This window comes from Palaemon carinicauda, unplaced genomic scaffold (genome assembly GCF_036898095.1).
Source record: "Palaemon carinicauda isolate YSFRI2023 unplaced genomic scaffold, ASM3689809v2 scaffold517, whole genome shotgun sequence".
Classification (NCBI taxonomy): domain Eukaryota; kingdom Metazoa; phylum Arthropoda; class Malacostraca; order Decapoda; family Palaemonidae; genus Palaemon; species Palaemon carinicauda.
Window position 1 is genome coordinate 50817 of NW_027171780.1, and position 64184 is coordinate 115000.

General features: G+C 35.9%; 1 long non-coding RNA gene across 3 annotated transcripts; it reads right to left on the bottom strand.

Moving 5' to 3' along the window:
- Positions 1-30909: 30909 nt before the first annotated feature.
- On the bottom strand, positions 30910-59778 carry LOC137637069 (uncharacterized). Of its 3 annotated transcripts, none has more exons than XR_011043368.1 (5): positions 59464-59778; positions 48153-48304; positions 40143-40254; positions 35830-36014; positions 30910-31151 (listed from the first exon to the last, which is right to left on the bottom strand). It is a non-coding gene; the product is annotated as an uncharacterized lncRNA (long non-coding RNA). The 3 variants fall into 3 exon arrangements; XR_011043370.1 differs by lacking the exon at positions 59464-59778 and adding an exon at positions 59319-59457 and having other exon boundaries at positions 30911-31151; XR_011043369.1 differs by having other exon boundaries at positions 30912-31151; positions 59601-59776.
- Positions 59779-64184: the final 4406 nt, after the last annotated feature.

Sequence of the window (64184 nt, forward strand, 5' to 3'; positions counted from 1 at the left end):
TAAGGGGCGTTGGTCCGTGACAATGGTTAAGTTCAGGCAGCCCAATAAGAATAACTTTGCGTTTTTTAAGCACCAAGCCACTGCAAGGGCTTCCCCCTCCACAGCTGCATACCCAGACTCGGCGGGCGTGAGGAACCGACTGCCACAAAGTGCTATTCTCCAACCATCTCTACAACAGAAGGGGGTTTTGACGGAGGTACAACTGCAATATTATTGGAGGATGACAAAGCCCACCCCCTCCTTACTCCAGTCAGTGACTGCGACAGTCGGCCGCAGCTTATCGTAGTAGGTGAGGCCGTCCTTGGCCAACTTGCAGACGATGTCTTGCACTTGACGAAACTTTTCCTGAAGGTACTCATCCCAATAAACCTGTTTGCCCGAGGGCTTCTTCAGCAGGTCTCTAAAGTGGGTCATGATGGGCGCCGTTGTCAGGAAGGGGGCCAGCTGATTGACAAAACCATACCATGACCTGATGTCAGATATTGTGGGCTTTTGGGGCATAGAAAAACTTTTTATGGCAGATAAATAATCTTCTGAAAGCTTGTAGGAGTCCCAACCGACGTCGAATCCGACAAATTCCTCTTCTTTCTTGCAAAACTTGAATTTTTCTGGTTTCAAAGTGATGCCCTTGTATGCACAGAGAGCGAGGAAGTCGTACACATGCCAAAAGGCGCTTTCTACGCTCGAATCGTACAGAAGTGTGTCGTCCACACACTTAAACTTCCTGGGTACTTCTTCAATGGCATCATCGAAACGGCGTGTTTATGCGTCGGAGGCAGAACAATGTCCCATCGGTGTCCTTCGGTATCGGTACCTACCCCAAGGTGTGATGAACGTGGTTAGGAGTATGCTCTCCTTGTCCAGTTCTACCCGGTGAAATCCCCAATAGGCGTCGGACACAGTCTTGTATGAGCAAAGGGTACCATATCGAAGGGCGTAGGAGTATGGTGCGTCTCCCTTCTACAACTTGCATTGGTAGTCGACCGTACGTCTGGGTTGCCCCGTTTTCTTGGCCACGACCACCATACGTGAACACCATTCAGTGGGCTCTCCAAGGGGAGCTCTTTGTAAGACCCCTCTCTTGACGTCGTCCTCCAACTGGGCTTTCACCTCCTTTTCCCAGTGCTTAGGTACCGACGCAGGTGTGTGGCAGGCGTAAGGAACTGCATCAGGTAATAAGTGAATACGGTGGGGTTCCCCATCCATTACCGGGAGGGGTTCTCTCTCGGTGTTGAAAGTCGTACTTGAAAAATGGGCTAATAACCAGTTTTCTGATCTGGCAATATTCTCCTCACTAGGGGGAAACGGAATGGCCGACGGTCTCACGGGTTGATCGGTTGTTTCCGCTAATGTAAGGGTTGTACTAGCTGCTGCAGGGGCAGAGTCCGTGAAGGGAGCGTGGTTAAGAAACGTTTCTGGCACAAGACCAAGTTTCTTGCAAGCATCCAGGGATAAATAAAAATCAATGGAGGACTTTACGAAGTATACTTCCTGAGTTGTATGCCTCCCCTTGTATTCTATGGTGCAAGAGGTTGAACCTAAACACTTCAGATGCAGGTTGGCGAAGTCTCGCAATCCTCCCTTTAACCTCAGCTTAGCTGGTTTTATGTTCAACGTCGCAAGAATAGCGGGTCCTGCAACACAAACCTGGGCACCAGTGTCCGGCACCGCTCAGACGCAGGACCACTCTCCCAAGTTGGCCAAGCATACATCAACACGAATAGTGGGTTGTGGGGACGGCCCATTCAGCAACCTTGCCTCTGCCGCCACGACTACTGCAATCACTGCACCCGCTATGTCCAACTCCGCGGCCTGACCACTAACGTTATTCCTGGCACTCCGCCCTCTGCAACACTTCTTCAGGTGACCGGTTTTACCACACCCGTAACATGTTGTTTTTCTTGCGGGACATGAAGAATACCCAGGGCTATGACGAGTACCACAATTACCACAAAGACGCGATTGTACTTTTACAGAGGTACTCCTGTCACACTTAGCAAGGGCGGCTGCCACCTCCACCTCGTGTTCCTCCTCGAACCCACCGAGAGCAGCTGCTCTAGGGGAGCTGCTAAGCCATGCCCTATTATGAAGGGCGTCGTCACGAGCGCCCTCGAATGCACTGCACATGACTCTGAGGGAATCGATATCACGGATATTATTGCATGATTGAAACACTTGCCTTTTGAGCACTTTATCACTTAGGCCTACCATGAGCTTGCGCAAAAGCATATATTCGGATAAATCATGATTGCAATTAGAGCATGTGAATGCACAATCAGTAGCCTTTTGCGTACACTTGATAAAATAATCGTTGAAGGACTCACTAGGCTCTTGGGCCAAATCAAAAAACTCGAGCCACTGCACCACTTGGTTACAAGCTTTCACTACCATTTGCTTAACCGCATTGAATGCCCCTTCAGTAGACAGGGCACTCCACTGGGCGTCAGTATACCTTGAATCGAGGGCACGTTGCAATATCGGAACACAATGCTGCCTTATATAGTGAACTGCCTCGATAGGCTTCAACTTACAAAGTTGCAACCAACACTCCATTGACCGTTTCCAAGACCTGAAGGCTGCAGGGGACACCTCAGCCTCGCACTTTTCCGGAGCTGCAGACGAAGGGCTCCTTGGTTGGGGGACATTGGTACCCCAGAGTGACAACGCTGTTATCTCGGCCTGAAGATTCTGGATGGCTTGTTGCTGGGTTTGCAACACTTGGTGAGCCTGCAGCACGGAAGCCGGCGACATCCTGACGCCGGTTCCAGAGGTTCTTGTCCTTGCAATCCTGCCCCTAGGGGATGCAAATGAGGGTCGTCTCGACGGTGGTGCCATGCTGTGTCACGGTTATTACTGTAGGTCCTCTTAATATCCTACTCACTGCGCCATGTTGGATCTTAAACTAGGCAGGATCAAGAAAATGACAGTCAGCGTTGTTTCGTCTCTTCATTGCAACTGATGCTGCTGCATCATGCACAGCGGAAGGAAATACAGATAGCCCGTGACGTGGACAATGATGTCACTTATGTGGGCGGAGCTTAGGCGCTGCAAGCAGCCTCATCTTACAGTTACATTTGTCAACTGTTTTTTTTAACTCGCTAAAACTATGAGAAGGGTAATTACATAACATATCCCTTCACTTACAATAAAAATAAATATGTGTAAACATAGTTAAACAAACATAATACTTCCAAGTCGATGTGATAGAAAGTATGATAGCAGAGTAGACCTATGAATAAATAATTATATTTTAGAGCCGGCTATAATTGCAAATACAAATAGCTATTATATACATATGGAGTCTATAGCCAAGCTATTAATTCTGGATTTTAAATACTATCTACTTTCAGAATATGATATTTTTTATTATTCTCAAGTAAATCTTGCTCATTTTATATCATATAATTATATAAATTATGGAAGATAATATTCCCAAAGGCATTAACTCATAAATTTTCCAAGATGACATTATAACGAGAAAAGAAAATAGTTTTTCGTGGTAGTTAAATAGACTTTAGTTACCCTTAAATAACGTTTTCTCTAAATAAAAAGCTGTACCGTTTTCTTTTTATTTAGCCCCACTGTTCTAGGGGTAACCTGTTTATACATTTCCCTCGTGTACAGTACATTAAATATTAGATTCTCTTCAATCGAATATCTTCCGAGCTCCTATTATAATTCAATTAATCTATCTTTTTTAATATATCCTAAGCAAAAGACTATAATCTTAGCTGAGGAAAAGGTTATAGAACGCAGACTATGGTGGAGGTCCCTGGTTGGTTGAAACAATTCTTTAAACAGAGGGACAACTTTTTGTGAATTTATCCCCAAATCTGGGAATTTCTAGAGGTGTTTGGGAACATGAGTGTGGGAATTCCCATACGTCTGGCAACAGAAAAACAGTACTGTAAATACTCATGAATAATTCTGTCTTCAATAATATTTATAATGACTTAATTACGTTTTATTGTTTTCCTGTGGTATGAAATTCATTACAATTATAATTAGATTATACCTTTCATAGCAAAAAATAAAAACATGAGATTGTCATTCAAAAGCTCAAGTTCACTGTTTGTGGTTCCACAAATACCATAACTAAAATAATTACAGAATATATTATAATCATAGACGATACAGGAGTACATAGTACAGTATTTAGTAGGCTACAGGCTTGTCTTTTTAACTTGTGATTCCTAAACAATGGAGGATTTAGTGGGTAAGGAAGGACACACTTTATAAGGTTTTATTATTTTTATTACGTTCCCGACGTGGATTTTGCATTGATCAAAATACTAGATTCGAATATATTATAGATGTAGGTTTCCATAATTTATAGTAAATCATGGAATTTCTTTAAGGGTCTTTTATTGGCGAAGTAATTTTTATAAGAGGAATTTCCCAAAAAATAGCATTTTTAGCGTGTGGTTTGAGTTCCAATTGGGGACACTGTAATCACTTATAATTGAATTTTATAGTCCGAATTAAATATCGAAATAATACCTCCTGTCTTTGGATTTTTTTCCCGTGTTTGAAATAAAATGTCGTATCATCGTGAAGTCTACTCAATGTTCTATTAAAAGATAGCAGAATTGTTTTAATCACATAGGCATACTTTGATTTAATCTGGTTAGAAATTTGTTTAGAGATTCCTTTGCACATTTTTAAAGTTGCAAATGTGGTGGTCTTTATTAAATGTTGCGGAAACTGTGTAATTTGGGCAAATTATTTATATTGAAAAAAAAGTATCATTGAGAACTGAGAGTTTCAGGCGATGTGTTAGAAAGTTATTGGTTAATTGACTAAAAATATATTTCAGTGGATAACTCGACATTCATTCTTAATTTTACTAATACAAAAAATAAATTCTTTGTTATAGCTCATTATACACATGCTGTTAAATACACATATTCATTCATTTGAATCCTAATACAATACATGGGACAAATATATACAATTATTTTGCTTTTGAGAAACTATCATTTTCTCGCTTTCCATTAGTTTGAAATTACTTTGCCAGCCACGCCCACCAATTAGTCTCTCTCTCTCTCTCTCTCTCTCTCTCTCTCTCTCTCTCTCTCTCTCTCTCTCTCTCTCTCTCTCTCTCTCTCTCTCTCTCTTTTCTGATGGATATACGAGGTGCCTCACACTGAGGAACCTGGGGGAACCCGAACATAGGATAAGGCAATAAGTCTCTCTCTCTCTCTCTCTCTCTCTCTCTCTCTCTCTCTCTCTCTCTCTCTCTCTCTCTCTCTCTCTCTCTCTCTCTCTCTGATGGATATACGAGGTGCCTCACACTGAGGAACCTGGGGGAACCCGAACATAGGATAAGGCAATAAGTCTCTCTCTCTCTCTCTCTCTCTCTCTCTCTCTCTCTCTCTCTCTCTCTCTCTCTCGTTGCACTTACACAGAAGCGTTTGATAGAATAAGAGGCTTAATGTTGATCTTTAAGGGACTCTATACCTTTTACTTGTTTACTTGTTTTGGGTTTAAATCCAACCCTCCACTGAAGTCGAGTGAACTACTACTCGGGCGGGTCCATATTAATCATCTAGCGAAACATTTTCATTATAACTTATACAATTCTTTGATTGTAGCATCTTCCAAATCATATGATCTTGTGAAAAGTAATGTCTTTAGTTTCTTCTTAAATTCAGTTGCTCCCTTTAGGTCCTTCATTTCAGTTGGCAGTTTATTATAATGTCTAGGCGCACAGTAGCTAAAAGCCCTTTCACCAATGCATTGAAATTCAGTTTAAATTAAAGTAGGAAATTACCGTGATAAAAGAGCAAGTAGAAACACGGCTTTTTGTTTAGATTTTTAGAAAAATATTTTTAGGAAAACCTTTACAAAAACGATTTATTTTGTATTCAACTCTCTTTTTGTCTCATATTCCATTAGCTTATGTATAATGACCTAATTATCTCATTAGTAATGGCTAAACTCTTAGCATAAGTGTGTGTGTGGTGGGGTGGGTTTGTCCTAGCCTGTTTTTTCGACCAACCAGACAGAACTGGTTTTCTGCATATTTGTTCTTCGTCTAAAAGGACGGGTCTACTCGTTGTCAGTAAAATTCCATTTGTAATCATATGATTTGGAAGATGCTACAATCAAAGAATTGTATAAGTTATAATGAAAATGTTTCGTTAGATGATTGATATGGACCCGCCCGAGAAGTAGTTCACTCGACTTCAGTGGAGGGTTAGTTTTAAACCCAAAACAAGTAAAATGGGAAGCCTTATTCAGTAATCACTGAGACCAGTTGTATTTATTTTGCATGAATTAATGTTGTTACTAAGCGATGATTCCCTTCGTGGAGAAATTACTGGCGATATTTTTATTAAAAAAAAACTTGTCATTAAGATTTTCTGATGCATTTGGTCCCATTAATGACTTTAAAGGGCTGTTTTTTTCTGTATTGTGTGCATTCTAAGAGAGAGAGAGAGAGAGAGGGAGGTGGGGTTGGATGATACGTGTCGAATTGATCACTGTTAATGTCCTTTGCATTAAAGTTTGGGAGCAACATTACCCAGGTATTTTTTAATGTTGACCTGAATTTTAAACCCGTGTATTTATTACCAATCCTCCTCCATATATTCAATATCAATAACAAATTCTCTCCCATGCTCGTTTAATATAGCTTTATTTACATTTTCGTTCGTATTCATCCACAAATCTATTCCCTAACACTTGAAATTTTGATGCTTCATTTACGTTTCCGTTCGTATTAATCCACAAATCTATTCCCTAACACTTACAATTTTGATGCTTCATTTACGTTTTCGTTCGTATTAATCCACAAATCTGTTCACTTACACTTTAAATTTCGATGCTTCATTTACGTTTCCGTTCGTATTAATCCACAAATCTATTCCCTAACACTTACAATTTTGATGCTTCATTTACGTTTTCGTTCGTATTAATCCACAAATCTGTTCACTTACACTTTAAATTTCGATGCTTCATTTACGTTTCCGTTCGTATTAATCCACAAATCTATTCCCTAACACTTACAATTTTGATGCTTCATTTACGTTTTCGTTCGTATTAATCCACAAATCTGTTCACTTACACTTTAAATTTCGATGCTTCATTTACGTTTCCGTTCGTATTAATCCACAAATCTATTCCCTAACACTTACAATTTTGATGCTTCATTTACGTTTTCGTTCGTATTAATCCACAAATCTATTCCCTAACACTTACAATTTTGATGCTTCATTTACGTTTTCGTTCGTATTAATCCACAAATCTATTCCCTAACACTTACAATTTTGATGCTTCATTTACGTTTTCGTTCGTATTAATCCACAAATCTGTTCACTTACACTTTAAATTTCGATGCTTCATTTACGTTTCCGTTCGTATTAATCCACAAATCTATTCCCTAACACTTACAATTTTGATGCTTCATTTACGTTTTCGTTCGTATTAATCCACAAATCTGTTCACTTACACTTTAAATTTCGATGCTTCATTTACGTTTCCGTTCGTATTAATCCACAAATCTATTCCCTAACACTTACAATTTTGATGCTTCATTTACGTTTTCGTTCGTATTAATCCACAAATCTATTCCCTAACACTTACAATTTTGATGCTTCATTTACGTTTTCGTTCGTATTAATCCACAAATCTGTTCACTTACACTTTAAATTTCGATGCTTCATTTACGTTTCCGTTCGTATTAATCCACAAATCTATTCCCTAACACTTACAATTTTGATGCTTCATTTACGTTTTCGTTCGTATTAATCCACAAATCTATTCCCTAACACTTAAAATTTCGATGTTTTATGTAGCTTATACTTCCATTTATCTCATTGGTAGTTTGTTGCATATAGCTTTTTAAACATTATTTTATTCCTGATACTTAGGATACAATTTGATACTTATCAAATTTTTATATACGAGGTAACTATTGACAATAAACTTTCTAGAAATTATACTGTAGTGTCTTGCACCTTTAAAGTTTGGTTTTGGGAAACGAGTTTCCTGATGTATTTGTTTCTCAATTTTTTATATTTCTAATAATCATTTAGTTACTAATGCTGTAACAAAGCTCTCGCGCTCTCTCTCTCTCTCTCTCTCTCTCTCTCTCTCTCTCTCTCTCTCTCTCTCTCTCTCTCTAAGTGTTGAATATGGGGAAGGGTTTGAAGACTGCGAACTGTTTTTGGATTTAATTCCAGTACAAAATCATGAAAATTTGAATTATTTAGGTTTCGAAGGACCACTCTCTCTCTCTCTCTCTCTCTCTCTCTCTCTCTCTCTCTCTCTCTCTCTCTCTCTCTCTCTCTCTCTCTCTCTCTCTCTCTCTCTCTCTCTCTCATATTGTATATGAAATGACTGATTATATTGATGAATAAAATTACCAGAATATTAATTAATTTTCTTTTTCAGAGGTTGGACACAGTCATGAAGATAAGAATCTTTCTGGGGGGTTCGATCTCAAATGGCCTTCTGAAGACCACAAGACTCTATAGGAAGATAATCATCATAATCATCATGCTGGTGGCGTACCCCAAGGAGGTTGGGCAATCATGGCTGGCCATTCCTCTCTCTTTCCAACTCTCAGCAGCAACCGAGCTACTGATATACACTGCATTAATTATAGGTAAGTGGTTAACTAAACAATATATTTTTTTGAGTGTGTGAGAACATTAAAAGTTGAACCTTCCTGCTTTTAAGGTTGTTGAAATATCATTCAATCTTTGAATGACTTATATTTTTTTGAGTGTGTGAGAACATTAAAAGTCGAACCTTCCTGCTTTTTAGGTTGTTGAAATATCATTCAATCTTTGAATGACTTATATTTTTTTGAGTGTGTGAGAACATTAAAAGTCGAACCTTCCTGCTTTTTAGGTTGTTGAAATATCATTCAATCTTTGAATGACTTATATTTTTTTGAGTGTGTGAGAACATTAAAAGTCGAACCTTCCTGCTTTTTAGGTTGTTGAAATATCATTCAATCTTTGAATAAACTTTTTTTACTCTAAACTTCATGTTTTGGTTAAATTCTTCCTGACAGTTCCAAATGTACATCCTGTGTCCAGTGTCTATAGACCAAATTGTTGTTGTTGTTGTTATTATCATTATTATTATTATTAGCAGCAGTAGTAGTAGTAGTAGTAGTAGTAGTAGTAGTAGTAGTAGTAGTAGTAGTACTCAGCTACAACAATAGTTGGAAAAGCTAGATGCTGCAATCACAAGGGCTCCAACAGGGAAAAATAGTCCAGCGAGGAAAGGAAATATGAAAATAAACGATATAAGAAGTAATGAACACTTGAAATAAAATATTTTAAAAATATTAACATCATTAAAGTAGGTTTAATTCCTGCATTCTGTTGGCTCTCTCTACTAATAAGATACATTCATTTGTTGGTAGTATGAACAATTCTATTCCAACTTCATCCTGGCTTTTGACTCTTCTCCTATTTTCACAGACATCTCAATAAGTACATACATACATACATATACCAAGGCACTTCCCCCAATTTTGGGGGGTAGCCGACATCAACAAATGAAACAAAAACAAAAAAGGGGACCTCTACTCTCTACGTTCCTCCCAGCTTAACAAGGGACTCAACTGAGTTCAGCTGGTAACTAATAAAACCTTTAACGTGAATGTAATTCCATACCATCGAACTATTTGTAATTTAGTAAATTTCCGTGATTTAGTCTTGAACTCCTATTGCCTTAAACACTGCTATTGGATGTAGAAGTTCTTGTTATTGTTTTTGGTAGAAACTTCTCCATGAACCAGTTGTATCACAGATAGGTTTCCAGTGTGAGATAGATATTTTACTACTGCTTAAAGGATATTTATGAAAATTGAGTAGTTGCAGGGTAATTAAGAATTTCAGTAATAGATTGGTAAGATACTAAACTCTATCACTGTGGGGGCCAGTCAGCCTTTCTCGTAGACTCAAGTTTATTCCCAAGTGGCAGTAATCTGTGTCATGTTTTTTCAAATTAATTCTCATTTTTGTTTTTGAGGACCGCAAAACATTACATTGAGTTTGGAACTAGAAACAAATGTTAACATAAGACACATGAGTGACAAACATAGGCTATCTGAACCAAGAACAAATAGTAAATTTGGTGAAAGGGCTTTTAGCTACTGTGCGCCTAGACATTATAATAAACTGCCAACTGAAATGAAGGACCTAAAGGGAGCAACTGAATTTAAGAAAAAACTAAAGACATTACTTTTCACAAGATCATATGATTTGGAAGATGCTACAATCAAAGAATTGTATAAGTTATAATGAAAATGTTTCGTTAGATGATTGATATGGACCCGCCCGAGAAGTAGTTCACTCGACTTCAGTGGAGGGTTGGATTTAAACCCAAAACAAGTAAACAAATAAGGAATGAAATTGAATAAGATACGTAAAATAGCAGCTTTTTTTTCCATCAAAGAAATGACAATTTATTTTTTTTTTTTTTTTCTTTTATGAAGGAGAGCCTCCGACTCTTTGATTTTCCGTAATATACTTGAGCAATTAGGTTATAGTTAGGCAATTCGTAAATTCCTTGGGAAGATTGTGGGAAGTCGTGTAGTGTAGGGATAACCTATCATAACAATAATGCTTTCTTTTGGGAGATATACTTTTACTTTAAGGAAAGGAAGGATTTCTTAAGGGTCAGAGTCGAGTTGGGGGTTCTAGGATTCGTTGGGGAGAAGGTAGTGGGAAGGCAGGGAGGAAGCAGGAGCTTGGGAAGAAGATGGTTCAGTTGGAATGAGGATAACTGGAGTCTATTGTCAATTCAGCAGTTTGCAAAAATCAATTCTTGCCTCTCCCTAATTTCAAATCGTGCAATCTTCCACGTCTTGCTCAGCTTGCAAACAAACTAGAAAAATATATGATAAAACTGAAAATGTAAGTCAGATAAAACAAAAACACCAACTGTAACCATTATTATAAAAATCAAAAAGATACATTTCTTCTGGAAAATCTTATCAATTGTAATTTGCAATGCTTTCAAAAGTAATGAAATCCTGTTAAGAGATTAACCACATCCATGGTCACATTCAACATTACTATGAAACTGCAGTACAATTTTTATTCCTTTTTTTTGTCATACATACATATACCAAGGCACTTCCCCCAATTTTTGGGGGTTAGCCGACATCAACAAATGAAACAAAAACAAAAAAGGGGACCTCTACTCTCTACGTTCCTCTCAGCCTAACAAGGGACTCAACCGAGTTCAGCTGGTTGAGTCCCTTGTTAGGCTGTGAAATGTGTGAAATTTTATTGAAATTTTAACTAGTTAAGTAAGGCAAAAACTCTTCAGTAGATATGTTCCTCAGTGTACTAGGTGTACCCCTCATTTTTGGCCAATAGTTTATTGAGGTGTGGTGTTTTTTGATAATTTGACCATTCAACCAATGAATTTTTATTTGGTTTAACAAATGAACATACGTATTTTAATAGTTTAGATATGATATATCTGTTTTAATGTTAATGCTTTTAAAATATTTCATTTAAATTGTTCATTATGTCCTATATCATTTATTTATTTCCATATTTCCTTTCCTCTCTAGGCTATTTTTCCCTGTTGGATTTGGGCTTATAGCATCTTTCTTTTCCAACTAGGGTTGTAGCTTAGCTAATAATAATAATAATAATAATAATAATTTGTTCGGGCTATCATGAATATCTTGTAACTAGTTTTTTGATGCCTGGCAGTAAACTCAGCTTTTGACATAAGATAGTCATCTAGGAATAAGGGGAAATTTAATCAAGAACCGAAGTAGGCAAAAGTGAAAATTTTGCTAAAATGTCCTTTTCAATTCTTTCCAGAACTGCGCTCCAGTTGACTCCGTATTCATATGGAAATGAGGACTGAAAGAGGACGCAAAGGCTGTCCTTAAGTTGAGAAATTACAAGAAGTGCTTGAATCCTCTGACTACATCTGTGTGAGCCAGCCAAGTTAAGTATGACACCATCAAGGGTGAACTGATGCTGTAAACTTAGCTTGAATAGTGAAATCTTCGTTTAAGGTTCCTTGCTTTATAGAGAACAGATTAGATTTCTGTCTTTTAACCCTTTTACCCCCAGGCTCTTTGGAAATTTCCAACCCTTAACCCCCAAGGGGTTATTTTTTCCCCAACACATTTTGCTGTATATCTTTTTCAAATGGCTCTAACAGCCTTAATTTTTGTCATAGAGAGGTCAGGTTGGTCTCATTCTCTTGGAAAATGCCTGATTTTTTTTTCAAAAAAATATTAAAAATATGAAAAAAAAAATTTATAGCATTTTTTTTGCAAGGATGTACCGGTACGTCCATGGGGGTAAAGGGATGAGTTTTGTGAAACGTACCAGTACGTCCTTTGGTGGTAAAAGGGTTAAGGTTCCTTGCTTTATAGAGAACAGATTAGATTTCTGTCTTTCAATTCTGATAGGATGTTCCTCAATCACGTACAGAACTAGATTAGATTATGCTTAGTATATAGCTGATATTTAAGATATTTGGGTTTCTAGAAATTGGTTTTCCATTCAGTGAGATTTTTGTCATTAATTCGAAACTAGAGTGATAGGCCTCATGGGATTTCACTTAAGCTGTGTTTGATCAAAAAATAAATATTTGGTTCATACTTTTTTTTCACTAATTCCAGATAGTTGGCAAGCTTTGATTAAATCTTATTGATGCCTTTTTTTTATTAATTCCTGACCGTTGGTATGTTTTGATTAAATCAATGCATTGTAAAAGAGAAAAATTTAAATACTAGTATAGTGTAATTCTAGATTTCCATGTAGACATTAAATTATAGTCACCTACTTTTTTTGGACAACAAAACTTAAATTTACTCTTTTGGTTAAATAATATTAGGGAAAAATTAGTTATTTAAAACGGACTTACACATTAAATAATAGTCACCCACTCTTTTTGGACGACAAAACTTCAATTTTACTTTTTTGTCAAAATTTTAGGAAGAATTAGTTAGGTACAATAGGCAAAAGTAAAAAATCTGTTGAAATGACCTTTTCAATTCTTTGCAGATTTGTGTTCCAGTTTGGTATGGCACTGAAGCCTGGAAGAGGCACAGACGTTGATGTCCAAGAATTTGAGAAACTGTCTGATAAGGTCTTTAGTCTATCTTCTATATGAGACGAGAAAAGTATGGTATCTTCAGTTATCTAATACTGCAAACTTCATTTGGATAGTAAAATTTATTTTAAATGTGGGATTTCTGGGTCGACCTGTGACGGCCGGTGCAAAAGTCCTTTTTTCCACTTTTTCTGATATAAATCTTCCAAATATACCAGAGAAAATTAAAAGCATGGAATGCAGAGGTTACTACACTCGCGCGAGCACCTCGTGAGTGTCGTGTATACATCAGGGGCGTGTGAAAACCACTATTCAAAATCCCTTTTTTAGAATCTAGAATAGATTTTGTGACATTTAAACTTAGTCACAAGTTTACAGACTAGGGATTTCAGACTGGGCTGAGTAGCCTAAATATTATTACTCTTGTTATTTTTATTACTAGTTAAGCTACAACCCTGGGAAAAGCAACATGCTATAAGCCCAAGAGCTCTAACAGGGAAAAATAGCCCAGTGAGGAAAGGAAATAAGGAAATAAACGATATTAGAAATTATGAACACTTAAAATATTTATTATTATTATTATTATTACTAGCTAAGCTACAACTCTAGTTAGAAAAGCAACATGCTATAAGCCCAAGGGCTCTAACAGGGAAAAATAGCTCAGTGAGGAAAGAAAATAATGATATATATAAATGATCTGAGAAATGAACACTTAGAATAAAGTAATTATTATTATTATTACAGTATTATTATTATTATTATTATTATTATTATTATTATTATTATTATTACTAGACAAGCTTCAACCCTAGTTGGAAAAGCAACATGCTATAGGCCCAAGGGCTCTAACATGGAAAAATAGCCCAGTGAGGAAAGGAAATAAGGGTATATATAAACGATCTGAGAAATGATGAACACTTAAAATAAAGTAATTATTATTATAATTATTAGATAAGCTACAACCCTAGTTGGAAAAGCAACATGCTATAGGCCCAAGGGCTCCAACAGGGAAAAATAGCCAAGTGAGGAAAGAAACCAAGGAAGAAAATAAATGAACGATCTGAGAAATGATGAGCAATTAAAATAAAATATTTCAAAAACAGTAACATCAAAGCAGATATTTCATAAACTATAAAAACTTACGTCAGCCTGATATTGAAGATTTGAATTTAGTATTTGTTGATAAGGGTTTTCCATTTTATGAGAATTTCAAGTAGGTGGAGTCTTTAGATTAAAATTCAAGTGATAGGACTTACTCAAACTATATTAGATTAAAGAATCATACATAATTCTTGTTGAATTATTTTTCTTTTCAGTAAATATCGTTATTTGGAAAACTCAGATTAAATTAATGTTTTTTTTTAATGTTTTAAACTCGTGTAAGTTTAGAGTTTAGTTCTGTATCTCCATTTAGTTTTAAAGGTTTAAAGGCCGCTCTTGAATGGCAGAGGCAAGGGACAGAGACATTCCACTATTGAGAAGTACAATGCCCTAAAGACTGACCATATATACATATGATCAGCGCCCAAATCCCCCTCTCCACCCAAGCTAGGACCAAGGAGGGCCAGGTAATGGCTGCTAATGACACAGCAATATACCTGTAGGCTCCTCCAAAGCCCCCATCCTTATCCTAAAAGGATGGTAAGGGTGCAGCAACGAAATGAGCTAACGAGTTTGAGTGGGACTCGAACCCCAGTCTGACGTTCACCAGTCTGGGACGTTACCACACCTATAAACCTTTAATATGACAAAACTTGAATCAACATATTTTTTGCAAAAGCTCACACGTTTGTGTGTGAGACTGTAAATCATTTAAGAAGTAAAACTATTATAGTAGGTGGTTAGTGACGTCAGTTCGCCACGTGTGGAGTACTGTAGGTGTTAATTCGACCTAGTTTAATTTTTTTACTTGTTTACTTGTTTTGGGTTTAAATCCAACCCTCCACTGAAGTCGAGTGAACTACTACTCGGGCGGGTCCATATTAATCATCTAACGAAACATTTTCATTATAACTTATACAATTCTTTGATTGTAGCATCCTCCAAATCATATGATCTTGTGAAAAGTAATGTCTTTAGTTTCTTCTTAAATTCAGTTGCTCCCTTTAGGTCCTTCATTTCAGTTGGCAGTTTATTATAATGTCTAGGCGCACAGTAGCTAAAAGCCCTTTCACCAAATTTACTATTTGTTCTTGGTTCAGATAGCCTATGTTTGTCACTCATGTGTCTTTCTACTTGTATCTGTATGGATTCAAAGTTGAAAACTTGATATAGGAACTCTAGCACGTCTTATTATTAGTACTTATGATATACTTTTTTTTTTTTTTTTCCTGAAATATTCTAATTTATTTTCTTGAAATATCACAAGTTTTGGGTCTTTGGAATATCATAATTGCTTGTGGCTTAAATTATCCTAATAGTTTCGGGGCTTAAAATAACTTGTTCTTGGTGGCTTAAAATATATTTTTTTGCGGCTTAAAATGTTTTATTTTGGGGGCTTACAATATCTTATTTTAGGGGGCTAAAATATCTTTTTTGAGGCTTAAAATTTCTTAGTTTTGGAGGCTTGAAGTATTTTACTTTGGGTCTTAAAATATATTGTTTTAGTGGTCTTAAAATATCCTACTTTTGGTGGCATGAAATATATTAATTTTGAGGGCTTAAAATATCTTAATTTTGGAGGGTTTAAATATTTCACTTTTGGGACTTGAAATATCCTAGTTTTGTAGCTTAAAATATCTTACCTTTGTCACTTGAAATATCCTACTTTTTGGGATTAAAATATCCTACTTTTGGGGGCTTAAGATATCCTAATTTGTTTTCGATTGAACTGATTTATTAGAAATGTATTATTTCTTAAAAATTACTTAAAACTGTACTAAATTTGTACTTCATAGATCTTGATTACCAATTTTCTGAGAGTTCTTATTAACTTTTTTTTTTACTTTCAGGTTAACGTGGCCTTCTCCTAGGATGCTTCAAACCCTTTAAACATTGTGAAAAAGTAAATGAAACAGGAGCTTCCACTGAAGGACTTTAATAGGAGTCCCGATCCCGCAGGACTAATCCAGGATAGTCCCTAATGTGCATCATCTTTTTAAGTCTTGGACGGTGTGCTAAGTCATATTGCTAGCTTGCTAATTTACCCAAATTCTTTCATTTATAGTTTCATGAAATTAGTTTTTACCTGTGTACATTAATTTCCCATTCGAAATTGCTTTAATGAATAGCTGAGGACTAAAATTTAGTTAAAAATCAATTTAGATCTATAAATCCATGTCAGTAACTAAGATTGCAATATTGGGTAAACTAACCAGAAGTCTTTTAGAGGTAAATTATATCTTATTCTCATCCACCTGGTTTCATCCGGGGAAGATCTTATTGTAGAAATCCTGGTTAGGGAATTTTTTATAGTCCTATAAAAGATATTTCAGGGAGGGGCTGGGCTGCTTCAAATATCGTTAATTCAGGAAGGAGTTATTTAGACGTTCTTTCAGGTAAGGGCTCTTTCAGATAGAAGGTGAGCTATTTCAAGTAAGAGTCATTTCAGGTAGGAGTTCTTTCATTAGAGGGCAGGCTATTTCAGATAGATGCTGGGTTCTTTGTGGTAGGAGTTATTTGTGGTAGGAGTTCTTTGTGGTAGGAGTTCTTTGTGGTAGGAGTTCTTTGAGGTAGGAGTTCTTTGTGGTAGGAGTTCTTTTTGGCAGGAGTTTTTTTCAGGTAGAGACTGGGATATGCCAAGTAGGAGTTATTTCAAGTGGGAGTTATTTCATGTAGAGGGTGAGCTATTTTAAGTAGAGGCTGGGCTTTTTCGAGTAGAGTCTTGGCTATTTCAGGTAGGAGTTATTTCGGGTAGAGGCTGGGCTCTTTCAAGGAGTAGTTATTTCAGATAGAGGGTGGACTATTTAAGGTAGAGGATGGGCAATTTAAGGTAGAGGGTGGGCTATTGCAGGTAGATGCCGGGCTATTTCAGGTAGGGACTGGGCGGTTTCATGTAGAGGCTGGGCCATTTCAGGTAGGAGTTATTTCATGTAGAGGCTGGGCTGTTTCAAGAAGCATATTTCAGGTAGAGGCTGGGCTATTTCAGGTAGGGGCTGGGCTATTTCATAAAAAAGGCTGGGCTATTTCAGGTAGGTGGTCTATTTCAGATAGAGGCTGGGCTATTTCAGGTAGGTGGTCTATTTCAGATAGAGGCTGGGCTATTTAATTTAGAGACTGGGCTATTTCAGTTAAATTTTAGTCTAGTGATATCTTCAGTATTTATTTATTTAATCCAGTGGCCATTCAAATCATGAGATCCTAGAAACCAGGTTTTCCTAAATTTATTTGTCAATTTTTACTTTCAAGAATTAAGTATCTATAGTAAGATTTGAAAAAAAACGTTATGGAAATCAAATTAGTTTTAGTTTGTAATCTATATTCTTTTTAAAGTTCGGGAAATAGGAACATATTCGTAAATTAGTTGGGAAAATTTCAAACTGTAGTGTTATTGTATTATGAATTAAGTTTATATAAGATTACTGAATTATCCGATGCCAAAACTTTCAGTTGAGGGAAATGAGGTTTAAGTTTAAGTATAGATAATTCCTTTATTTTTGGGGGCATTTAAATTGAGCTGCTTTAAATGCTTATTTCAAGGTGTGTTCTTGTTTAGCCTTTCAATGTTTCTTTCTGTCCTATAAGCTTGTTTCTTAACACAAAACCCCCACATTGCATTTTGAATTTCATAAAGGGTAATAGTTAACACATGAATTTGAAGTAATTTAAAGTTTAAATACGCTATTGGTCCTATTTTTAAATATCTAGAGTAAATATTTAAATATCTCTAATTCGTATAAAAACTTATCCACTTTTTATTCTTAATTTTGTAAGATTTAGTATGAAATGTCCATCGTTCACCCCCATGTTAAAAATCTTAAGTCTCTCTTTCTCTCTCTCTCTCTCTCTCTCTCTCTCTCTCTCTCTCTCTCTCTCTCTCTCTCTCTCTCTCTCTCTCTCTCTCTCTCTCTCTCTCTCTGTGACGAGAGTATTTTATAGAAGACAGGTAAAAGAAAAGGTTACTGTACATTTTTTTCAGATTGGAATTAGATATTGTTAGAGAAGCTTAAATTTAAGGCTAGGAAAGATGGTTCTAAAACTTTGGGCTTTTGGGAAGGTCGAAAGGCTGATTTGTTGATTGGTATAGATTTAAATACTAAGAATTAAATTAGGGCTTGAATATTGCTGGATGATACAGAATAGTGAATAGATTTAGGTGATCAGTGGCAGACGAGATGGTGTGAAATGGCTAGGAGGGCTTTGGTGTGAAATGGTTAGTTTGGGCTATGGTGTGAAATGGCTAGGAGGGCTTTGGTGTGAAATGGCTAGGAGGAATTTGGTGTGAAATAGCGAGAAGGGCTATGGTGTAAAATGGTTAGGAGGGCTATGGTGTGAAATGGTTAGGAAGGCTGTGGTGTGAAATGGTTAGGAAGACTATGGTGTGAAATGCCCAGGGGGCTTTGGTGTTAAATGGCTAGGAGGGCTATGGTTTGAAACGACAAGGAAGACTTTGGTGTGAAGTGGCTAGGAAGACTTTGGTGCGAAGTGGCTAGTAACACTGGTGTAAATTAGCTAGGAGAGCTTTGGTGTGAAATGGCTTGTAGGGCTAGTATCTGAGTGTATGAAATGGTAGGGCTTTAGCTAGTATTAGTGTTATTCCTCATCTTCTCTTAAGCTACATGAACATACCTTGAAATTAACTTTGAATTTCGAAAAATAGTATTTTGTAATATCATGCAAATGGGTTCGAATCGAATTGTTCACTAATACATAACTAAAGTTTCAGAACTCCCATTCCCACTCCTTGATCCTACCCCCTCCCAATTTCGAAAGATTTTAAAAATAAAGGGAACGTTCATATGACTGAGCCTCCCTCCCCATCTGTCCCCCTCCCTCTTCTGGTATCGGTATTTGCCATATTCCTCTCCACTGAAAGGCCAGAGGGCCCATGGAATATATATCTTGCTTTTGACTAGAACCACTGTTCATTTAGGCTGTTTATAAACTTCCCATGTACGGAACTCGTTCATTCTTTTGCTGGTTTAATGCGAGAAGGAGACTGTTAACTTGGTTATGTTGTATTGTCAAAATGCTAGACTGTGTGTTATGGTGAACATGTTTAGTCCAATTTGATTTCCCTGAAATCTTGTCAAGAGTAGATTCTGTCTTGTCAATTCTAGTCATGATTAATAATTCGGTCAAGTTAAAGGATCTTGAAAGCCTCAAAGGATTTTAAATTTTTTGAAATTGTTTAAAATTTGTTTTTAAAAATCTTTAATCTTGAATTGTAGGAGATTGTAATGTCAAATTGAACAGGTTTCTGTTATGTATACACTGTCAGTTAATTCAAACTATATCAAATTTGTCATGTATTGTGTAAATTGAGGTTTGAACAAATTTCTGTCAAGAGAGTGACTTAAAATGCCCAAGAATATTTGAGTTTTCAATGTTAATGTAAAATTAGTAACTGTATTACTAAATTTTTCAGTTTTATCTGTCAATGAAAATCATAAGGTTGTAGAGATATTTTGATTTAGTTTTAAACTTTTAGATAACTTTTCTTTAAAAGTCTTGACCTTATCAGTCTTGCATTCCAGTGCTTTCCATTACACTGAGATACCCGAGCTCTCTGAAAAGGGGTCCAGCTGGGACTATAAATGTCCAAAGATATCTGATTCCTACTGTTTCTGTTCACGACATAAAGAAGGGACAAAGAACTGCTGTAGTCATTTTAGAAGAAATGTGTAATACATTCTTGAATATATTGTTGTTCGTATAGTTTTAGTTGTTAGTGGGGAGTTACTGCCAATGTTGATTGTGGAAATTTAGGGATTATTAAAGTCCTTTTTTTGTGTAATTCAGGATTAAGTAACCTAGCTTAGGGAGTATTCATATAGGTCGTAATTAAGGGTTGAATTATATTAGTTCAATATAGTTTAGTTTAATCTGCTCTCAGTTTAGGTATTTCTAAAATTTCTCCATGATTTTGCAAAGGATCCAAACTAAAAGATTAACTTTTCGAGATTAGATTTTATGGACGTACTGTTGTACTGATGTACAGGAATGTATCTTGTGTAGTAATTTACTAAACTTAACCACTCTGAAGTTATATTCTTCTTTTTGTGCATGGAAACTTCGTCATTCAGAAAAATTTAGACATAACCTGATAAGCCTCTGAAGCTTGTACAAAACATCAAGTCAGAGCATTGGTGTTATATTGTAATAAACTATATAACTCGCCAATTTCTTTTGATTTTAATGACACTTGAGATTTGAATTTACAATTTAGGTTGTTCAGTATAAGATCATACTTTCTACACTATTCTTTCTAGACAACTAAAGCCAAAAACTGTTGAATTAACTGAAAGCTTTATAAACTCCAATCTGCTTATGCTAAAGTCCCTTACATTTAAATGCTAATATATTTAAGATTAACGTTATTAACTGTGATTAAACTGTTTAAAACTTTAATTACCTTATGTCCATGTTGAGTAAATGTCGCAACTTAATGTAATCTAAAACTAGAAGTTAGTGCATTGATCTTCAAAGCACTTAATCAGAATTTATGTAAGTACTATAACGAAAATCTTGAAAAATAAGTTTTTAGAGATAATGTCTTGAATATTTTATGTACCCAGCGTTTGAATTACTTACAAATTAGCCAATAATTCTTTCTTTGAAATTTGTAGCTTTTAGAGTTATGTTGAGCGTTTTAATATTTTCATATTGATGTGAAATACAAAAGACCTTTTCTGATCTTGTTGGAAAGTCTTGAATTTCAGTTGGTTAATTTAGATTTAATTAATAATCTGCGGAATTATCTTTTACAAAAAAGTTAGTAAAGATTATTCAAGTGGAATTATAGTTTTCTTATAATAGGGTACAGTACAGCTTTTCAAATGTGTGCGCTTACATTAATTTTAATGTAGATATTATCATAATCTTTAAGTAACTTGATGGGACAAGAAAAAGGTCAGTTGGTCACTATGTAACTACGCAAATCTTTTTAAATCTAATTTTTATGAAGTTTCACGACCGTAAGCTCTGAGAGGCCACTTAATGTTGCTACTCTACACACTTATGTTGGTGCTCTACACACTTATGTTGGTGCTCTACACACTTATGTTGGTGCTCTACACACTTATGTTGGTGCTCTACACACTTATGTTGCTGCTCTACCACTTAAAATCAAACCTTGAGATTGAATTTAAGAATTAATTGATGCAGGACAATGCATTCCTTGTACATCAGTAAATTTGTATCAAGCGATGGATGTGTGGCTGGGTGATGTCTGGTATAAGTGCTAAAAGGAGGATCTAGTCTATAGAAAGGAGTTATAGTTTCTTACTAGTGTTGTCTTTAGTGAAAAATTAAGTTTTGGTGTTGATTTTAATAGATCTGTGTAAAGGTTATCTTACCGAGAGAGAAATTAGTTTTTCTCGGGTTAAATCAAGGTTAGCAAGTGTCTATACCCTAGGTTAACACCAAAAATTTTATCTAGGTTTATACTGAATCATAGGAGGTTGTGAGTTTAAATAATGAGATTGAGTTTGTCATGGGATTGAGTTTAAATAATGAGATTAAGTTTAGATAATGAGATTGAGTTTAGATAATGAGATGTAGTTTGTCATGAGATTGAGTTTAAATCATGAGATTGAGTTTAAATAATGAGATTGAGTTTAAATAATGAGATTGAGTTTAAATATTGAGATTGAGTTTAAATCATGAGATTAGGGTAAACTTTGTTCAGTAGGCAGCTCTAAAAATTCATATTTCATTACAGACATATTGGTTTCCTTACATAATTGGCCAAAGGGGAGTTTCAAATCAAAGAGTTTTGAGAATAATTTTAATAATTTGGGTGCTTAAATCTATTCCATACTTTAATTGTAAATTTTAGAGTTTTTCGTAATGAGTAATTGAAAGTATATTTGAAAAAGCAAATCCACAGGTTAATCAATTTAAAGTAATTTCACTTGTTTTTGCATTAATTCTTTTATGATTAAATCTAAAGATTTTTTTAAATAGCTTAATCAGTAACTCACTTTACCAGATTGGTATATCCAAATCGTTTTTATTTGTGGATTGTCAAAATTATATTACGTTATTTTATGAATCTTTTGTGTTAACTTCTTACGTGGCCACATTTAGGTAATGTATTAGGCAAGGTGTTGAGAGTTAAATATGTAGTTATAAAAATTTTCTTTTATAATATGGGCAAGTTTAAGGTTTTTCTCACATAATTCGTTTTTAATGGACAAGTTTCAGGCTTCTGCTTTTACCATAAGCGATGAAATGTACAAATTATACCTAATGTATAAGATACTTTATAAATACTAGTTTTTCAGAAGTTTCTTTTAATAAATGGAATTAATTCTTATGTAGGAATAAAGCCTTTAGTCATGCTATTGAAATAATAGACACTTTGCAAGTCTGAGATTAATTCTTTTCTAAACAAATTTGTTATCTTCAGTATTTATGATAGTCCCCTTGACATTACGAAGAATTTAACAGTTAAAGAGTATCATTATCATACCCATAGATGTTTTTAACATTGCTAATAACCGTTTCAAACCACATAATGGCCTAATATAATTTTCCTAAGTTTTAACTTTGATATTAATTTTATGATAAATTTCTGATAGACTCAAATTCAAAATTATTTATTTCACAAAATACGTTTTAATATAACTAATTTTTCACATTTATTAATAAATCTACTGACTGTTAAGATCATAAATGCGAAGTTTATTATGCCAAAGATATTCCGTTAAAGGTAAACTGACTTAAAAGTGTTTATATAAGAGAGAAGGATTCAGAATAATTCAAAATGTCCTTAAGCTTGTCCATAGTTCGGTTCAGTAGGAGGTCTTCAGGGCCAGGTAATATCAATAGAATTCATTCAGGGCTGGGCTACGGGTGGTGTGTGTGTGTTTTATACTTTAGAATAATTCTCAAACAGTAGGCCTACTGTTAGATTAGTTGGTGTGTGTGTATGATAGGAATAAGTACTAGACAATGTGACACTTATGTAAAATCTCTGTTTGGCAGGTAGCCTTACTATTAGTTTAAGGGTTGTTCAGCTTTTTAGGTAGCCCTACTGTTATTTTAAGGGTTTTTAGGCTTTAAAGGTAGGCCTACTGTTATTTTAAGGATTGTTCAGCTTTGTAGGTAGGCCTACTGTTAGTTTAAAGGTTGTTCAGGTTTGTAGATAAGCTTACTTTTAGTTTAAGGGGTTTTCAGCTTTGTAGGTAGGCCTACTGTTAATTTAAGGGTTGATCAGTTTTGTAGGTAGGCCTACTGTTAATTTAAGGGTTAATCAGCTTTGTAGGTAGGCCTACTGTTAGATTAAGGGTGGTTCAGCTTTGTAGGTAGGCCCACTGTTAGGTTAAGGGTAGTTTTAGCTTTTAAGAAAATCTTAAATTAGGTTCTCTCCACGTAGCTTCAAAAAGGGTCATATTTGAGAATGTATTACACATGGAACTGAATTGACTTTTGTGGTCCACGTGCAAGGTTAATGTGTACTTCGGTCCGATCTGTCTATCTGCTAGGAGGAGTAGTAAGGATAGTCAGGGCAGTGGTTTGCACGTGTCTTCTCCTTTACCCGACTCAATCATGCACATGAAATGGGACGGATGAGAGATGCCTTTGGGCAGTTGTGGTTCCTGTCTGCTTTTGAGAAAGCAAAAGGTTTCTGGAGTAATCGATCGTGGTGGAATTGTAATATAAGATTGATGAGGTCTCCACTCCCTCCTAAACGTTTTTATTTAATTATTGTTTCTAAAATAAAATTTAGATTTGAGAAAAAATCCCCTTGTTCTGTCACTGCTTAAAGGTTTATCATTTAAGATGTCAAAATTAGAATACTATAACATTATCTCGAAAACCTCATACTATTCTTGGCTTATTTAATTCACAATCATTGCATTAATGTCTGTAAGATTTTCAATAAAATATTTCAAAAGAGAAGGAAATGGAAAGCATTCAAGGGCCTGGTGACTTTGTTCGTTCACAAAACTAAATGCCTAATTAGCCTTCTGTTACCAGGTGGGAAGGGGCGGGCCTTGGTGGGCTTTCCATTTCCTTCTCTTTTTTTTTATTGGAAACTTAAACTAATTTACACAATCATGACACTTGTAATCTCAAATCTGTACTTCAAACTCTTCCAATGTTCAGAAAAGTCAAAGATAACGTATTACTTTAGTATCCCATTTTATGGGATCTGAAATGTTCGTTTTCTATGATTTTCTGTCGTTGGTTTAGTTTGTTAGAAAACAGGGTTAAAGAATTTGATATTGTTTGTCTTTGACTTTGTATTCATATTTATACTTGATATTGTTATTGAGTGTATATTGAAACCTGTCCTGTATGGCAACCAGTCTTCTACAATAAAAGACTTTCATTTAATCTACTTGTTTTTCTTAATTCATTTTTCATAAACTTAAAAACTAACAAAATAGTAGTCAATTCTTAGTCAACTATGCTTAAACCCAAAGTTGAAGCAACTTATATATTTAAAAATAACTAATTTTGAGGCTAAACTGAATTATTATCACAAGACTAGAGCTGTCAGGAATGAATATACTTTGAGAATTGGACTGACCATGAATATCATAGTAAATGGTCCTCATTTTGATAATACTAACATACCAAGAGACAGTATATTTCTCTCATAATACCAGTGGAAGAGTGAACGAACTCTGTACATTGGAAGGGAATAAACCAGTCTTATAAATGAACACTTGTGGTTTACAATAGTTAAAAGTAAGGTTTATATACTTCATGAGCTCTGGTCTTCCAGAGGAGAGAGAATGAAGGCATTTTACTGGTACCAGAAGAGGGAGGGGGGCGACTAGGGAGAACACTCAGTCGTATGAACGTTAGATTAAGGAGAACACTCCAGGTAACTGAAATTTTTATGTTTTTTTTATTTTTTCTTATTTTGTTCAATATATTCTTTGTTTTAATATTATGGATGTAATGAAAATAAATTTTATATAAGTTTTTATTTCTTTTATTTACCATTTTTAGTTTCATATTTATATATACATTGTGATCAATTTTACAAAATTTGTCAGTTTTACTGCTCTTTGATACATTATTACTGTATCTTCTATTTTATACATTACTGTACATTCTATTCATACATTACAGTATCTTCTACTTATACATTATTCTGTATCTTCTATTTTACACATTACTACTGTATCTTCTATTTTACACATTACTACTGTATCTTCTATTTTATACATTACTAGTGTATCTTCTATTTTATACATTACTAATGTATCTTCTATTAATGCATTACTACATCTTCCATTTATACATCACTACTGTATCTACTGCTTATAGATTTCTACTGTATTATGTAATTTCGATCTGAAAATACATTTGTTTTAACAATAAAAAACGCAGAAAAGACATTAGCCATGTAAAGTACAAGAGATTTGTAATCGTAAAGTAAAATACATTAAAGAAGACATCTTGAGACATTCATGGCTAAGCCATGGATGTATTTTATGTCTTCTATAATGTCTTTTACTTTACGATTATAAGTCTCTTGTACTTTACATGGCTAATGTCTTTTCTGCATTTTTCATTGTTAAAACAAATGTATTTTCAGATCGAAATTACATAATACAGTAGAAATTTATAAATAGAAGATACAGTGATAATGTATGAATTGAAGATACAGTAGTAATCTATGAATTGAAGATACGGTAGTAATGTATAAATAGACGATACAGTAGTAATGTGTAAATAGACGATACAGTAGTAATGTATAAATAGAAGATACAGTAATAATGCATAAACAAAAGATACAGTAATAATGCATAAACAAAAGATACAGTAATAATGCATAAACAAAAGATACAGTAATAATGCATAAACAAAAGATACAGTAATAATGCATAAACAAAAGATATAATAATGTATAAATAGTAAATACATAAGCAATATATAAAAAGAAGTCATTAGCAATGCGTAAGTAGACGATATAATTGCAATATAAAAACATTGCCTTTAGCAATTTACTCGTTAAAATATCAAAATTTAAATGCAACTGTACTATATACAGAATACAATTGCCATATAAAGACCACTTGCCTGACTATTTTTCTTGAATTTAAACCATGTTAGAAAACTGAAAGTGCAAATTAAAAAAATTTTCACACTTTTCATCATGATTTTAAGCAATGTCTGCATGATTTGGTTACCATCACAAGGAAAATAGAAGTTTTAAATCACTAGTGTTTCGGGCACATGTTTTTAATTAGTTACCTAATATTGACATACTTCAAACCAGCTAAATAAAACTCATCCCCTCACTTCGTATGTTTAAAGATCTTATTGAACTCTTCCTTTAAACAACTTGAAAATTTCGTGCAGTCATTAAAGTTTATGATAATTGTCCGCCGAAGGAAACATTCTGGAAGCTACTCTCTCCAATAAGATGAAATTTATTTCATCAAAATCTCTTCAATTTAAACCTAAACTATTTGAATACAAAAATAATTTCTATAAAATTTAATAAAAGACTGCCTTCTCTAGACTAACTTTCTAGAAAGAATCTATAAACTATACCCTTTAGTCTCATTAAAAGCTCTTCTTACGTCAATCACTATTACTTTCGTTATAAAGGAACAAATTAAAGTTACTCATAAATACACATTGCTTGAAACTTGTCCCTGAACTTTTCATCTTAAAATCCTGTCCAAATAAACATCTACATTTGCTTTTCGATAATTCAGATGGGGTCCCATTTAAATAACGCACTTAATTACATACAAACTTTTTACCTAAATTCATCATACTAATATTTAATAAACCTGTCTCAACTACTCTATCTTAAACTAACCAATTTCTGTACTTGACTCTTCCTCATACTTCATTGTCACCATGACATTTCTCTTATCTATTCCCTTCAACATCCCTTAACCCCTTTCTAATAGGTTTTTAGTTTTATAGCTACACTTTCCTTCAACCCTTCAATCAATATGTTCTTTGAGATTCTAGAAATAATAGAGTTATTACATAAATATTCTTCCCTAGACATTAAATCCAACAACTCATCCTCTTATAACTCTACTATTAACTTCAAACAACTTTTTAAAAACTAAAGAATTTAACAATTTATTCCCAGATACATAAACTGAATCCTTAATCTTCCTTGTGTCATGAAGTCTTTCAATCAAGTCACTTGACCTACATTGGGCAGCTATTGTGAAGCAGATCACTTAACCCTTTTACCCCCAGGCTATTTGGAAATTTCTAACCCTTAACCCCCAGCACATTTTGCAGTATATTTTTTTTAAATTGCTCTAACAGCCTTAATTTTTGTCATAGAGAGGTCAGGTTGGTCTCATTCTCTTGGAAAATGCCTGAATTTTCTCAAACAATTATCAAAAATATGAAAAAAAAAATTTTATAGCATTTTTTTGCAAGGACGTACCAGTACGTCCTTTGGGGGTAAAAGGGTTATTCTTCCTTGCGTCATGAAGTCTTTCAATCAAGTCACTTAACCTACATTGGGCAACTATTGATGTGAAGCAGATCATATAAGGTCATTACATGTAATATCGAGAGACATTGCTTAAAATCACTTATTCTTTTTAGCAAAAAACAGTGTAGTCATTCTAAGGCTTACTATTCAAAACTAATAATTCTAAAAACTTCAAGTTTAGGACAATTTCTCAGCTATTTTGAACGTGTGACTGCTGTAATGTTCCACAAAGAATTTTTATTTTAAAAGTGTAATTAAATTTATATTAAAAGTAATTTCTGAGAAAAAAAGAAATGGAGAATATTGGACAAAAAATGACGTCTTTACTTTATTGAAATTAAAACATTATTTTTCTTCAGCAGAACTGGAACTTACTAAAAACCTGAATTGCATATGAGAGAGAGAGAGAGAGAGAGAGAGAGAGAGAGAGAGAGAGAGAGAGAGAGAGAGAGAGAGAGAGATTTAATACGCAATTTCTATGTGGTATCAGTGATTCAACAGATCTCTATCAGATACCATTATGTAAACAGGATTTCAAAATGGCTTTGATAATTTAACTTTAATTCTCACTGGTTTATGGCATTGCATAATTATCAAAACTTATCAAAATAGGAAACAATCAATATTAACGTTATATTACGGACTGATAAAGGTTTTAAGCTATAAATTTATAAATGAATAACACTGAAGACAAATATTCAAGCAGAAACCAAGTCAATGTCTTAATGAATCAGATAGATGGACTTGACAGGATTCTCTTTTGCAATTATTTGAATAAAGATAGCTATGAGATCAATGCTTGTACTACAGTAAGGGATAGACAATGCAAGTTTGAACTGAGTAAGATTTTAGCCTATTTTGAATATGCTTCCTTATAATAATAATAATAATAATAATAATAATAATAATAATAATAATAATAATAATAAGAATAGGGAAGTGGGGAATATGGGGAAAGGATACAACACAGTTTAAAGCTCAAAGGTAGGTACACGGGAAGGGAAAGATTCAGGAAATAGGGAGAAAGAGAAGTACAGGAGAAGAATTAAAGAGAGGGGCTGACCCTCTTGCGATATTATGGAATTGGTATTATTATTAATGTCTTAGATGCAACAACAACAATAATAAGAATAGGGAAGTGGGGAATATGGGGAAAGGAAGAGTAACCCTGGATACAATCCAATTTATAGCTCAAAGGCAGGTGCTCGGGAAGGGAAAGATTCAGGAAATAGGGAGAAAGAGAAGTACAGGAGAAGAATAAAAGAGAGGGAAAGACCCTCTTGCGATATTATGGAATTGGTATTATCATTTGTTCGCTATTAATGCGGAAACCAACTTCGAAATCACGAACTCTGCCGACATAAGTTAAGGCCAACTAAAAGTTATGGAATAGAATTGATATAAGTAATATTACAGAAATAAGCTAATCTCAAACTGAAAGATTCATTTAATCGTTAAAATAAACTATAAACAAAGTCTAAATGGGTTGAGTTACAAAAGCAGAAGAATAATTAAAGAAATGGTTTGAAGCTACAGTTCCAAGAATTTTGAATAATACAAATAATAGCTTTTAGAAGTTAGTGTTAAACACAAATCTAATAACCCAGCAGTCACACGTATTGATAAATTGTTTAAAATAGTTACAAATTCACAGATAATATTACTCATTGACTTAGAAGTCTAGAACAAGAATGTCCATAAATTCACAGATAATATTACTCATTGATAAGTCTAGAACAGGAATGTCACACTCAAATTCCTTTCGAGGGCCAATTATCCACTTGAATATGGTCTCGAGGACCATCAAAGATTAGGTAATTATTCATTGGCAAGACTGAAAAATTAAGTTTTTTTGTAGTTCATCCAAGTTTGCCCAAAATACATATTGGTCCATCTTAACAGTTTACTGGAGTTACATTTCTTCAGTTATAACAATTATACAGTTGAAAAATCTAGTCATCTCAAGGACCACATTTGGCGTGCAGGTCATAAGTTTGACATTTCTGGTCTAGAGAAAACTCTAGACTTTAAATTGATAAAAAAAAATATGAGGGAATAATTTCAATGATATTTATAGAGAAAACTCTAGAGTCTAGACTTTAAATTGATAATAGATATGAGGGAATAATTTCAATGATATTTATATATTTTCTCTGATATGAAAGTCCCTAGGACATTTTTAAAAAATACATTTACAGTAGTGATCAAATTCATTTTCATGACCACAAGGTTTTCAATTATTTCCTACCTCTCTGCTTTGTTAATTACAAACCTTATTATGCAAAACAATTACTATCAATTTCTGTAGCTTATATCAATTTTGTTCCTTGTAGGTTTGAACAAACTTAAAACCTAAAACTACTTCCTTGCTCTAAGGCTATTTTAACTTAAGAGACTTCGTAGGAATATTCAGATGTTCTTAAATCATCAAAAAGCTTAAAATGTCAAAACTTTAAATTCTTTCAGAGCTTAAAACATAAAATATTTCAAATGTTCATGCTATAAAAACTAATTTTGAAAATGTTGACCATATGAAGTACTAAGATCAGACTGAATAATGATTAAATTAAAGAAATTAAGCAAATTTTAAGACTAAAATATGACGTTGAAAGTAAATGTTCATATTGGAAATTAGATTTTTGTATGAAAAGATTTCAGATTGAACTATTTGAATAGATTTGGTCAAGAACAAGGAACGTTTGGGATATAAGACTTATTAAAATGAATTTGAACTTTCTAAATGAATCGTTCTTTACAGAAGCATTAGCTAAAACACTTCTTTGAAGCTTCTAAATGAATCAGTCTTTACAGAAGCATCAGCTAAAACACTTCTTTGAAGCTTCTAAATGAATCAATCTTTACAGAAGCTTCTAAATGAATCATTCTTTACAGAAGCTTCTAAATGAATCTTTCTTTACAGAAGCATTAGCTAAAACACTTCTTTGAAGCTTCTAAATGAATCATTCTTTACAGAAGCATTAGCTAAAACACTTCTTTGAAGCTTCTAAATGAATCATTCTTTACAGAAGCTTCTAAATGAATCATTCTTTACAGAAGCATCAGCTAAAACACTTCTTTGAAGCTTTTAAATGAATCATTCTTTACAGAAGCATTAGCTAAAACACTTCTTTGAAGCTTCTAAATGAATCATTCTTTACAGAAGCATTAGCTAAAACACTTCTTTGAAGCTTCTAAATGAATCATTCTTTACAGAAGCTTCTAAATGAATCATTCTTTACAGAAGCATCAGCTAAAACACTTCTTTGAAGCTTTTAAATGAATCATTCTTTACAGAAGCATTAGCTAAAACACTCCTTTGAAGCTTCTAAATGAATCATTCTTTACAGAAGAATTAGCTAAAACACTCTTCTTTGAAGACCTAACAAATTGCCACCTTCAGGGGACCTCCAACACTTCAGTTCAATTTATGGTTAAAATAAATTTTTCATCCTTGGAAGCTCTTGGATTGTTGATAGCAGCAGTTGTAGAGGCTCCAATAACATTTATATCTTACTTCGAGAATTCCTCTCTTCTTGCCTTGGGTTCTTTAATCCTGTAAGAAAATTGAAATATTAGTTTGACATATGGATGGATATTTTACTAAACAATAAAATTTTCTGGACACTAATACAGCTAGAGATCTATAGAATAAACTGGCCACTTATTCCAATAAAATAAAATAAATCACTAATACAGCTAGAGATCTATAGAATAAACTGGCCACTTATTCCAATAAAATAAAATAAAATAATCACTAATACAGCTAGAGATCTATAGAATAAACTGGCCACTTAATCCAATAAAATAAAATAAAATAAATCACTAATACAGCTAGAGATCTGTAGAATAAACTGGCCACTTATTCCAATAAAATAAAATAAAATAATCACTAATATAGCTAGAGATCTATAGAATAAACTGGTCACTTATTCCAATAAAATAAAATAAATCACTAACACAGCTAGAGATCTACAGAATAAATTGCCCACTTATTCCAATAAAATAAAATAAATCACTAATATAGCTAGAGATCTATAGAATAAACTAGCCACTTATTCCAATAAAATAAAATAAATCACTAACACAGCTAGAGATCTACAGAATAAATTGCCCACTTATTCCAATAAAATAAAAATCATCACTAATACAGCTAGAGATCTATAGAATAAATTGCCCACTTATTCCAATAAAATAAAATAAATCACTAATATAGCTAGAGATCTATAGAATAAATTGCCCACTTATTCCAATAAAATAAAATAAATCACTAATACAGCTAGAGATCTATAGAATAAATTGCCCACTTATTCCAATAAAATAAAATAAAATAATCACTAATACAGCTAGAGATCTATAGAATAAACTGGTCACTTATTCCAATAAAATAAAATAAGATAAAATAATCATTTGTAATAAGCACTCAAGAAATAAAGTCAGTCTTAAATGCTGTTTCAAATTTTCCATCTAACCACTGAATTAATCAAATCGCCTTTTACAACAAAACTCTTTAAATCAACATACTGATCCCTTACACATTTACTGCCCAAATGCACTGAATTGTATGGTTAAACTATGGAATAGAATCCCTTGCCTAACTGTAATATCAATACTTTTGCTAATGTATCCTACATCAACCCATACTGTTCTAATATAAACTAAGGGATAGTTATAATCTAAATCCATTTAACATATAGCTACTCAATGTTAACATTTATATTTATCCAATGAATAATCGACCATAGTTAGGAGTGTGGCTAAAGTGTCGCACTTTAAATAAATGGTTTTAACATAAACCACTGAATAACATATAGCTACTCAATGTTAACATTTATATTTATCCAATGAATAATCAACCATAGTTAGGAGTGTAGCTAAAGAGTCACACTTTGAATACATGGTTTTAATATAAACCACTGAATATAAATACTGTTTTATTGGCTAACCCAGGCACCATCAAAATATTCAACCTATCACGCCATAACGCCTAGACCAGTGGTTCCTAACCTGGGGGAAATTTCCCCCTGGGAGGAAATTTGAAGCTACCAGGGGGGAAATAATTACACTACCTACTAACTAGAAAAATATCAGATGCCAAAACGAGCCCTGATATTGATACACTGGTACACAAGAAACAGCCTCAACCTTCTCACTAATTCAATTTTGAAGTAGAAAAATAAACCAAAGTCTTTTTATTTTGCTACTAGCCGCTCTTCATATACTGATAAACAAATAGTTAGAGTAAAATGGATAGAGAGCGGTTAGTAACAACTAACCACACAGCTCTATGGCTATGCGGTTAGTTGTTACTAACCGCTCTCTATCCATTTTACTCTGTAACTATTTGTTTATCAGTATATTTGTATAATGGAAAAATAAATTAGTAAGTCGTCACAGTGAGTTTCAACTCCTCTTTCCCTCATACACATGAAGGGGGAAATCTGGAGGGTTGCACTGGGTGCAGGGGGAAATGTCAGGAAAAAGGTTGGGAACCACTGGCTTAGACTTTGTTAATCTACTAACTACAAACCTTCCTATATATCAACAACAATCCTGTAAGAACATGAGATGTCTCTACAGTAACGTAAGCTTCTGGGTAATTTACACACATTCAAATTATCATATGTGTATATTTGGTCAGTGTCTAGGACATAGTTCCGCTTTCTAGGGGAATATCGCTCTCTCTTGCCTCTGCCATTCATGAGTGGCCATTGAAACTTTTATGGTCTTTTCATGCCAGTTTATACATACATACATATACCAAGGCACTTCCCCCAATTTTGGGGGGTAGCCGACACCAACAAAGAAACAAAAACAAAAAGGGGACCTCTACTCTCTACGTTCCTCCCAGCCTAACAAGGGACTCAACCGAGTTCAGCTGGTACTGCTAGGGTGTCACAGCCCACCCTACCACATTATCCACCACAGATGAAGCTTCATAAAACTGAATCCCCTACTGCTGCTACCTCCGCGGTCATCTAAGGCATCGGAGGCAGCAGCAGGGCCTACCGGAACTGCGTCACAATCGCTCGCCATTCATTCCTATTTCTAGCACGCTCTCTTGCCTCGCTCACATCTATCCTCCTATCACCCAGAGCTTCCTTTACTCCTTGCCAGTTTATACCAGCAAATTTTCTTAGCTCGTCATGCCAGCACCTTCTCTTGCTTCTGGGTATTCAGGGCATCATACTCTTATCAGTCAAGTAAAAATCTCGAGAATAGAAAACGCCGGAATTAAGGATGTAAGCAGATAAAAAAAACTCCAGGTAACAGTTTTACAAATTGGAGTGATAAAACTTTTTTAAAAACCTTATAATTGGGTAATATACACACATTCAAATGCTTAGTTATAATCAATGAATGTTCAAGAGAATTCAAATCTGATGTATGAGTGATGGTAGGATAACCCTCTTCAGTCTAAGAAATAAGAAATATAAGAGATGTTTGCAAGAGCCCGTGTCTTACATAAGGTAAGGCAATCTACACACACAAGAAATGTGATCAGTGCTCGGCTAGACTAAATGGCACGCAAGATCTTGAAATGAACGGATAACTAAGACAAACTTTATACAAATTGATATTAAAGAAGACTAAAAGTCTAGTGAAGGTTACTATTTACACAGTAATTAAAATAAACCAATTTAACTCGGATCAGTATCAAAGCAGATATTAAATTCACTGTGGCACCCTAGCAGTACCAGCTGAACTCGGCTGAGTCCCTTGTTAGGCTGGGAGGAACGTAGAGAGTAGAGGTCCCCTTTTTTGTATTTGTTTCATTGTTGATGTCGGCTACCCTCCAAAATTGGGGGACGTGCCTTGTTATATGTATGTATCATCACAATCTACCACTTGCAATATATTAATTGAACATTCAATAATGATAAGAAAATATCTACTTATTCTAAGAAAAAATAATTATTGAAGATAATACATATTTTTGGTCACCTTAACCCTTTTACCCCCAGGCTCTTTGGAAATTTCCAAACCTTAACCTCCAAGTGGTTCTTTTTCTCCCTGCACATTTTGCAGTGTATTTTTTTAAAATTGCTCTAACAGCCTTAATTTTTGTCATAGAGAGGTCAGGCTGGTCTCATTCTCTTGGAAAATGCCTGAATTTTCTCAAAAAATTATCAAAAATATGAAAAAAAAAAAATTTTCATAGCATTTTTTTGCAAGGACGTACCGGTACGTCCATGGGGGTAAACGGATGGCTTTTGTGAGACGTACCAGTACGTCCTTTGGGGGTAAAAGTGTTAAAGAAGACTAAGTCTAGTGAAGGTTACTATTTACGCAGTAATTAAAATAAAGCAGTTTAACTCGGATCAGTATCAAAGCAGATATTAAATTCATTGTGGCACCCTAGCAGTACCAGCTGAACTCGGTTGAGTCCCTTGTTAGGCTGGGAGGAACGTAGAGAGTAGAGGTCCCCTTTTTTTGTTTTTGTTTCATTGTTGATGTCGGCTACCCTCCAAAATTGGGGGAAGTGCCTTGGTATATGTATGTATCATCACAATCTACCATTTGCAATATATTAATTGAACATTCAATAATGATAAGAAAATATCTACTTATTCTAAGAAAAAATAATTATTGAAGATAATACATATTTTTGGTCACCTTAACCCTTTTACCCCCAGGCTCTTTGGAAATTTCCAACCCTTAACCTCCAAGTGGTTCTTTTTCTTCCTGCACATATTGCAGTGTATTTTTTTTAAATTGCTCTAACAGCCTTAATTTTTGTCAGAGAGAGGTCAGGTTGGTCTCATTCTCTTGGAAAATGCCTGAATTTTCTCAAAAAATTATCAAAAATATGAAAATAAAAATTTTTATAGCATTTTTTTGCAAGGACGTACCGGTACGTCCATGGGGGTAAAGGGATGAGTTTTGTGAAACGTACCAGTATGTCCTTTGGGGGTAAAAGGGTTAACCAGGTATATAGATTTACACTATTATTCCATCTGTTGGACAATATATAGATGCCTCAATCTCCTTCCAAATTCACACCAGAACTACAGTGGTCCAAACCCAATAGTTCACTGGCAAGCCAAATCCTACCTCGCCCTGATGATCACCCAAACACTTTGGAATCACGAATTACATATCTGATTTGTTCTCGGTTGTCAATTGCAATAGAAATTTACTACTGGCTTTATTCCCATCTTGCATATTACTCATGATTAAACTTTACATTACTCCATTATCTTTAAAAGTAAAAAGTATCCCGTTACTCTTACCTCAAAGTCACGAACTAAATAGTTCGAGTTTGATCTCCAGTGATGCAGTTAGAAGCTCAAGTTTGATCTCCAATGATGCAGTTAGAAGCTCGAGTTTGATCTCCAATGATGCAGTTAGAAGCTCGAGTTTGATCTCCAATGATGCAGTTAGACGCTCGTCCTTGACATCCAAATTAGAACAGCACCTGTAAAATTTAAATTCAATCAGCTACATACAAAAATGCAGACACTGAACATTGATACATCTTAGGCCCTGTCCACACTACCGGGCAGTACCCTACGGGCAAACAGTGATACCAGGCCACAATAGTTAGTGAAAATGAGGATTGATAACGTCAGAAGCGGGAAAATTAAAGGCAGGGATCTGGCAACACTTTATGATGCCAGAATCCTGTCTGTGGTTTTCCCGCTTCTGACGTAATTAACTCTCAATCTTCCTTACTATTGTGGTCTGGTATCGCTGTTTGCCCGTCGGGGACTGCCCGGTAGTGTGGACAGGGCCTTACAATCGATGCAGACAAAAATCGAGCATTATCGTTTGAGCTATCTTGGAAAATCTCTTACATAATTCCTCCTATCCCATGTAGCCTACAATCTCCACATATCAGCTATCGTCAGTTTAACTTTATAGGTGTAATGTGTATAACATGATCTTCCTAATCGGGTAGTTGAATCAGTAGAACTTCAAAAGTTCAAAGTTGGAGCAAATGCTTTTTTGTTGACCGGGCGGACATGAGTCTTTTTAGAGTTTATATATGACATATTTGTTTTTGATGTTGTTAATAGTTTATATATGACATATCTGTTTTGACGTTGTTGCCTTTTTTAGAATGATTTATTGTTAATTTGTTCTCTTCATTTATTTATTTCCTTATTTCCTTTCCTCACTGGGCTATTTTTCCCTATTGGGGCCCCTGGGCTTATAGCATCTAGCTTTTCCAACTAGGGTTGTAGCTTGGATAGTAATAATAATAATAATAATAATAATTAGATTTTACCTTACTACGTCTTACTCATATTCATGACGTTGATATCTAAATCTAATATGTTTATCTTACTTCTCTTAATTCTGTTTACGAATTCAATAAATTGAGCAGTGTTCAACTAACAGACCAAATAGATACCCTTATCTAATTCTCACATTTAAAACAAGGAAAGTTTAGCTCTTCTATCACCAACACATCGTGCCTAGATATCGGTCCGTTCACAATCCGGGTTCACGAGCTGTCCACTCTAAAAGCATTATCATTATTATTATCAATATAAATAGCAAAGCTACAAGCAGTACCAGCTGAACTCGGTTGAGTCCCTGGTTAGGCTGAAGGAACGTAGAGAGTAGAGGTCCCCTTTTTGTTTTGTTTCATTGTTGATGTCGGCTACCCCCCAAAATTGGGGGAAGTGCCTTTGGTATATGTATGTACAATCTTACTTGGAAAAGCAAGATGCTATAAGCCCAAGGGCTCCAATAAGGAAAAAGAGCCCAGTGAGGACAGGAATAAGGAAATAAATAAATTATATAAATAGTAATGAACCATTAGAATAAAATATATTAAAAGCATTAACATTGAAACATACTTCATATATATAAACTATAAAAAAGACTTATGTCAGCCTGTTCAACATAAAAATATTTGCTCCAACTTTGAACTTTTTAAGTTCTACTGATTCATTCCACTACTTGGTCACAGCTGGAATAAAACTTCTAGAGTACTGTGCAGTATTGAGCCTCATGATGGAGAAGGCCTGACTATTAGAATTAACTGCCTGCCTAGTATTACGAACAGGATGGAACTGTCCAAGAAGATCTGAATGTAAAGGATGGTCAGAATTATGAAAAATCTTATGCAACATGCATAAGGAACTAATTGAACGACTGAAAAATCTTATGCAACATGCATAAGGAACTAATTGAACGACGGTGCCAAAGATTAATATCTAGACAAGGACTAATAAATTTAATAGACCATAAGTTTCTGTTCAACAAATTAAAAAGGTGAGAAGAAATGTGATGGACAGTGTTTTCCATATCATGACTGAAGATGGTTAAGGAATTTGAAAAAATAATGAAAGAAAAAGAAAAGAAAGAATCAAGCAAAAAGATAGTGAACCAATGGGCAGGAAAGGTTCAATAACACAAAGAAAGAAGAATCAAGTACAAACAGATACAGATGATGAAGAGAGAACACTAGCAAAAACAACAAGAAAGAAAGGTTCTGTATCACAGCAAGAGGAAATGAGTTGAAAAAAATACAAGTGATGAAGATACTATACTTGAAGACGAAGAACTAAATGGAGATAGTAAGGCAGTAGCAGGGCCTTCCTATGCTAGTAGAACAAGTGAATCATCAAATGACGAAGTCTTGAGTTTGCATGATAGTTCAGAAGAGAGCTTTGATTATGAAAGACAACTTTGATTTTGACATTCCCCTTGAGGAACCCAAAGAAAATTCTTGGGTTGGAGTAAAAGTTGAAAAAGAAACATCGTCTAGCAAAGGTAGAAAAGACATCCTTCTTTGAGGTCTACATTGCCAACTCATAAAGGTAGATGAAGGTGGCTATGAAGTGTCATTTCTGAAAGAAAAAAAGAGCTGGCTTTTACATAATGCCAGAAATGGAAGAAATGTCCTATCCACATCACCGAGACGAGTTAGATGTTCTTGGAAACCCAGAACAAGTATATAGAAATCGTTTATATGGGTTTTTATATCCATTTATTATAAAAACAATACTTGTCTCCCACTATTCAAAGTTAATATGAATCAATGCTAAAAGATTTTCAAGTTCATTTTCAAACTATCCAAAGAATTTCAGTTATAGTGTGTAAGTGCTAGTATACAGGGATTTTGACGAAGGAAAAATCTATTTCTGGGCTCAACCTGTGTCGCCCAGCGAAATGCTCCTTAAAGCACCATTTCAAAGGTATAAATACTGCTAAATATACCAGAGAAAAAAGTTGCATGGAATGCTAAGAATATATCCAGCTCGCTCACCCCTAAAAGGGTGTCGGTAATAAAAATGGGGCGAGTGATACCACTACCAGAGATTCCTTTCCAATCAGACTCCTCCCTCCTCAAAATCCTCCGCTACTACGAGGTGTCGTTCACTACAGCCACTGCCCCCCCCCCCCCCCCTCCCCCCCCACCAATCCTTCTCCCATCATTCCTTGTTAGCACCCGTGAACGTTCGGACGTGTTTTTCGTTGCTCTGTGTTATTTTATGTTTGAGAAGATGTCAGGCATTTTGAAGATCCATGCTCCCAAATTGAGTATTATATTTGTCTGCTTGGGATTTCTAGGTAGCGACACACGTTCATTCAATAACCTTGTTGGGTTTTATCTCAGCCACTTTGTTGGCGCTCCCTGACGGGTGTGTATGCGGTCTTTTGGTGTCCCTTCCTCGGGATCTCTTGTATTTAGTTAATACAGTATACCATATTGATTCCCATGGGAAGTAGCAAAGTATTCTCAGGTCAAACAATATTATTTTTTTTACTCTATAGATAACTATGCGGATATTTCTTTTATTCTAGTAAAGTAGCAGTTTGCTCATTTTTCTTTCAAAACCCCTTTTGTTTTTGTGAAAAGTTAATCTCATATAGTTACAAGGTGTATAATTAAAATAGAGGTGATACTTCAAAGAATATGATATAATACAGTACCAAGTTTTGTTGAAAAAAAAAATACAATTTTTTTTCTCTGACTGTACTCTCTACATTTTTCATATGTATAAGCCTTCCCCTACACATACATTATCAAGTATATCTATTTTGTATTATGTATTCATGTTATTCAAGCAATACATTTCATTTACAAGATGAAAACATGTTAATCACATATTTTGCTTTTTCATGACTTTTTCCAATAAATTTCACATGGAAGCTGTTATAAAGCAAACGAAACTCTTTGAATCATAGGCGAGCAAATAAAGCATTGAATAAAGTCTAGCATATCCAAAGGAGGCTTGGGTAGCAAGAACAACCTAAGAGATAAGAGTGAAAGAGTACCTATTGGACAGGGGAGCGTACACATTGGGCATGCCTTGATAATAGGTGCGCACCAAATTTCATGACCATTTCTTCAGCAGGGGTTTGCAATATCTATAATTTTTTTTCCATAACATGAAACTAAAACCCTTTCTTCATAGACTGTATAAAAATCATATTCATTATACTATTTGTAAGACAGACATAGTCTGCAGAGTAAAAAAGTCCATGATATTTTGAGTACCTATTGGTACAGGTACCCTAACTGTATAACTGAATTAATAATTCTAAAATATCCACTATTATAATCACCAAATTCATCAGTACTTACAATACTCATCTTCTCTTATCTCTGTTTACACATTTCGTCATATCCATCCTGTACTGCACAGGGAATACTTAACCATACGAACTGGAAGACTAGCAGCTTCACGGCAGCAACCCTGTGAAAGTAGAAAATTCCAATTTTGTGATTAGGTTACACTAATGGGTGTGAACAGGGGCCACTCTGTACAGATTCGTGACTATGTATGTAATTAGGCTGCCATACAGTGAATATAATGTTGGCACAATAAGATATAATGATGACTAATGAGTATTATGAAAAAACTAAAAGCAAACTAGTGCTATGGGTTGTGACAGCACGTGCATTCACAGAATGATTCAAAATACCAGATTTGCAATGCCAAGATGGTTCTTAAATGAAGCATGTATTCAAGAGTAAAAAAAACTCTCCTATAAACTATAAAATATTGCCATTGTTTTACATGTTTCACAAAAACAAAAGTAGAAACTGATATTTTCAAATGTTGGTAAGGCAGTGGTGCACTTTTCGCACTCCCTAAGAGAGATTAGTTCACCAAATGTTCAGCTTGGCTTCACAAGGCACCAGAAGAGTTGGAAGAACCAGGCTACATAGCTGAGGACTATGAAGCGCAAAGTAGGAGATGATGAATGGAGTAGTACTGAATTAAAAGCTCAAGATAGAGACGATTGGCGAGATCTAACCGAGGCCCTTTGCGTCAATGGGCGTAGGAGGAGATGATGATGATGAGCGAGGCCAGTGCAGTTGGATTGGGATGTACTTCAAATACAGACCCAAAAATACAGTATTACACTAGGGAGAGACACTCCAGTCTAGTTAACATTTCTTTCCCAATCACACATCTAAAATTTCCCAAAATTTAAAACAACGCATAAAAAAATGTCATCATACAGCAGCAACAAATGCTTTGCCACTTGAAGACTCAAAACAGAGGAAACACAAGATGGAGGACATGTTATTAGTAATGAATATCAAGGAAACATAGCGGCAGAATTTAGCATCTTCATGAAAAAGAAATAAAATGCAATAGGACAATTATACGAGACCCCATCTGGTGCCGTCATGCAACCTACAGGAAACGCCTACATGCTGTACAAATCTCTTAAGACAATTACTTCTTGATGCAAAAAGAAGGGATTTAAAACTACTAAAAAAGCAACACCCAAGACCAGACAACTGAACCCAAGGATACCAAATTATACCAAAGGAAATTCCAACATATTAAAACAAATAAGCTGTTTACCTGAAAGAGTTCTGGACATATAAACACTATCATAAACTACAAACAGGGAGGCCACTAGGCATTGACAAGAAACATTGGACAGGAAGATGAAAGAAAAGAACCAAGCAAGGAAGTTAAGTAGATGGCTTAAAAAGTGAATGCAGCTTAGTCCTGATGGGATGCACTTAGAAAATTCCTGCCTCACGGGATCATAAATTAACCCTTTTACCCCCAGGCTATTTGGAAATTTCCAACCCTTAACCCCCAGGGGGTTATTTTTTTCCCAGCACATTTTGCAGTATATTTTTTTTAAATTACTCTAACAGCCTTAATTTTTGTCATAGAGAGGTCAGGTTGGCCTCATTCTCTTGGAAAATGCCTGAATTTTCTCAAAAAATTATCAAAAAATATGAAAAACTAATTTTTATAGCTTTTTTTTGCAAGGACGTACCGGTACGTCCATGGGGGTAAAGAGATGGCTTTTGTGAAACGTACCAGTACGTCCTTTGAGGGTAAAAGGGTTAACTGAAAAAACCGGTAAAAGTAATGACTAAAAAAAAATTGGTAGGTAAACTGGTTTTCATAAAATGAAGGTAGGTTGTATGAAAAGTCACAGCGCTAGTCTCATCTCTTAGAATAAGTTAACGACATGTAATAAGGTATTATGGCTATACCTTCAAAACAACCATCTAAAGGAGGTTGAATTTTCCTCCTACAACAGAAAACAAACTTAAAATCACAAATTTTTAAGTAATTTGTATTTTTCCTAACATACTTACCTAGAACTACCTTCTTAGGAGTTACTGGTAACTCTACCTAACCGACCAGCTTTTTGTATAGTTTACCCTCTTTCCGTTTTCTAAGGGGTCAACCTCAGGCGGTGTGATATGTGCCCTGAGGCGACCCGGGGTCGGGAAGCGTGCTAGCTCAGGTCGGCGACTCCTCAGTAAGTTTCTGGTCGCGACGTGATCATCATCTCGCCGCGCTCTCTTTTACTTTGTGCGATTTTTCAAGTAGGTAGAGAGTAGATATTGATGAACAGTTCCAAGTGGGATTATCAGAGATTTTCTCGAATGATTTAATGAGCTCGAAGACAACGATCAACAAATACTGGCATATTAGTAACGGCAAAGTCCCCACCAAAACTGACGCTTATGCTTTGATGCAGCAGAAGCAATACTTTAAAGAGATAAAAACAATACAACGAACAAGAAATGCAGCCATTTCTCGTCCACTACCGGACATAGGCCTCAAGAAATCAACTCACGTCTGGCATTCGCCCAGTTTTCATCACAACGCTGGCTAGTGCAGATCGGTACTGGGAGATTTTCGTTTGTACGCTCACAGCAAACCAACCTACTATGGCAGGCCCTGACTAATACAGCCTGGCTGATCGTGGCAACACGCAAACCCTTTCACCACATTAAGGTATCTCCACTCACAAAGGGATAAAAGCAAAATATATTATTATTATTAATTGCTAAGCTACAACCCTAGTTGGAAAAGCAAGATACTAAAAGCCCAGGAGCCCCAACAAGGAAAATAGCCCAGTAAGGAAAGGAAACTATGAAAAATTAAATATTTTAAAAACAGTAACATTGATATAAATATTTCCTATATAACCTAAAAATACTTTAAACAAAACAGGACGAAGAGAGATAAGACAGAATAGTGTGCCCGAGTGTACCCCCAAGCAAGAGAACTCTAACCCAAGACAGTGGAAGACCATGGTACAGAAGCTATGGCACTACCCAAAACTAGAGAACAATGGTTTGAATTTTGAGTGTCCTCCTAGAAGAGCTGCTTACCAAAGCTAAAAGTGTCTCTTCTACCCTTACCAAGAGGAAAGTAACCACTGGACAATTGCAGTGCAGTAGCTAACCCTTTGGGTGAAGAAGAATTGTTTGGTAATCTCAAGTGTTGTCAGGTGTATGAGGATAGAGGAGAATCTGAAAAGAATAGGCCTGACTATTCGGTGTATGTGTAGGCAAAGGGAAAGAACTGTAACCAGAGAGAAGGATCCAATGTAGTACTGTCTGGCCAGTCAAAGGACCCCATAACTCTCTAGCGGTAGTATCTCAACGGGTGGCTGGTGGTGCCATTACAGCTAGTTTATTTATTAGTTTGGATATACGACAGAACAATACCATACTATAGCACTAGAGTATTGTTACTAGCTGAGCTACAAGCCTGGTTGAAAAAGCAGGAAGTGATAAGTCCAAGGTCTCCATCAAGGAAAAATAGCCCAATAAGGAAAGGCAATATGGAAATAAACTACATGAGAAGTAATGAACAAAGAATATAAAATAAATCATCAGCCTCTTGAAGTAGGGAATCGATATAGCACGAACCGGAAAAGGATTCAACCAATCCTAAAAAAAAAAAGGGACCGCTTGGCCAGGGCTCCAGCTTCCCGTTGAGATAATACCGCTGGTGTTATTGGGTCTTTTGAATGGCCAGACAGTACTACATTGGATCCCTTTCTCTGATTACGGCTCATTTTTCCCTTGCTTATGATAAATTTACTATTTTTACCATATTTACCTTCTTTATCTGAGGTAGCAGCAGTAGGGGATTCAGCATTATGAAGCTTCATCTGTGGTGGATAATGTGGGAGGGTGGGCTGTGTCACCCTAGCAGTACCAGCTGAACTCGGTTGAGTCCCTTGTTAGGCTGGAGGAACGTAGAGAGTAGAGGTCCCCTTTTTTGTTTTGTTTCATTTGTTGATGTTGGCTACCCCCCAAAATTGGGGGAAGTGCCTTGGTATATGTATGTATGTATGTACCTTCTTTATCTGATGTCAGCTTGTCAAGACAAAAGCAATTCCATCACTAGATACATATGAACCAATACAGACAAGAGAGCGTGCCCACCACCAATATAGATCAAACATAATGAATCCAATCAGATGACCACTTCTCCGACAATCACCTTCACTAACAACAACACGCGACCTGACGTCACTGTGACATCATGTAAACTACTTGTTTCTTCACTAATCCCAATATCGCCTATTTACTTATGCCTTACGTAGTTCACTCATGTTATAAGATATTTCAGGAATTGTATGCAAAGATATCCAATTATCCCTTTTACCCCCAGGCTCTTTGGAAATTTCCAACACTTAACCCCCTAGGGGTTATTTTTTCCCCAGCACATTTTGCAGTATATTTTTTTTAAATTGCTCTAACAGCCTTAATTTTTGACATAGATAGGTCGGGTTGGTCTCATTCTCTTGGAAAATGCCTGAATTTTCTCAAAAAATTATCAAAAATATGAAAAAAAAAAATCTATAGCATTTTTTTGCAAGGACGTACCGGTACGTCCATGGGGGTAAAGGGATGAGTTTTGTGAAATGTACCAGTACGTCCTTTGGGGGTAAAAGGGTTATAAGAAATTTCAGGAATTGTATGCAAAGATATCCAATTAAGCTGTCCAACCACGGACCTATACTGTTAGTTCCTTCTGACTTAGTATTCTGTTACCAGTCTATTGTCTAGCTTCTGGTTCCTTCACAGAGTTGACATATTTCCATTAATTGATATTTGTCCTCCTTTTATGTACTTGAAACTTTTACTTTCTTGTTCACCCACTTGAAATTTCTCTTAGCCTTCCAATTGTCTTTTCCATGAACCATTTATTCCCCCCACAGCAAAAGTCCTCCACATGAGAGCATAACATACCTACCAATTTCATTACACGCATTACCTTGCAATACGATGTCTCACAGGATGTAGATACAGGAGAGGGAGTTCCCAGCCCCCTCATCCCGTCCCTCTTAGTCGCCTCTTACGACACGCTGGGATAACGTTGGCGCTATTCTAAATTTTATATGCCCCCGCTGCCTCCGATGCCTTAGATGACCGCGGAGGTAGCAGCAGTAGGGGACTCGGCATTATGAAGCTTCATCTGTGGTGGATAATGTGGGAGGGTGGGCTGTGGCACCCTAGCAGTACCAGCTGAACTCGGTTGAGTCCCTTGTCAGGCTGGAGGAACGTAGAGAGTAGAGGTCCCCTTTTTGTTTTTGTTTCATTTGTTGATGTCGGCTAACCCCCAAAATTGGGGGAAGTGCCTTGGTATATGTATGTATGTATGAACCATTTATTCCCCCCATAGCAAAAGTCATCCACATGAGAGCATAATATACCAACCAATTTCATCACATGCATTACCTTGCAATACTATGCTTTTGTGGCATCCTTGAACCCACAAACTGTCTTCTTCTATTTCCATAAACCAATCTAATCTCCTTCAACTGGTGGTTTCAAATATACTTTCCTCTATTTGATCACCCTGCAAATATCACAAATTTTAAGTAATTTGTATTTTTCCTAACATACTTACCTAGAACTACCTTCTTAGGAGTTACTGGTAACTCTACCTAACCGACCAGCTTTTTGTATAGTTTACCCTCTTTCCGTTTTCTAAGGGGTCGACCTCAGGCGGTGTGATATGTGCCCTGAGGCGACCCGGGGTCGGGAAGCATGCTAGCTCAGGTCGTCGACTCGTCAGTAAGTTTCTGGTCGCGACGTGATCAACATCTCGCCGCGCTCTCTCTTACCTTGTGCGACCCTTTGTGTCCCCCGATCCTTTGTGCTTACCGCGTGTTACCCACGTGTTTCCCTTTCACTTTCCCTTTGCATCCTTGTGTCTCTTGGTGTATTAGCGAACAAATGCTGTTTTCACATCTAACGTATAACAATTCATTTTATCCTTTTTTGTGGGAGCATCTTTTTCCCAGTTTGGCATTTTTTCTTCTAAGCGTCTAGCAACCAACCTGGCCTTACATATCTTTTCACCCCTTTTAAACTTCTCAGTGAATATCCACCTTCTGGATATAGCTTTTTGCACAGTATCATCCACCTCATATACATTGTTTTCTCTGCAACTCTGTAATTCCTTTTCCTTAGCCTCTAACACCTGCTTATTCTCAAAACCTTACAAAACCTCTCCTTCCTACCCAATTTTTTTCAATACAGTATTCCTGTAATCTGTCAGGATTATCACTCTTTGCTCAATACTACGCAGTACTCTAGAAGTTTTATTCCAGCTGTGACCAAGTTGTGGAATGATCTTCCTAATCGGGTAGTTGAATCAGTAGAACTTCAAAAGTTCAAAGTTGAAGCAAATGCTTTTTTTGTTGACCAGGAGGACATGAGTCTTTTTATAGTTTACTTATGACATATTTGTTTTTGTTGTTGTTAATAGTTTATATATGACATGTCTGTTTTGACGTTGTTACTTATTTTAGAATGATTTATTGTTAATTTGTTCTCTTCATTTATTTATTTCCTTATTTCCTTTCCTCACTGGGCTATTTTTCCCTGTTGGAGCCCTTGGGCTTATAGCATCTTGCTTTTCCAACTAGGGTTGTAGCTTGGATAGTAATAATAATAATAATAATAGAAGAATCCTGTACGTTGTATGCACCTCTCGAGTATTTACTAGATCTTTTACCAGCCAAACTTAAAACTGACCTTTCTTCTATCTGATGGGTGTCCTTATATACTGCTCTAACCCTGTTCCATTTTCTCAACTTAGGTCATTCTTCTGTCAAGTCTTCCTCCACTTTTTCATCATCTCTCTCTATTCTCTACCCTCTTATTCCCGATAATCACTTCTGTCTCATGTATGTTACATCGTTCATACGGCTGTCCCTATTTCCATTAACCTCTGACAATCTTTCTTTTTCTGTTACTTTACCCGAGCTCTTGTAATGTGTATCCTAAACATCTCTCAATGAACTACCATGTTTTACTATGACTGTCTAACCTGACACTCCTACTACCTCAGCAGGCCCTCTCCATTCTCTTTCATCCTCTCTATTATAAAACTCTTCATCTCCAACAACTACCTCCACAAGTTTATGTTCTCTTACGTTTCTATTTAACCCTTTTACCCCCATGGACGTACCGGTACATCCTTGCAAAAAAATGCTATAAAAAATTTTTTTTTCATATTTTTGATAATTTTTTGAGAAAATTCAGGCATTTTCCAAGAAAATGAGACCAACCTGACCTCTCTATGACAAAATTTAAGGCTGTTAGAGCAATTTAAGAAAAATATACTGCAAAATGTGCTGGGAAAAAAATAACCCCTTGGGGGTTAAGGCTTGGAAATTTCCAAATAGCCAGGGTGTAAAAGGGTTAAAGCAATTCTTAGTTTGCTGCAAGACTCATTTTTTATGAAAGCCTATCTAGCCTTGTGTACTGCATTTAATGTACCCCTTACAACCCCTTCTCCCGTACTTATCTATAAACTAGCTGGATTTGAAGTCTCTTCCCCTACTAAGTTTGGTAGAGCAGGATTTCTACCACAAAAACTAGCTGGTTAGGCAAAAGTCCTACATTATTTACTTAACAGTTTCTTGCACATACCACCAATCTCAAAGCTATTGGCCAACTCGCATCTTCCTCAGACTTCTTTTTAGGATCCCAACTGTTTTCTCGGACAATCCATTGCTCCATGGCAATTCTGCTGTTGCTGCCAACAATTTTATATTCCACATTTCAGTCATTCTTCACATTTTACCATTCTGGAACTCTTCACCATTATCAAAAAAGTATTTTACATGGTGCTCCAAAAATGTGACCCACCCATCAATAAAGGTTCTTATGATAGTATCTGGCCTTTTGTCATTAATCTAGTATTATTATTATTACTTGCTAAGCTACAACCTTAGTTGGAAAAGCAAAATGCTATAATCCCCGGGGCTCCAACAGGGAAAATAGCCCAGTAAAGAAACAGGGAAAAATAAAATATTTTAAAAGAGTAACAACAATATTGTGACTCGCATTCTAACCTCATTTAGAGTATAGGAAGATGGTACGACGAAGTCAGGATTGAGGAATGCCAGAAAACTGACTGGGGGATGAAGCCATCGTGTTGGTCTTGATTACGGCACGAACATCCGGCCATGATTGCTGATACTGTAGTCGGTGCCTCCCTAAAGAATGAAAAGTATATAAGTAAAACTTTAATGCATAAATCAAAACTCTAATAGATGAGGTACAATTTACAATACTGTATATTGCATTGTAATTAACATACTAGCTGTTTATACATGAAAAATATCTATTACTGAATGATAATGAGATCACAAAGAACAAAATACTGTTATGAGTAACCATATCGAAGTGCACAAATTATAGCCATGATGTCTCTACCAGATATTTATGTCAAAATATAGCAAAAGAAAAACTCTGTGGATGTCACAGGTGGTTTTAACCCTTTTACCCCCAAAGGACATACTGGTAAGTTTCACAAAACTCATCCTTTTACCCCCATGGACGTACCGGTACGTCCTTGCAAAAAAATGCTATAAAAAAATTTTTTTTTTCATATTGATAAATTTTTGAGAAAATTTAGGCATTTTCCAAGAGAATGAGACCAACCTGACCTCTCTATGACAAAAATTAAGGCTGTTAGAGCAATTTAAAAAAAATATACTGCAAAATGTGCTGGGAACAAAATAACCCCTTGGGGGTTAAAGGTTGGAAATTTCCAAAGAGCCTGGGGGTAAAAGGGTTAAAACACAATAATTGTCACAAGGCTTTAACGTTTTTTGTGTTATGGTTATTTTTACTCTTGATACATACAAAAACACAAAATTCTAAATTATTCAGATAACTTCAGTGTACCATATGTCCTCTGACTCCAAGGTTGAAAATATTATGCATTCTGCACATTTAATATCACAAATTCTAAAATTAATTTGTATTTTTCCTAGCTATACAAAACCAAGTCCTTTAGTATTGGGTATGATTTCGGCGAAAGCTGGAAACGCCCGTTGCAGAAATTAACAAGGTGCTGGCAGTACCGCTAATGGTAGTTGCCTGTAGGAGGCAGGGGGAGCATTATATCCTGCCTTATCCTCCCCTGTTTTTGGGAGGTCTTCGGCAAAATACTACGCAGTACTCTAGAAGTTTTATTCCAGCTGTTACCAAGTTGTGGAATGATCTTCCTAATCGGGTGGTTGAATCAGTAGAACTTCAAAAGTTCAAAGATGGAGCAAATGCTTTTTTGTGGACCAGGTTCTCTATGACATATTTGTTTTTGATGTTGTTAATAGTTTATATATGACATGTCTGTTTTGACGTTGTTACTTATTTTAGAATGATTTATTGTTAATTTGTTCTCTTCATTTATTTATTTCCTTATTTCCTTTCCTCACTGAGTTATTTTTCCCTGTTGGAGCCCCTGGGCTTATAGCATCTAGCTTTTCCAACTAGTGTTGTAGCTTGGGTAGTAATAACAATAATAAAAAGGTCTGGACCACCTCTACTGGTCCTTTGTAGGTTCAAGGGCCATTACAGCGTCGTCTCACTCTCTCCTGCAACTGCATCGGTTCTGCAGCCGTAGCCGTAGGATGGGGCTGCTAAAAGGTAGCGGGTCTCCTGTAGGAGGAGAGACCCAACTCGCCCTATCCTACTCCTCCACTTCAGAGGAGTACTTCTCCAGAATACCAACTTGTCACGCGACTTTGACAATACCTGCGTACCTGCATTTCAGTATCCAGTTTCTCCACAGGTAGGCACACTGGTGCACTAAAAACTCCACTGCTTTCAGCCCCTAAAGAACTAGTTCCTCATATAGAGCATTTTAGGATCAATTAGATCACCAGATATCACAAAATATGACATAGTACCGGACCACTGGTCACTCCAGGAAGTCGCCTGCAAGGCTGACATTGCGGCTGCTTCCATCCCAGCGAAAGATGACTACTCTTCCTTAGGCTCGTTCAAAGTCGGCTCTAAGGGCATTACTCGACAGGCTCCTGCGATTCAGTGCCCTAGGGAGGCAAGCCTCGGTTGCTTTTCAGCCACTGATTGAGGTGGGGCCGTTGTACCACAAGTCAAAAGAGCGCGTCTCTTGGAGACATACACGTGTTCTTCCTTCAGGAAAACATGGCTTTCCTATCCCTCACCTTTTTGCCTCTAAAATGAAGGGGTGGAGATGTGGATTAGCAATTACCGATCTTGGTGCCTCTTCCAAGAGGTTCAAGGTCATTGTAAACATCGTGAAGACTGTGCAATGAGTGCATTTTCTACTGTAAGCCAGTAATTTTAGCCTTCTAGAAGTGTTAAAAACAACATAGAAGTAATATAAAATTAAGATGAAATATTTAAAAAAAAAATAAAAACATGAAAACAATATTAATAATTTAACAGAATTATGTAGGTATCAGAAGAATGGGATTACAAGGATTACTGGACACCCCCCTTATGTGCCACTCTCTCTGGCGTAATCTGCTTATCTGAGCGATAAACTTTTTTTATGGGAGTGTGTCTGTACTTTCCCCTGAACCTTGGTGCTTTCAGTGGGGATAATAGCATCTATGCCCTTGCCCTAGAGCATATAGGGTGAGCTGTGTCCCTCATACACTTAAAACTGTCCTCCCCAACTGCAAAGTGAAGATATGAAGTTCTGATGGGTGCCTCTTGCTTGCACATCCAGGATCTTCCAATGGTGTGAGGGACTGGATGTGCGCATGATGGAGAAGTGCGTCTATGCTCTTCTGGGAGGCTTATCATCAATACGTCGTTTTCTCCTAGCATGTGCTTTCACGGGTGCAAGAGTCTACTCCTGGTGGAGAATAAAAGGCTGATCACACGACAATGGATCACAAGCTCCAGGGTGGTGCATTTCTGGTTTGTGAGCCAATAGATTAACCCTTTTACCCCCCCCCCCAGGCTCTTTGCAAATTTCCAACCCTTAACCCCCAAGGGGTTATTTTTTCCCCAGCACATTTTGCAGTATATTTTTTTTGAATTGCTCTAACAGCCTTAATTTTTGTCATAGAGAGGTCAGGTTGGTCTCATTCTCTTGGAAAATGCCTGAATTTTCTCAAAAAATTATCAAAAATATGAAAAAAAAAATACTTTATAGCATTTTTTTGCAAGGACGTACCGGTACGTCCATGGGGATAAAGGGATGAGTTTTGTGAAACGTACCAGTACGTCCTTTGGGGGTAAAAGGGTTATAAACCACTGTGACATATGCTACTTATTCACACTTTTTTGCAGCGCCACTAATCAAAGCTTTAACCCACTACTGCACTCGCTGCTACGAATGGTCCCAAAGTGTAGCAGTCCTCGTAAAGAGTCTGGACACGTTTTAAATAATGTGAAGCGAACACAGATTTACTCCTCCAAATGGTTGTGTCAATAATGCTCTGTAAGGATCGATTTTGCTTGAAACCCACAGAAGGTGCCACAGCTCTGACTTCGTGTGTCTTCACTTTCAGCAGTTTAAGGTCTGCCTCACCGCAGTGAGTGTAAGCCTCTCTAATCAAGAGCCTGATAAAATATGATAAGGCGTTCTTTGACATCGGTAAGGAGGGCTTCTTGACCGAACACCATAGAGCTTCAGATTTGCCTCGTAATTTTTTAGTTTTGTCTAGATAAAATTTAAGTGCTCTTACAGGGCACAGGACCTCCTCCATTTCTTCACCAACCACATCTGAAAGGTTTGGAATCTCGAAAGACTTCAGCCATGGCCATGGATGGGAAGGACACTCATTCTTGGCCAGGAAACCAAGCTGTTAGGAGCATATAGCCTTACTATTACTGAAGCCAATATTTTTGCTAAAAGCATGAACCTCACTGACTCTTTTAGCTGATGCCAGATTTACTAAGAAAAGCATCTTTAAGGTGAGATCTTTAAAAGAGGCTAAGTGTAAGGGCTCAAACTTATCACTCATAAGAAACTTCAGGACAACATCCTCCAGATACCAAGCTGGTGGTTCTAGTTGACGCTCCTTAGAAGTCTCAAAGGACTTGAGAAGGTCTTGAAGGTCTTTGTTGTTAGAGAGGTCAAGTTCCTGTGCCTGAAAATGGCCGCTAACATGCTCCTATAACCTTTAATGGTAGAGGAGGAAAACTTGCGTTTTCTCCTAAGGTGTAAAAGGAAGTCAGCGATTTGGGTCAGAGAGGTACTGGATGAGGAAACTGAGTTGACTTTGCACCAATCTCAAAAAACCACTCATTTTGACTGGTAGACCTTGATGGTAGAGGTCCTCCTTGCTCTAGCTCCTCCTTCGATAAGCCTCTAGCTCTTGTTTTTCGATAGTCTGAAGGCAGTTAAGACATAGAGCTTGGAGGTTTTGATGGAACCTTTTCAAGTGCGGTTGTCTGAGAAGATCTATCCGCATTGGTAGGCTTCTTGGTATGTCCACCATCCATTGAACTAACTCGGTGAACCATTCTCTTGATGGCCAGAGGGGAGCAAATAGAGTCAATCTGGTTCCCTCGTGAGAGACAAACTTCTGTAAGACTTTGTACAGGACTTTGAAGGGGGGGGGGAACGCATACAAATCCAGGTGAGACCAGTCCAGCAGGAAAGCGTAGATGTGGACTGCTTCTAGATCTGATACTGGAGAGCAGTACATTTGAAGCCTCTTCGTTCTGGAGATTCCAAATAGGTCTATGGACGGACGACCCCAAATCTGCCAAAGTTTCTTGCAAACCTCCTGATGCAGTGTCCATTCCGTGGGAATGACTAGGTTTTTTCTGCTGAGGCCGTCTGCCATCACGTTCCTCTCTCCTTGGATAAACCTTGCGAGTAAGGCGACGTTCCTTTCCTTCGCCCAAACTAGAAGCTCCCTTGCAGTCTCGTAAAGGGACTTCGAGTGGGTCCCGCCTTGTTTGGAAATGTAGGCCAACGCTGTGGTGTTGTCTGCGTTTAATTGTACTACTTTGTTCAGAATCAACCTTTCGAAACCTTGAAGGGCCAATAGGACTGCTAATAGTTTTCCCCACCCCGAGTCCGAAGCGTCGGAACACAACACAAGGTCTGGGTTCCTTTGCGTTAGCGAGAGGCCTTCCTAAAGTTTGGTTGTGTCGTTCCACCACTGTAGGCAACTCTTGACAGACTGGAAGTGGAATACTTTCTGTCTCTAAGCCCTTCTCCTTGTCCCAATAGTGGTTGAGGTGAAATTGAAGAGGGCAGAGATTTAGTCTTCCTAGGGAGACGAACTGCTCCAGTGAGGAGTGTGTTCCCAGCAGACTCATCCACTGTCTCACAGAACAATTTATTTTCTCAAGAAAAAGACAAATCTTTAGGGGGGCTTGCTCTATCCTTGTGGATGATGGAAAAGCCTGAAAAACTAGACTGAATCTCCATCCCCAAATAAAGAATCTTCTGGGATGGGATCAGTTGGGACTTCTCTGTGTTGACAAGAAGACCCAGTTCCTTTGCTAATATCAATGTCATTCTGAGATCCTCCAGACAGCGATTGAAGGAAGACGCCCTGAGTAACCAGTCGTCGAGATACAGGGAGGCTCTGATACCTGTCGAATGCAGGAAGCGTGCCACATTTAGCATGAGCGTTGTAAAAATAAGAGAAGCGGTGCTGAGGCGGAAACACAAGGCCCGAAACTGGAAGACTTCCTACCGTAAACGAACCTCAGGTAACATTTGAAGCTCGGATGTATAGGGATATGAAAATAGGCGTCCTGGAGGTCTAAAGAAACCATCCAGTCGCCTTTCCTTACTGATGCTAGCACAGTTTTGGGAGTCTCCATCGAGAACTTTGTTTTCTGAATGAAAGCGTTGAGAGCGCTTAGATCTAGGACTGGTCTCCATCCCCCCCGAGTTCTTTGGAGCCAGGAAGAGGCGGTTGTAAAACCCTGGAGACTGCAAGTCCTGTACCCTTTCTACAGTCCCTTTTTCCAACAAGTGGGACACTTGTAGAAGCAATGGCTGTCTCTTTGAGTCCTCTCGGTATCTGGGAGAGAGGTCTATTGAATCTTGAACTAAAGGGGGTTTCTTTACAAAAGGAATCTTGTATCCCTCCTTCAGCCCTTCTCTCCCAAGCCTGCCCAAAGTTCTCCAGTCTGGCCCCTACTGCTGTCTGAAGTCGAAAGCAGACTCTGCTTCGACCTGATCTTGATCCCCTCCTTTTTCCTCTTCTCCCATCAGGTCTGGAGTTACCCCTACTGACGGGTCTACCTCGAAAGGGAGGAATAAATCTAGACAAAGGAGTACCAACCTTTGGTTTACTGCTAGAAAAGGAAGTTGGAAGTACTTTCCGAGCTGTCTTAGACCAAATCATGGGCGTTTTTCTGGGCTAAAGATGCAGCAACCTCTTTCACAAGATCTTGTGGGAACAGAGAATGAGAGAGCGGCGCAAACAGTAATTCAGACCTCTGACAAGGGGTGACCCCCATGGAAATGAAAGAACACATCTGAGCTCTTTTCTTGAGAACTCCAGCCGTAAAAAGAGCTGCTAATTCGTTAAGACCCATCCCTCACAGCTTTGTCCACGCAAGACATAATCTGAATAACACTATCATTGTTCTTAAAAGAAGAAGCTTTCTTACCCAAGGCTCCCAGAGTTCAGTTGAGAAAGTTGAAAACTTTGAAGGCTCTGAAGACGCCCTTGAGAAGATGATCGAGTACCGAAGTCGTCCAGAAAATTTTAGTATGTCTCATGGCTAATTGACGAGAAGAGTCTACTAGGCTTGAGAAGTCCCCCTGGGCAGAGGCAGTCACTCCCAAGCCGACAACTTCTCCTGTCTCGTACCACACACTTGACCTGAAAGCTAGTCTAGCTGGGGGGAAGGAAAAGGCCGACTTGCCTAGATTTCTCTCGGACTGCATCCAGTCTCCCAACAATCTTAAAGCTCTTTTAGATGATCTTGAAAGCACCAACTTTGTAAAAATAGGAGCTTGAGTGCTGTCCCCAAGGGGAACTCTGAAAGGGGGGAGCATGGAGTAACAGGAACAAAGTGACTAGGAAATCCCTCCGTGAAAACTTTCAAAATTTTCTTAAGGTTCAAAGAATGCTGTGCAGTCTTAGGCTCTTCTTCCTCTGATAAGTCTTCCAAAGGTTCAACTGCGGAAAGAGGATCATCTACATCTTCTTTAGAAGAAGGCAATCGCTCTGGACTGCTTCAATGACTACAGCCAGGTCTTTGAGGCAATAAATAACTCTGATCTATTGAGATCATTTTCCTCTTGAGAGGTCTGGAAACTTGACGCCAGTCGCGATTATATTTTTTACTGACTAAAACGTCATCTGAAGATGAGGTAAACTTAACCTCACCTTTCCCATGGTGAGGGCGAGCGTTTCGTGAAATGTCAACAGAAACGCTCGAGGGGACGTCTCCTCGTGTGGACGTCTGCTCGTGTGGTTACGCCTCTCGTTCCCTTTTGCTGATCGACATTCCTTCTCCCAGGGGTTGGGGAGCTTGGAAGAGGTCTTAGGCTAGGTGAACGACAGGTACGAGCAGACGCACCCTCCACACCACTGAACACATTCCCCGCACTTTTGGCACTAACACTGGCATTTTTAAGCATATTCACATCGGACATAAGCTGGTTTCTGTCCGTAGCAAGCGATTCAACCCTAACACCAAGGGCTTGAATAGCACTCATCATATCCTTAAGTGAAGGCTCATCGGTAACAGTAGGAGGTTCATGAACTACCACTACAGGGGAAGGAATAGGTTCAGGGACATGAGGAGAAGAAAATTCTCTAGATCGAGAAGAACTTCTTCTGACTCTATCTCTCTCTAACTTACGAGTGTACCGATCGAAATCCAGCCACTCGCTCTCAGATAACAACACACATTCATCACATTGATCCCCTAATTGACAAATCTTACCTCTACATTTAGTACAAATAAGAGTGGGGATCGATAGAGGCCTTAGGAAGGCGGGTTTTACAGCCTTTCACACACTTTCTATAAACTGGGGAAGGGTCAGCCATTTTGGAAAATTCCAGAGAGATCAATCAAACAAAGGTCAAAATAATTCAAATCAAAAGAGGTTCAAGAAAATCCGTAAGTAAATCCAATCAAGCGAAAGCCAATTAACCAAAAAAAAAAAAAAAAAAAAAAAAAGTACCTCACCAAAGATACTGCAAAAATCGAAGGTTATAACGAGCGAATGTTCCAATGATGTCGCCAGCAATGGCGGCAGAGAAGATCTGAGAACTCCTGGAATGGTTCCAGTTACCTGGCGAGTGGTGGCGCTAGTAGTACACCTAGCTACCCAATCTGCGATTGCCGCGAGTTTTGAGTTTTCTGTCGTGACGTCAGCGACGTAAGCTATATATATACATCCACCGACTAAGTCAGATGTTTAAAAATACAAGTTTCATTGTTTTCAGGGTTAATATAAGATACTTTAATTACTTAGGAAACTGGAATTCAGTGTAAGTAATGGACGAGGGCTGGCTAGCTTGGCCTTTTTCACTATATCTAATGGAGTCTGGGCTATGATAACTTATGTATCCATCGATTAAAATGTGAAGTATATTTTTCACCCCGAGGCCATTGTTTACATTTGAGAGACTGATGGCGAGTTACTGCACATGCGTTGGTTCCAAGCGGTCAGGGGAGTTTTCTGTGTATTTACAATAACGTAATTATTACCTGGTTTTTTAACCAAGGGTAGTTTGTAGCACTACGGCTAAGCGTCCTAATTTGCTTATTATCGCTCCGACTGTTATCTTGGTATAGAATAAAAACGTTTGGAAATGGTCTACGGATCTTAAATATGACACGGCTTTTAGCATAGGTTAGGTGGGTTTTTCTAAGTTAGCTTCTCCCGTCGTACTCGTAGGTAAGGAAACTGTTGTGTAAGGGGGGGGGGGTCCCGGGAGGGCGAAGCCCCCCTGGGTAAGGATACGGCTTTAAGCATAGGTTAGGTGGCTTTTTCAAGTTAGTTTCTCCCGCCAAAATAGTTTTTAGAACGACGGCCACAGTTCAGAATATTCCCGTTTTCTACGGGATCTGGCCATCACCCTACAAAGGCTCCTTAACCAATTACTAGCTTCCAAATATTTATGCAGAAGTTCCCGGATGTTGTTATACAACAGCCAATTTTTTCCACCCTCACTTTCAGTTTCAACTATACTGTACTACCATCATGAAAACCCATCTCCAAGAGGAAAGTACAATCTATTTCAAAATTTAGTGTAATCTAATCTATATCGGCAATTGATTAGGATGAAAATGCTCTCCGTTCAGTGTATAGCATTTGTGGCTCAGGTGAAAGTAAAAAAAAAAATCCCCGAGTGACCCCCAGGGGTGATGTACACAGCACATACCGCTTGCCAGAACATAGGAGCAGCGAGATTACGTTTATTTGCAACCAAAGTGAGCAGTGGCAGACCAAAAACCATTATTAGGACGTTAAGTGAATCATTGAAAATTGTAATACTTTAATTTTCATCCACTTACATGAACCATATATTTTTCCAACTGGTTATCTTGTGTTTATTTTGTATTTCTGACCATTATTATAGCTGCAAATCACTCATTTTTGGCCTTTCCTCACCCCCCCCCCCAAACATGGTTTCTGACTATAGTCCATTTCTTTTAGCAATGCATATTTGCACCGACTTGCAGCGGTGCCCTTTTAGCTCGGAAAAGTTTCCAGATCGCTGATTGGTTGGACAAGATAATTCTAACCAATCAGCGATCAGGAAACTTTTCCGAGCTAAAAGGGCACCGCCGCGAGTCGGTGCAAATATGCATGGCTAAAAGAAATGGACTATAGTGTCCCCTGTAATTGTCTTTGTATAATGGGGGTCCAAAAACTCGTGAATGGGTGGTTTGCCCCAATAATCAACGTAAGAAATGCATAAAACACAAGATAGAGAGTAGGAAAAATATATGATTCATGTATTTGGCTAGAAATTAAAGTATCAGTTCAGTTTCACCTTTCCAGTTCACCAGTCAGGGACGTTACCGCACCGGCCACAACCACCCTGTAGTTCTTTAATATTTTCCTTCTCTCGTCGCTAAGGTCTGGACAGCAAAGAATGAAATGAGAAAGGTCTTCAGTTTCTGGCCCCACACAGTTTACATTCTACCCTTGCTACTAATTCATATCTTTTTCTATCATTTCTAATATACTGTATACCATTTTCAGCGATCCCTTATGGTAAAGGACACACAGCAAATGAAGTAGGGTTAAGTAGGGAGCACCCTACAGTAGGTTAGGACATATCCACTAAGCTGAAATTTTCGGCCCGAAAATTGGCCAAAATTTTCGGAAAAATTTTCGGCTCGAATTTCGGCCGAAAATTTCTAAAAAATTTTCGGCCCGAGAATCAGCCGAAATTTTCGAAAAGACTTGGAAATCAATGTAAGGTTAGGTGGGCAAGCCTTAGGTTAGGACATCCTCTCGACTTATTACAACTCTGGCACAACGGCCAAATTTTTCTATACCCTAACAGTAACATACTTTATAAATACCTTAAAAAATTCTATTTTTCCTTATTTCCTTTCCTCGCTGGGGTATTTTCCCTGTTGGAAAATACAGCTTTTCCAACTAGGGTTTTAGCTTAGCAATTAATTATCCTTAAAAAGTTCTATTTTTCCTTATTTCCTTTCCTCGCTGGGGTATTTTCCCTGTTGGAAAATACTGCTTTTCCAACTAGGGTTTTAGCTTAGCAATTAATTATCCTTAAAAAGTTCTATTTTTCCTTATTTCCTTTCCTCGCAGGGGTATTTTCCCTGTTGGAAAATACTGCTTTTCCAACTAGGGTTTTAGCTTAGCAATTAATTATTATAATTATAAAGTAAGCAAAAAAATTTGCAATATGACCTTTTGCCGCTGAAAATCGTAGGCGTACAAACCCTAATTATTATTATTATTATTATTACTATCCAAGCTACAACCCTAATTGGAAAAGCAAGATGCTATAAGCCCAGGGGCTCCAATAGGGAAAAATAGCCCAGTGAGGAAAGGAAATAAGGAAATAAATTAAAACCATAAGCCTACCTATTAACATTAAAAGTAGAAATAGCCTATTGAGCAAAAGAAATAAACTATATAAGTAAGGAATAATGAAAATAGAACATCTCGAGATTTAACGTTAAATAAGTCACATAAACTGACTACCAATTTCAAATAGATACGATATTCATACATTATGTATACAACACTTAATTTGGCAGTATGTATGGTATGTATACCATCAAACAGTTTATGAAATCACTTACAGGATGCAATTTTGGGCAGGATAATAACTGAAGTAAGTGGGATCCGTTTAAATACGACTGGAAGTGACTGGAAGTCTGGAAGTGACTGGAAAACCAAGTTATGGAGGTCACGTTGTTCCAGGAACTTCCAACTGTTATCACTTACATGATGCAATTTTGGGCAGGATTATAACTGGAGTAAGTAGGAACCGTTTAAATATGACTGGAAGTCTGGAAGTGACTGGAAAACCAACAGTTATGGAGGTCACGTTGTTCCAGGAACTTCCAACTGTTATCACTTACATGATGCAATTTTGGGCAGGATAATAACTGACGTAAGTGGGATCCGTTTAAATACGACTGGAAGTGACTGGAAGTCTGGAAGTGACTGGAAAACCAACAGTTATGGAGGTCACGTTGTTCCAGGAACTTCCAACTGTTAACAGTTCATCTTTACAACGGCTCTTCTAGGACTGGAAGTGACTGGAAGTCTGGAAGTGACTGGAAAACCAACAGTTATGGAGGTCACGTTGTTCCAGGAACTTCCAGGGACCAGGTCCAGGAACTTACAACTGTCAACAGTTCATCTTTACAATGGCTCTTCTAGGAATTTGGGACTTATTTTAGAGTTTATTATTATTATTATTATTATTATCATCTATTCTTTATAGTTTTATATAATTCTAACTTTAGTAACTCTTTATAATCTAATCTCAAGATATGTTATAGTCTTTTTCATTAATTCTCCCTTAGTGTTTCTTACAATAATAATAATAATAATAATAATAATGATAATATTATTATTATTATTATTATTATTATTATTATTATTATCTATTCTTTATAGTTTTATATAATTCTAACTTGAGTAACTCTTTATAGTCTAATCTCTAGATATTTTATAGTCTTTTTTCATTAATTCTCCCTTAGTGTTTCTTACAATAATAATAGTAATAATAATATTTATAATAAAATAATAATAATAAAGATAATAATAATAATAATAATAATAATAATAATAATAATAATAATAATAAAAATAATAATAATAATAGCAAATAAATCTACTTTGGAATATAAAGTTGAATATATAAACTAGAATACAGATGATTTTGTTCTCATTTTAGAATATAGTTCGTGTATTCTATTAAATGATTTAACAATATTTAATATATTGTGGAAACAGTAATATAGGATGAATATACTAAAAAATAAAATTACTGATAATAATAATAGCAAACAAATCTACTTTGGAATATAAAGTTGAATATATAAACTAGAATACAGATGAGTTTTGTTCTCATTTTAGAATATAGTTCGTGTATTCTATTAAATGATTTAACAATATTTAATATATTGTGGAAACAGTAATATAGGATGAATACACTAAAAAATAAAATTACTTTAACTTATAGTCGGGATTTCATTCAATTGTTAAAATAGAAATTAATATAAATAAGTTAAAACTGCTTGTAAGGATCAGTCATTAAAAAAGACTATTGTCTAAGCTATAACATTCTTGCATATAATATATATTCTCTTGTGAACTAACACAACAATATATAATTATATACAAGAAATGGAATGTGTTATATCCCATTTATGTGTTATTTGACTGTAAATTTAGAACTCATGAAGGGTTTCTAGTCATCTTGTTTGGTAAAACAAGTGAAAAAGCATTTTCAGAATAATGATGGTCACGTGGCAAAAAAATAATTTGGTATTATGGCTTTTAAAACATTAATATACCATTTTAAAGGCAATTTTAAGTCTTAGAATTTAATATAGTTAATCATTAATGAATATCCCATCCTAAAGATGGCTATATCTAGATGAAAACCTTAAATAAATAGAGATTTATTATTAGCAAACGAATTTATTTAGGGAAACAAAACTAAATTAAGAAAACAATATCTTATAAATTGGCCCATCCTATCATGTAAATTTCAGCTTTAATTTTGATACTAATGTTCCTGTATTCTATTAGATGATTTATATATATTTATTATTCAATATAGGCTCATAATTTCAAGAAATTCATGGACTCGTAATTTCAAGAAATTCATGGACTCGTAATTTCAAGAAATTCATGGACACATCGATGGTATGGACACCTATTGGTAGTAAAATTAACTATTTTAATAAATACTATATTCAATGCTTTCTTGCAACTTTGTATATCCAAAGAATGTATTTTGTGCAAGACTTGCACTATCGTATCATTGCAATATAGGGCAAATATATTAAAAAATAAACTTACTTTTATTTGGAGTTATAATATATCCAATTGTGAAGATAAATACTGAGAAGAGAACTAAAATAGAAAATTTACTAGCCACTTCTAGCAACTTTATACTTGTCCATGTTAGTCATCAAAAGAGCTATTGTTCAAGTTTTAAAATTCTTGTATATAAAATATATTTTATGGACAGAACTAATACAAAATATATCTATATAAAGTTATGAATTCTTTTAGATGTCATCAAATTCCTATTTGATTGTAAAATTAGAAATATTGAAGGTATTTTGCTCATTTCTTCTGGTAATACAAGTGGCTGACTCTGTTTCAGAATTCCCTCTGCTATTTATTTTACCAAATATGATTAGCAAAACACCTTTAAGATTTCTAATTTTACAATCAAATAGATCATTATTAGTATCTAAGGACATTTTATTACATGAAATAAATATATTTTGTAGAATTATTATACAAAAAATATATTTTATATGAAGAAATTTATAAGGCAGACAATAGGTATTTTAATGAATACTCTCAGATACAAAAGTTACTAATAGTTTTTTTAAATTCAATTTTTAAATAGTTTTCCTCTTAGCAATTGAATATACTATTACTCCAAAGAAAAGTAATATTATTTCTTAATATATTCGTCTTACATTGCAATGATTAAATAGTGTATGTCTTGCATAAAATAGCCTCTTTGATATACAAGGTTGCAACTATTATTACCTTTCTTTGTTTTAATTTATTTACTTTTACAGTCAACAGGTGGCCATACCATCACTGTGTCCATGAATTTTTTTGAGATCACAAGCCTATTATGAATAATATATATCGATAAATCATTAATTAAATAGACGACCAATATCTTAAAAAATACAATTAGATAATTAGTGATATTTCATTTTAATAATTTAGTTTTGTTTCCCAAAAGAAATTCGTCTGCTAACAAGAAAACTCGATTTTTTTAATGTTTTTACCTAGATATAACTGTCTCTAGATTGGAATATCCTTAAATGACTAATCATATTATATTTTAAGACTACCCATTGCCTTTATAATGGCTTATTAACGTTTTATAAGCCGTAACACCAAATGCTATTTTTGACACGTCACCATCATCCTTGGAAAATGCTTTACCACTTGTGTTACCAAACAAGATGAGTAAAACGCCTTCATAATTTCTAATTTTACAGCCAAATAAAACATTAAATTCATCTAATACATATTTCTCTCAGATACAAATGTATTTTGTAGTAATATTCTCTAAAAATTATATTTTATATGAAAGAATTTTAAAGTTCAGACTATAAGTATTTTGATGAAGAATCTAAACCAAGAGAAAGAAATATTTATGGCTTTTTTTCAATTTTATTTATATTATCTAATGTTATCTTAACATCTGGCTTGATTATGTTTCCAAATTAAAGTAATTTTACTTGTGAATAAATTATTTTTTGTTTTTATTGTTTATTTTTCTGAAGCTAATTGTAAGGAAAAATAATCCAGGTACGAACTTATGTATATAAGTATAGATACAAACGAATGATGTTAAATATATTTATATATATATATATATATATATATATATATGTATATATATATATATATATATATATATATATATATATATATATATATATATATATATATATATATATATATACCCTTTCTGTTTGGTTACCGTAACGTGGTGAAAAGGTTTGCGTATCACCAAGATAGCTATGCTATAAGAAGAGCCAAAGCCACCCATACTAGGTTGGTTTGCTGTGAGCGATCAGACAAAAAATCTCCCACCATCACTCAACCGCAGTTGGCCAGTGGGGTGACAAAAGAACTTGCCAAACCCCAGACATGAATAAGGACATGTCTTAGACATTTGTCCTCTAGTGGACTAGAAACGGCTATATTTGTTGTTTGATATATATATATATATATATATATATATATATATATATATATATATATATATATATATATATATGTGTGTGTGTGTGTGTATATATATATATATATATATATATATATATATATATATATATATATATATATATATATATACATATATATATACAGTATATATATATATATATATATATATATATATATATATATATAATGTGTGTATGTAAATATTTACATACCTATATGTGTGTAAAGTTTGTATTCACTCTGGTTCTTTAACGTATGTGTAGCCCGAAATAATAATAATAAATAAAACAAGCAAATAAACAGAATGACATGGGAACGGTGGTGGTGGAAACGGAATATTTCAAGCGAAAGGAAGTGTTTTCAACTCTTAAATAAAGAACACCTGAAATTAAGCTGGATTAACACAGGGTGGGGAAGGATTAGTTTTGCTTTTAAGACCTTGGGGCTCATGGTTAAAGGTTGGGTTCTTATTAAGTAGCCTATTTTATTTATTCCTTCCTATATATGTATTATTGGCATATATCTTATATCCTTCTATGTATTAATGGATAAAGTAAATACTGCTGTATGGATATAGGCATTATATGTATCATCTTTTAATACAATTCTTACCTTTTGAAGGTATATTTAGTCATCTATTTTTAACGAGTGCGAAGGGAACCACTTTTCGAACACAATGTTGCGCATCTGGTGATATATATATATATATATATATA